The 72089-nt window shown below is 36.4% G+C and overlaps 3 protein-coding genes, 2 long non-coding RNA genes and 1 other non-coding gene across 6 annotated transcripts in view; 5 read left to right on the top strand and 1 right to left on the bottom strand.

Annotated features, from left to right (window-relative positions):
• Positions 1-5046: 5046 nt before the first annotated feature.
• Positions 5047-5153, bottom strand: LOC113733592 (small nucleolar RNA R71). The gene has a single exon (XR_003459097.2). It is a non-coding gene; the product is annotated as a small nucleolar RNA R71 (small nucleolar RNA).
• Positions 5154-5694: 541 nt separating this feature from the next.
• Positions 5695-9860, top strand: LOC140036200 (uncharacterized). The gene is made up of 4 exons (XM_072077508.1): positions 5695-6066; positions 6181-7267; positions 8783-8817; positions 9216-9860. Exons 1-4 carry the CDS (start codon positions 5695-5697, stop codon positions 9858-9860), a joined length of 2139 nt encoding a protein of 712 aa, XP_071933609.1.
• Positions 9861-28273: 18413 nt separating this feature from the next.
• Positions 28274-43266, top strand: LOC113728897 (uncharacterized). The gene is made up of 2 exons (XR_011840645.1): positions 28274-28486; positions 43079-43266. It is a non-coding gene; the product is annotated as an uncharacterized lncRNA (long non-coding RNA).
• A 6535-nt stretch (positions 43267-49801) lies between these two features.
• Positions 49802-52665, top strand: LOC140036199 (uncharacterized). The gene is made up of 6 exons (XM_072077507.1): positions 49802-49997; positions 50081-50295; positions 50414-51022; positions 51743-51922; positions 52084-52250; positions 52347-52665. The coding sequence occupies exons 1-6, from the start codon at positions 49802-49804 to the stop codon at positions 52663-52665; spliced, it is 1686 nt and encodes a 561-aa protein (XP_071933608.1).
• An 11166-nt stretch (positions 52666-63831) lies between these two features.
• LOC140037257 (phenylacetaldehyde reductase-like) lies at positions 63832-69296 on the top strand. The gene is made up of 6 exons (XM_072081445.1): positions 63832-63957; positions 64413-64582; positions 66719-66907; positions 67728-67890; positions 68285-68471; positions 69122-69296. Exons 1-6 carry the CDS (start codon positions 63840-63842, stop codon positions 69267-69269), a joined length of 975 nt encoding a protein of 324 aa, XP_071937546.1. The 5' UTR covers positions 63832-63839; the 3' UTR covers positions 69270-69296.
• An 895-nt stretch (positions 69297-70191) lies between these two features.
• Positions 70192-72089, top strand: part of LOC140037256 (uncharacterized) — a 2498-nt gene continuing 600 nt past the window's right edge. The window contains exons 1-2 of the long non-coding RNA XR_011841173.1: positions 70192-70395; positions 71698-71784. This is a non-coding gene — a long non-coding RNA (uncharacterized lncRNA). The remainder of the gene's footprint in view (positions 70396-71697; positions 71785-72089) is intronic.

Raw genomic sequence — 72089 nt, 5'->3', positions numbered from 1 at the left:
CCCTAGGAAGTCTGCCACTAAAGCATCTTCCTCTTCCAGTAATGAAGTAATTGAGCTTCTTCAAGAACTCAAACAGCATGTTCTTCTTCTAGAACATGGTCTCATGCTCACCATGTCTTCTGAGCAACAAACTGCCTTTCTTGACAAAAAGAATCTTCTTTTTCCTCCACCTGTGGTTGAGGAAGTTTCCCATGACAAAGAGTCACACCCCACTGATCCAAGTTCATCAATTCCGGATCCTGGTTCTTCAACCCCTGTGACTCCTCATGGCACCTCTACATCAGATAAAGGTAAGGCACCAGTTGAAGAGGCTGCTGAAGATGATGAAGAAACTGAAGAGGAGGATCTTGACCAATATCAGCTCTCTCGGAGGACACCTGGATCCACTTAGTTCATCATTTAGGACATTTGCATTTTGTTTATCTTATTTATGTGTTTGTGGTATTTAACAATGAATATGAAATGTAATGGATATTCTAAGTTTCTTTTGGTGTGTTTTGATGGATGTTTAAGTACTGTGTTGATGGATGTCTAAGTATTTTGATGGATGTTTGTTTGTCTATTCTGATTGTGTGAATATAATGAATTTGGTTTGCATTGGTGTAATGAATGTGTTTGTGAATGACTGTGGTTTGCATTTATGGATGTAACTGATTACCCTTTTGTGATGACAAAAAGGGGGAGATGGCCGGATCTATAGATCTATAGATTGATATTGGATTGAATTTGATGATGTTGGATTGATATTGGATTGATTGGATTGGCTTGTATAATTGGATAATTGTGTAATTCGGTTGGGCAGCCAAGTGAGGGGGAGTTTTTCAAAATTGTTTATGATTCACTAAGAAAGGGGGAGTTCTTGTCTATTGTGAAAGGGGGAGATTTTATTCAAATCATCAAATCTCATTTCAAACCTTTGTTTTGTCATCATCAAAAAGGGGGAGAATGTTATTCTTGGTTTTGATGATCACAAAGCAATTTGAAATGTTTATACTAACCAAGAAAGTGAACACTTTGATCAGGTCTGAAGGAACAAAGAAAGCATATGTTCGTTTATCTCCTGACTACGTTGCTTTGGATGTGGCAAACAAGATTGGAATAAAATGAATGAATTTAGTCATTGTTTTGTTCCAATCAAAGATACTGTCCTTTAAGTATGACAATTTTGCTATTCTTGGTATTTTGAAATGTATCTAACCTTCTTCGATTATAAGTATCTTTACATATCAAAGAATCAGGTATGAATAGGTCATGAAATGCAATTCAACCAAAAGAAGAAGCAAAAACAGGATACTCACGTCGGACGGCCGAAAGGAATCTGTCGGACGTCCGAAAGGATAAAGAGCATCAAGAAAGAAGCTCTGTCGGACGCTCGTGAGGAAGCATCGGACGTCCGGAAGGATCAGACGCTTGCCATCGGACGCTCATCAACCGCATCGGACGTCCGAAAAATTCCAAGCTGACTTGCCAACTCTCTGCCTACGATCGGACGCTGCGGTGTCGGACGATCAAGACGCATCGGACGTCCGAACGTCAACTTGGATGCCATCGGACGATTGGTTCGGACGATGATTTGATCGTCGGACGTCCGACAGCCCCAACGGCTAGTTGACTCTTCAGCTGCCTTCTATCCGTTGGAAGCATTGATGAAGCCCATTTCTGGTTCCCTTTAAAATCAAACTGGTCTGAACGAAGTAAGGACTTTTGCACACTTTGTTTACAAGATCTCAAGAGATATTTTAGTTAGAAAATAGTCTCCAAAGCTAGATTTGTTTTAAAGTGGTGTGAATTTCTGGTGAGCATTTCTTTTGTGATTGAAAGGATCTTTAGTGTAGCTTTGTTGAGGGTTTTCAGAGTGATTGTAAAACTTCTTAGCTTGACTAAGTGAGGCTTAGGGCAAGGAGGAAGTGCTCCCTCCATTGTACATCTAGTTGATCGTCTTCCATCAAAGAGAAGTTGCTCTTCCTAGTGTGTGGTCTTCAAGTTTGAGGATAGCTTGGTAGACACTTGGTTTGATTCCCCAATTTACTTTTCTGTTTAATAAAATTCTCATTGCTTGTTTATACTTGTATTTCTGATCAATATTGCTCTTGTCTTCTAATTCACTTGGTTGATCATTACTAGAAAAGAAGGAAATTTTAATTTAGCAAAAATTGCCTAAATCTGATTAAGATTTTGAACAACCCAATTCACCCCCCTCTTGGTTGTCTTTGGGACTTACACATTCTACACTTGAACTTGATGGCTAGTGTACAATGTAACATGGTTATTGATAACTTAAGTTCCTAAAATGCATCCACCAACATAACTAAATTTAAGTTGACATAATAACAAATTTCTTAAAAGTTATACATAAAACCTGGAATGATAAACATAATTAAAATATCATAATTCACCACAAGTTTTCATAAATTCATTAAAAACATAAATAGATATGATAAGAGTTTATTTTACGTATTTTTAAGTGCATTTTATTAGTTAATTTTGAGTTGATTATTTAGTTTTATAAATAAAATAAAGAGGTTTTTGGTAAAATTATATATTTTTGGTAAAAGTGGATAATATTGCATTTCTATTGATTTTAATGGTAAAAACTTCATTTTTATGCAGGAATGATGATTCAATCACCAAAGAATGTCAAATGAGGTAAAAAAATAGAGATTTGGTGATGAATTCAAGTGGCAACAAGAAGAATGAAGTGAAAAACGTTCAAGTGAGGAAATGCAATACAAGTCAGTTTTGACACTCTTCAGTATTTTGACCATATCTGGAGCTACACTTATCGGATTGAGGTGATATTTATACCATTTTAAAGCTAAGAAAGAGACCTACAATTCGTATGAAGACATCGAAATCCATTTCTGCCATCTTCATGGGCAAAACGTTGGAATACAGAAGCTACATTCTGTGGTCGGAAGTTAAAACAGAGGTTTGAACAGGTGACAGTATTTCGATCATATCTCAGGCTACAAAGCTCCGATTTGGATGATTCTTGAAGCATTGGAAAGCTAACTCAAAGGGTTACAACTTTTGTGTTTTGCACAAAAGCTAGTTTGGCCTTTATCATGGAGAAAATCGCAGTTGAAATAAGGCCAGAGTGAAAACGCGAGTAGACAAAACGCGAGTTTATGCCGCGTTTTGTGTAGGCGCGTTTTATAGCCGAAATTCTGTAATTTGACTCAGTCAATTCTCTTGTGTTCATACCACTTTCCAGCTATAAGATGCAAGGGAATTCGGTGCACATGCTTCTGCAATAAAAGAGAAGACCAAATGAGTGTGGACAAAAAGGAAACATCATATCTTTGACTTCTTTTTACAAAATCTGAGTGGAGGAAATTATGAAGTGAGAGGAATGGAATTTCTACCACCTTTTATGCAGAAACACAGGGGAGAAGCCTAGCATCACCATACGTAGCTAGTTTTCCTTCTTGCAACAAGTTCTCTCTCTAGTTAAGAGTTCTTAGAGAAGCATTTGGTTTTTCACTTGTAACCATCTTGTACAAGAACATTGCAGGAATTGGAGAGCTTTACCTTCAATTGGCTAAACTTTCTTTTACCTTTCTTATACTTGTACTTAATGATGTTTTGCATTAATAAACTTGTGAGTTTGATTGTTAAATCATTCATGAGTAGCTAATTTCCTTTATCTAGGGAGTAGATGAAGCTTATGGCCAAATGATATGAAGTGATTGTGATTTATGCTTGTTATGTCTTGTATTAACTTATCTACTTGTGTATGTTGGATTACTTGTTGTTGCTTGATCACCAATAGCAGGTTTATAGTTGTTTTTACTCATTGAGAAATGGTAAAAATAATGGAATGACATAAGTAGAGCTTGAGTAGTATATTCATGAGAATAGAAATACATTCAAGTGGATAAAATCTATATTTCAGGTATGCACAAAACAGATTTAGTATTTTCCAAGAGATTAGGAAAAACTAATCTGTTTTAACCCATTATTATCATGAAAATGTGATTTTGGTATTGTTGGAAATGAATCCTTGGTTAAACAAGAGCAGTAACAAGTGTTAAATTCATTCGTTTTAGATCTTTTGTGTTATATGTGGAATCTACATCCCTAGATCTTAATATTTAGTGAATTCTACTCCTATTGTGAAATTGCATTTATCTATTTAAGAATTTTTGTAGTTGAATTAAAATCTGAAGTTTCTGCTCAAATTAATTGTAAGTCTAAATAATAGAGTAAATTAGTATCTAATAATTGTTTTAAATTGCTCCTCGTGGGATCGACCCGATACACATCTCGTACTACAATTGCGACCTGTATACTTGCAGTCCAACGGGTGTAAATTCGGAATTAAACTTGCACTTAAAGTGAAAACCCACCAAGTTTTTGGCGCCGTTGCCGGGGAGCGGCAATATTAGAGCCTAATCATCTTTATTAATTTAGACAGTTTTATTTTTTTTAAATTATATTTAATCTTATATTGTAATCAGTTTTTGACAATTGAAATTGCATAATATCTCTTATTTCTGTTTGTAGTGTATGCACCGGGCGTCTCGGGAAGTTACACCTTTCGATCCAGAAATTGAGAGGACACTACGTAGACAAAGGAGGCATCCACCACAGCAAGAGGAACAAGAGATTTGGCAACCTATAGAGGAAATCTCAATAGATCTACCATTTGAGGAAGAGATGGCCGAAAATGACCCAAATAGGCGAGTTCTACGAGATTATACTCTACCGGGAACACAAGGATCTCAAACAAGCATAGTAAGGCCTACGGTAAATGCTAACAATTTTGAGATTAAACCATCACTTATCCAAATGGTTCAACAATCTCAATTTGGAGGTAATGCAGTAGAAGATCCTAATACACACTTAGCTACATTCTTGGAAATTTGTGATACAATTAAAATGAATGGAGTTAGTGATGATGCTATAAGGCTAAGATTGTTCCCATTTTCATTGAGAGATAAGGCCAAACTTTGGCTACACTCTCATGCTCCTAATACTTTCACTGGATGGGATGAACTATCAAGAGCATTCTTAAATAAGTATTTTCCACCAGGTAAGACTGCTAAGTTTAGAATGGATATCACTAGTTTTAGCCAATTGGAAGGTGAATCATTATATGAGGCATGGGAAAGGTTTAGAGATTTGCTTCGGAAATGTCCACATCATGGACTGCCGGAATGGTTAATCATACAAACCTTCTATAATGGTTTAGTTTTTTCTACTAAAACTATGATCGATGCAGCTGCAGGTGGAGCTTTAATGGGTAAATCACCCCAAGAGGCTCATAATTTGATAGAAGAAATGGCAGCAAATAACTACCAATGGGCCAATGAGAGAGGTAATACAAGACGTCACGCAGGTATGATCGAAATGGACACTCTCAATATGTTGAGTGCTCAAATGAATAATGTGATGAAATTGCTAAGTAGACAAGGTGGAGTTGGTCCAAGTTCATCTAATGCACATGTAGCATGTTGTTCTATATGTGGAGGTGAACATGATAGTAATGAGTGTGTTGATTCTGAACAGGTACAATTTGTCAATAATTACAATCGTAATGCTCAAAATAACCCCTACTCGAATACTTACAATCCGGGGTGGAGAAATCATCCAAACTTTGGATGGAAGGATCAAGGAAATCAACCAAGGCCAACCAATCCACCGGGATTTCAATCAAGGCAACAACAAGCTGAAACTAAACCTGGTTGGGAGATGGCAGTGGAAAAGCTTGCAAAAGTTACCTCGGACAGATTTGAGCGAGTAGAAGGAAGGTTGGACCAACTCACTACAATGTACAGGAATGTAGAGGTCCAAATTGGTCAAATTGCTAGTTCTTTGAATAATCGAAATCAAGGAGAATTACCTAGCAAAACAGAGGTCAATCCTAAGGAGCATGTGAAAGCCATTACTCTTCGTAGTGGTAGACAATTAGAAGATCCTCCAGTGAAGGAAGTTGAGAAAGATGAGAATGAAAAACAAGAAGAAAAGCAGAGGAACCAAGAGGCGATTATGGAGGAAAATAGTCGGGAGAATTCAAGAGAAAAGCAACCATCATCTTCCACTACCATTCCAATACCCCCTGCGGTTCCATTTCCACAAAGATTAAAGCAAAATAAGTTTGATAAAGATTTTGAAAAATTTGTTAAACTTTTCAAACAATTGCACATTAACATTCCTTTTGCTGATGCTATTTTGCAGATTCCATCTTATGCGAAATTTCTCAAGGAAATCATGACTAGAAAAAGAAAGTTGGAAGACTGCGAAACAATAGCATTAACGGAGGAATGTAGTGCAATTATTCAAAATAAGCTACCACCGAAGTTGAAGGATCCGGGGAGTTTTTCTATACCTTGCACCATAGGTAACGTTGATTTTTCTAAGGCATTGTGTGATCTTGGTGCTAGTGTATCATTAATACCTTTAACGGTGGCTAGACAATTGGGTTTGCATGAGCTTAAACGCACTAATATCACTTTGCAACTAGCGGATCGGTCTATTAGATATCCATTGGGAGTGTTGGAGAATGTATTGATAAAAGTTCAAAAATTTATCATTCCAGTGGATTTTGTGGTATTAGATATGGAAGAAAATATATCTATGCCAATTATTCTAGGTAGACCATTTCTAGCTACTGCAGGTACTATTATTGATGTAAAAAATGGCAAGCTTAAGTTTCAAGTAGGTGAAGAAGAGGTAGAATTTAATTTGAATGAAATGGAAAAATATCCTTCTTTTACCGATCATGCTTATTCTATTGGCACAATTGATAAACTAACCCAAGAGATGAGTCAAGTCAACTTTGACTTAGATCCTCTTGAGTATTGTTTAATGAGTTTAGGTAAGCAAGAAAATGTTTGTGAAGAAATTGAAGAATTGGCCAAGTACTTGGATTTTCAAGCACCTTATAAAAGGGGTAATTTGTATGAAAGTCTTGGCCAAGGAAAAGGGTTTTCACAACCTTCAGAAATTGAACCTCCAAAGTTAGAGCTCAAGCCACTTCCGACTCATCTAAGGTATGAATTTCTTGGAGAAAATAAAACTTTACCTGTAATTGTTAGTGCTGACCTTGATGATGAACAGTGTGCAAAGTTGTTAAGAGTTCTAAGAAGGCGTAAGAAGGCAATTGGATGGACAATTTCAGACATTAAAGGTATAAGTCCTTCTATATGCATGCATCGAATTTTATTGAAGGACAATTGCAAACCAGTGGTGGAAACACAAAGAAGACTCAATCCAAACATGAAAGAGGTGGTAAGAAATGAAATTCTTAAATGGCTTGACGCAGGTATAGTTTTTCCTATCTCCGATAGTGTTTGGATTAGTCCAATTCATGTGGTACCAAAGAAGGGTGGAATGACTACAATCGTGGGTAAAAATGATGAATTAATTCCATCTAGACTTGTGGTAGGGTGGAGAGTGTGTATTGATTATCGTAAGTTAAATACGGTAACAAGAAAAGATCATTTTCCCTTACCATTTCTTGATCAATTATTGGAGCGAATAGCTGGATATGAATTTTACTGTTTTCTTGATGGTTTTTCAGGATATAATCAAATAGCTATAACTCCAGAGGATCAAGAGAAGACCACATTTACATGTCCTTATGGCACTTTTGCCTTTAGAAGAATGCCATTTGGGTTATGCAATGCTCCCGCAACTTTTCAACGATGCATGATGGCTATTTTTTCTGATTATATTGAGAAAATTATGGAGATATTTATGGATGATTTTTCTGTGTATGGTTCATCTTTTGATCAGTGTCTTCATAATTTGGAATTGATTTTGCAGAGATGCGAGGAAACAAATCTTGTACTGAATTGGGAGAAATGTCATTTTATGGTAAAAGAAGGAATTGTCTTAGGACACAAGATTTCCTCCAAGGGAATTGAGGTGGATCAAGCCAAAATAGAAGTCATCGAAAAATTGCCACCCCCAAGCAATGTCAAGGGGATAAGGAGTTTTTTAGGACATGCTGGCTTTTATAGACGTTTTATTAAAGATTTTTCTAAAATAGTAAAGCCATTATGTGATTTATTATGTAAAGATTCCCCTTTTCAATTTGATGACAATTGTTTGGTTGCATTTGAAAGGTTGAAGAAGGAATTGATTTCGGCCCCAATTATAACTTCGCCTGATTGGTCACTACCATTTGAATTGATGTGTGATGCAAGTGATTATGCGGTTGGAGCAGTTTTGGGACAAAAGAAAGAAGGACGGTTGCACGTCATTTACTATGCTAGCAAGTTGCTAAATGAAGCAAAACTCAATTATGCAACCACAGAAAAAGAGCTATTGGCAGTGATATTTGCTTTGGATAAATTTAGATCTTATCTAGTAGGATCTAAAGTTATTATATATACGGACCATGCGGCTCTAAAATATTTGTTACATAAAAAAGATGCAAAACCAAGACTAATTCGGTGGATTCTTTTATTGCAGGAATTTGATGTGAAAATAAAAGACAAAAAGGGAACAGAGAATCTAGTAGCGGATCATCTATCACGCCTAGAATATATTCCAGTCAAGGATCAAGTTCCTATTCAAGAGAATTTCCCGGATGAGTTTGTCCTAGCAATTATCAATTCTCCATGGTATGCTGATATTGCTAATTTTTTGATAAGTGGAGAGATTCCAAGGGGATTTAATTACCATCAAAAGAAGAAATTCTTACATGATGTCAAAAGTTACTTTTGGGAGGAACCATTGCTGTATAAACATTGTGCCGATGGTATGGTACGTAGATGTATTCCCGAAAACGAGGTACATAATATTTTATATCATTGTCATAACCTTGAAACAGGTGGACATTTTAGCACCTCAAAAACTGTGGCAAAGGTATGGCAATCAGGGTTTTATTGGCCAACTATGTATCGAGATGTTCGGGAATATGTTAAAAGTTGTGATGCATGCCAAAGAACTGGAAATATATCTCGAAAGAATGAAATGCCCCTAACTACCTTCTTAGAAGTTGAATTATTTGATATATGGGTATAGACTTTATGGGACCATTTCCAAGCTCTTTTAATAATAAGTACATCTTAGTAGCAGTGGATTATGTTTCTAAATGGGTAGAAGCAATCGCTTCACCTACTAATGACTCTAAGGTTGTACTCCGATTCCTTAAAAAGAATATTTTTTGTAGATTTGGTATACCTAAGGCCATAATAAGTGATGAAGGAAAACATTTTTGTAACAAACAACTGGATTCCTTATTGTTTAAATATGGTTGTAAGCACAAGACATCACTCCCGTACCATCCTCAAGCCAATGGACAAGCGGAGCTAGCTAATCGTGAGATAAAGCTCATTTTGGAGAAAACTGTGAATAAATCACGCAAGGATTGGGCTACAAAGTTAGATGACACACTATGGGCTTACCGAACGGCATTTAAGACTCCCTTAGGGATGTCGCCGTATCGTTTAGTCTATGGAAAAGCTTGTCACTTACCTGTAGAGATTGAACATAAAGCTTATTGGGCTATTAAAGCAATTAATATAGATTTTAATCTTGCAGGTGGAAGGAGATTACTTGAGCTGAGTGAATTGGAGGAACACCAGTTACATGCATATGAAAATGCCAAAATTTACAAAGAAAAGATCAAATATTGGCATGACAAGCACATTATTCCTAAACAATTTCAGGTAGGGCAAAAAGTGCTTTTATTCAATTCACGCCTGAGGTTATTTCCAGGAAAATTGAAGTCAAGGTGGTCTGGACCATTTGAAGTCACTCAAGTATTTCCCTATGGAGCGGTTGAAGTGGCAAATTCAAGAAATGAAAGGTTTAAGGTCAATGGACAACGATTGAAACCCTACTTGGCAGGTGAAATCGTACCCAAAGGACTCATATGTCTTTTGGGCGACTCTTCTTCAATTTAAGAAACTGAATGTGTGAGTCGAGCCAACGACTATAAACAAAAGCGCTAATTGGGAGGCAACCCAATATTTAGGTTATATTTGTTAACTTGGTGTGATTTTGTGGTTTGAATCAATGTTTTAGCTAAATTGTTGTTTTTGTAATGTAGGGTTGGCAATTGAAGGCAAGAAGGACCAATTGAGTACAAAAAAGGCGAACTTTGATCAAACAACTCAACCCCTCGATTTGCGTTAAAGGTGTTTTTGATTCATTATAAAGGGGTAAAATGCATGTTTTTAATGTTTTACATTTGTTCCAGTCATTAAAATTGACAAACAAATGATCTATGATGCATTTTGAGTCATTGGGGTACCTTTTGTAATTTTTCAAAAGTTGAAATTCTGCTAAAAATCGAAGCAGAAAACGCGTTTTCCAAAGAAAATGCGACTACAAATCGCGTTTCGAAGAATCGCGTTTTCAATTCTGCGCCTGCAGAACAGAAAACGCGCCTTTAAAACGCGACTTGAAGTCGCGTTTTGGAGGAAGTCGCGTTTTATCGCCTGAGCAAAACTTGAAAACGCGACACATGTAAACACGACTTTAAGTCGCGTTTTCATATGTAACCGCGTTTTCAATTCTGCGAGATTTGTGCAGAAAACGCGGCTTTAAAAACGCGCGTTGAAGGCGCGTTTTTAGTCGCGTTTTAGGTTCACTTTTCTGCTTCAAAAACGCGATTTCCAGAACATTTCTTCACTTCTCCAAATTTTTCCAGCCGCGTTTTTCTTCTTCTCTTCTACCCAACTCACAAATCTTCATTTTTACTCCATAATCTTGCTAGAAATCATCACCCCAACACCTTTTGAGGTTCATATACCCTTTTTAACCGATTAAAATCCAAGAAAAACACCTAAAATCAGGTTTTTGAGGGATTGAAGGTTAGGGTTCTTAAACTCTAATTTCTTCAATTGGAGGTCAATTGGAGGTTGTTTCATAGGGCTTTTTGCATTTTTAGCATCACCAAACATCCTTCTACGTGATTGAGGTAAGTTTCTTCATCAAATCTTTTGATTTTAGAAGTTCATATTTTTTATTCTGAGCTATCTGACATCTTTTAATTTCGAAAATTTGATGAGGTTCATGGCTATTTTTTATTTTATTCATGATTATTATGATTGTTTAAGCATGTTTAAATGTTTAAATGTAGCAATTTATTGGTTTTCAAGTACTTTAAAATTCACAATTGCTATATTTAGATGAAATTGGAAAAAGGAACTAGGATGTTTTTGAGCCATTGGTGATGTTAAATTATGGTTAAAAATGGTTAGTTGATGATGTTTAAGCATGTGCATTGTGTATAGTGAGTAATTTGGTTGATTTGGTGAGTTAATTAGTTTAATTTTTGCCTAAACATGATTATAGCTAAAAGTATATTATTATTGTTAATTCTAAATAGTTATAATCATAATTGTTCCTATTTTCACTAATTAAATTATGATTGATACATATCTTGTGTAATTTGGTGATTTTGGGCAACTTTAGGCAGAAAATATGTCTTGTACGATCATTGAATGATTAGAACTTGAGCAATTGTATTTGAGGTTATTTGGATTAATGCTGAACTTTTGTTGCCAAATAATGAGTTGTAGTACATGTGGATAATTGAAATATTTTTTAGGTACTATGCCAAGGGGAAGAAGAGCGGTACTTTCATCCTCTAGTAGTGAGGAGAGGGAGGTTAATGAAGAGATGGAGGTGACTGAAGAGGAGAATTCACCTTCTCCTCCACCAATTAACCGTCGACCTGGTGAGGGCACCTCCCGTGGAACGGGAAAATCGGTATTTGACAGTGCTAGGTTCAACACTCGCAGGAATCAGGAGTGGCATGAGGCGCGTGCTAATTTGGAGTTTTTGTTTGAGATGCACGTCAGTCCACCAGTTGAGATGATGTACAACATCTCAGAAACTTTTGCTCAGCTAGGATGGGCTCCGATTCTCACCCTTCCAAACCATTACTACCCAGAGTTGGTGCGCGAGTTTTACGCCAACATTGAAAGTAAGGCGCGCCATAGTGGAGAAATAGTTGAGTCCTGGGTGCGTGGAAGACGAATCACCTTGTCACGGCAAGATTTGGCTGCTATTTTGGGGTGTATGGATGACGGACGTCCAGTAGACTTGAAGAAGGAGTTTGTTCCCCCGAATAGGAGGTGGGATCCCTCATTGGCCATGGCTAGGTTTGGTCTCGAGTACCAACCTTTTCGCTCTACCAGAAAGGAGACTATATTGGCGAATGTATTCGAACCTCGTCATCGGCTTATCATTTACATGATGGCTCACAATGTCATCCCAAAGAAGACGGGGCACACGGAGGTTCGCAAGAGCGATATTTACTTCCTTGATTACATGTTCCACAACCGAACTTCCCCGTATGCTCGAATTTCATTGCCGAACATCATCATCAGCCACATTAGGTCTACGGCGAGGCGTAAGACAACTTCCTTCAAACTTTCATTTCCTCGTCTACTGACTTTACTGTTCCCCCGTTTTGAAGTTCCCTTGGAAGGCATGCGGCGGGAGTATGTTCCACCACGTGCTGAGATGACTATCACTACTCTTCGCCGCCTTGGTATTGGCACGGGAGACATTCCACGCCCTGTTCAGGAGCGGAGACAAGAGGCTAGACATGGTCGCGATGGAGCTGGACCATCTACTGCAGCACCACCTCCTCCTCCGCCACAGACCAACTGGCAGCGGCTCTTTGGTCGTCTAGATGACATCGATCATTGCTTAGCCAGAATGGATACTCGCCTGGACCGAATTGAAGATCATTTAGGCACACGCCCACCTCCCATCGATGATGATGAAGATGACGATGAAGAGGATGATTGAGGCTGCCCTTTGGCTGGCTTTTCTTTTGTTTGCTTGTTTGCGTGTTATTTTTTATCTTTTGTTTTAAAAATGTTAACTTACATTCCTTATTTTGAATTTTGGAACTTGTGGCAGTAACTAGTAGATCGTTGACTGTAGATGGTTGAGCGGTCGATGGCTCATGATTCAAGGCTTCACTGGACCGCAGCCATATCACTTGGGGAGTCACTTGTTCCTTTCTTTTGTTTCTTTTCTTTTCTTTCCCTACACATTGAGGACAATGTGTATTCTAAGTGTGGGGGAAGAAATGTGTGGTACTTGTGATTTTAGTTATATTTGATATAATTCTTGTGCTTAAATGGTGTTTCTTGTGGTTGCTGGCAGGGAGTTTTAGTCCACTTTTAAGGGGAGACTCTGTCAAAATTTTTCCAAAACCTTATACATATATATGTTATTAACTATAATAAATAAATAAAATTTTGTCACTTATCCTTTTGAAATAAATATATGCGGTTTTGATACTTCTTTTCTCATGAAATTTGGAAATGATTTTTATGTGATTATAATTTTTACATCTATAGGAAAGTATATCTAGTAAAGTGGAGAAAATTATGCCTACATTTTGTATATTTGATGAAAATTCTTCTTTTTATCTAATTTTATAAGATAAGAAATTAATATGGTTAATAAGTGTCATACTCTTCTCATGATTACTCTTAGAGGGAATTTTATTATATATATACATCAAAAAAAAAAAGAAAAAAAAAGGGTTATTCTACTCCAATGATTCTCGTACCGAGTAACCGGGGGTTGGCATCTACAAATGTCGACATTCGCGTAAAAAGGTACTTGAATTAAGAGTATGCAAAGCAACTTGAGTATGTGAAATGTTGAGTAACCGGGGATCTGCATCTAAAAATGTTGATCTTCGCGTCAAAAGGCATTTTTCACAACTTAAGTAATATTTAATCCTTAAAATATATATATATATATATATATATATATATATATAAAAAGAAGAAGTAAATTAAATCCCTCTTTAAGAAAAATAAGAAGTTGATCATGAGATTAGTTAGCATCTTTATTGACTATAGGAGTTGCTTGCTTGCGAAATTGGATAAAAATAAGAAGTTGAGTTGAATTGGTAAAATTATGGTATACTTGGCTCTTCTTTGCTTGATATTATGAGTACTTGAACTTAATGGAAAGATCACATAAGGGTTATTTACCTTGATTCAAGGAAATAGAGTTGAAATACTACATATGTTTATTTTCAATTTTTTTTGGATCATTGATGGTTAGAATTTTATATTGCTTGAGGACAAGCAATGATTCAAGTGTGGGGGTATTTGATAAGAGTTTATTTTAAATATTTTTAAGTGCATTTTATTAGTTAATTTTGAGTTGATTATTTAGTTTTATAAATAAAATAAAGAGGTTTTTGGTAAAATTATATATTTTAGGTAAAAGTGGATAATATTGCATTTCTATTGATTTTAATGGTAAAAACTTCATTTTTATGCAGGAATGATGATTCAATCACCAAAGGATGTCAAATGAGGTAAAAAAATAGAGATTTGGTGATGAATTCAAGTGGCAACAAGAAGAATGAAGTGAAAAACGTTCAAGTGAGGAAATGCAATACAAGTCAGTTTTGACACTCTTCAGTATTTTGACCATATCTGGAGCTACACTTATCGGATTGAGGTGATATTTATACCATTTTAAAGCTAAGAAAGAGACCTACAATTCGTATGAAGACATCGAAATCCATTTCTGCCATCTTCATGGGCAAAACGTTGGAATACAGAAGCTACATTCTGTGGTCGGAAGTTAAAACAGAGGTTTGAACAGGTGACAGTATTTCGATCATATCTCAGGCTACAAAGCTCCGATTTGGATGATTCTTGAAGCATTGGAAAGCTAACTCAAAGGGTTACAACTTTTGTGTTTTGCACAAAAGCTAGTTTGGCCTTTATCATGGAGAAAATCGCAGTTGAAATAAGGCCAGAGTGAAAACGCGAGTAGACAAAACGCGAGTTTATGCCGCGTTTTGTGTAGGCGCGTTTTATAGCCGAAATTCTGTAATTTGACTCAGTCAATTCTCTTGTGTTCATACCACTTTCCAGCTATAAGATGCAAGGGAATTCGGTGCACATGCTTCTGCAATAAAAGAGAAGACCAAATGAGTGTGGACAAAAAGGAAACATCATATCTTTGACTTCTTTTTACAAAATCTGAGTGGAGGAAATTATGAAGTGAGAGGAATGGAATTTCTACCACCTTTTATGCAGAAACACAGGGGAGAAGCCTAGCATCACCATACGTAGCTAGTTTTCCTTCTTGCAACAAGTTCTCTCTCTAGTTAAGAGTTCTTAGAGAAGCATTTGGTTTTTCACTTGTAACCATCTTGTACAAGAACATTGCAGGAATTGGAGAGCTTTACCTTCAATTGGCTAAACTTTCTTTTACTTTTCTTATACTTGTACTTAATGATGTTTTGCATTAATAAACTTGTGAGTTTGATTGTTAAATCATTCATGAGTAGCTAATTTCCTTTATCTAGGGAGTAGATGAAGCTTATGGCCAAATGATATGAAGTGATTGTGATTTATGCTTGTTATGTCTTGTATTAACTTATCTACTTGTGTATGTTGGATTACTTGTTGTTGCTTGATCACCAATAGCAGGTTTATAGTTGTTTTTACTCATTGAGAAATGGTAAAAATAATGGAATGACATAAGTAGAGCTTGAGTAGTATATTCATGAGAATAGAAATACATTCAAGTGGATAAAATCTATATTTCAGGTATGCACAAAACAGATTTAGTATTTTCCAAGAGATTAGGAAAAACTAATCTGTTTTAACCCATTATTATCATGAAAATGTGATTTTGGTATTGTTGGAAATGAATCCTTGGTTAAACAAGAGCAGTAACAAGTGTTAAATTCATTCGTTTTAGATCTTTTGTGTTATATGTGGAATCTACATCCCTAGATCTTAATATTTAGTGAATTCTACTCCTATTGTGAAATTGCATTTATCTATTTAAGAATTTTTGTAGTTGAATTAAAATCTGAAGTTTCTGCTCAAATTAATTGTAAGTCTAAATAATAGAGTAAATTAGTATCTAATAATTGTTTTAAATTGCTCCTCGTGGGATCGACCCGATACACATCTCGTACTACAATTGCGACCTGTATACTTGCAGTCCAACGGGTGTAAATTCGGAATTAAACTTGCACTTAAAGTGAAAACCCACCAAGATACAATCCAAATGTTCACCAATTATCACAAATAAGAACACAAAAATAAATAAAATAAAAATTGAAATTCTTTTACAATCCTTAAAAAGTCCATAAAATAGTCCAACTCATATTCAAGATAAACCATTTGAATAACAAACTTCCATCAGTGGCATGATAAGCAACAACACCACTTTCACAATTTCATCAACTTAACCTGAAAAAGTTAAAATTTTATTATAAAAATATAAATCTAATTGCTCAAACTCAAAAAAAAAAAATTTGAAAAACAAAGATACAACTAAACACAAAAAATTAATTGCTACTAAACATCTCTAATTAACATGTTATGTGAGCTAAAAAAGAAAAAAGAAATCTAATATACAGAATAAATGAAACTTTTGAGTAAGAATAACTCTAACCAGCTTTAAATGAAACAATAGCTTTAAATGATTGTATAATTCTTGGCACTTTTTTTTAAGCTTTTGTTTGACAACTTTCACAAATCAATACAGAATAGAAAAATTATACAATCATTGAAAAAACAGGACAATCATTGATACAAATTTTATTAATTTGATACTTCATCCAAAAAATAGCTTGTCCAAATATGATTGCAAAATCTAAAATATATATAAAGGAGTTTGGAACATGCCTTATTGTAGAATGGACTTCACACGGATGCAAATTATTACCATTAGCATTTATATAGCCAGAGGACATACTCCCGATTTCGCATGATGACCAGTTTCATTTGTCGCCAGAAAGGTTCAAGAATATTTTAATTCCTGTTTGGATCTTCATTATTCCATGATCATATACCATTAATTATTTTAAATTCAATGATCAATAGCTTTGATTATGTGCCAACTACCATATTTTTGACCAGCCCAATGTTATTATTTGTAATTCCTACCCAATTCCAGCACGGAGGTGCGCTACTTTTGCAATAATTTCATCCTTAATTAATCAAAATAAAAATAAAACAAAAATTGAGGGGGAAAAGAAGAAAATGCAAAAAAAATCAGCTAAAGATAATAATATAGAAAACAAAAAACCTTGAAAAAGGAAAAATTAAACTAACCACGATGATGGAAAACAGGAAAAGTTGAAATTTCCAAGTCGTCTACAATCTGCTAAAGATGATAGTTGATGATAATGGTGAAGGCTTGAGAAAATCTTGTTGTGGATATTTGGGTTTGAAAGGGTTAAGAAGAAAATGTTGAAAAAAAAAATTCAAGAGGAGAATGGAGAGCCGTTGGCCGCCTGATGAAGCCGAGAAAGTGATGAAAAGAGAAGTGCGCTGCACTCTGCTGTTTCTTTTGTTAATGTTAGGGTTTCAAACTTTTAATCTATCTTTTAGTCAAGTTAAATACAATTCTCAACAAACCCAACTTGCCCTATGATTGTGGTCTAGTGGTAAGACACTCTTATGTGAGCAGGAAGGCACAGGTTTGATTCTGATTAGCCTCATTTGAGACATTTTGTTGAAAATTTAAAAACCGCCAGGTTTGGGATATTTTGTTGAAAATTTAAAAACCGCAGTACGGTTTTTCACGGTTCATATGGTTTGACCGGTTTCTAGCGGTTTTTCATTAATTGGCAGGTTTGATGCTAGACCAGACCGGTGGTATGTCCGGTTCACGGTCCAACCGGTCGAACCAGCTGGTCCGGTCCAGTTCTGAAAACATTGGTGTCCGTCATTGCAGCTGTGAGGATCAGGGAAAATGATTAATTTTTAAAATTATATTTTAACCTACTAAACTTTCGGCCAAGCTTTATTTTGACCTAAAAGGTAGTCAATCATTGCACCTTAACCTCAAAACTCAAGACTCCGTTTGGACTAGCTGTTTTTTGGGGTGTCTTTCAAAAACCTTACTGCAACTATATATATAAAAAAACTTTTACTATAGATTTTTTTGAGGTGTCTTTAGAAGTATTTTCAGGGCTTTTCAAAATCTATTTTGGGATATCTTTAAAATGTATTTTGCAACAACTGTATGGGGTATTTTTTAAAAATTTTACACCACCCATCACCACCACCTGCCGCCGCCACCCCCTCCCTCCTCCTCCCCTCTATCTCCCTCTTTCCCTCCCTCTCTTTCCTCCCCCTCCTCTTCCTTCTCCCTCCTCTTTCCTCTCCTTTTCCCTCATCTTTCCTCTCCTTCTCCCCCCTTCCTTCTCCTCTCCCGCTCCCAAACCCCTCTTCCCTCGCGGGTGGTGGTTACGACTCCATCTGAGAAGCCACCAGTCACGACTTCTGGTGACCTTTCTAGTCACGACCGGGAAGGTTGCGGCTAGTAGAGGGGAGAGGGGCTTGGGGGGTGGGGAAAGGAAAGGGAGAAAGGACAAGGGAGAGGAGGAAGGAGAAAAAAGAAGGAGAATTAGTAGGGGGGAGAGAGAGAGAGAGAGGAGAGGGGAGAGAGGAAGGAGGGTCGTGGGTGTGGGGGTGGCTGTGGTAGTGGAGAGTAATGGGTGGTGGTGGTGGTCGTTGTAGTGGGTGGTGTGGGGAAGAAGAATGAGGGAATTTTTTAATTATTTTTTAATGTATTTGAGATATGTTGCATTTTTTGAATTGTTTTTAAGGTTGTTTTTAAAATTTATTACTGTAGACCTAAAAAACAAAAATAATTTTTCAAAATACTATTAAATCCAAATGGATTCCAATTTAACCAATTTTATAATTATTGAGGTATCTAGAGTTAGACATGTCAATGGGTCGAATCTTACCCAGATCCAACCCAGACCCACTATATTTGGGTAGGGTTTGGATTTAATTTCTCAAATCTAGACCCTACCTATACCCAGACCCAAACCCTGTGAGAGAGTTGTGGGTCTAGGTAGGGTCTAGTTTTATAGAATCCATATCCAAATCCAAACTCATACCAAACTTTACCCAAATCCATATATATATATATATAATTAAATAATATATATATTAGTAAATTTATAAAATAATCTAATATTTTATGGCTATTGGATCAAATATAGTAAGATTTTATGGTATCAGAATCTGTATTTAGTGTTGATGGTTTGGTGATTGAAGAGACTCATGTCAAACTGGTTCTAGATATGATTGAAACATTAGTGACTAGTGATGATTGAATTAAATCAAAGAAAAAATTAGAGTAAAATACCAAAAAAACTCCTTGTGATTTGATAAATATTCAATCTAACTCTCTCTAGTTTAGAAACCTACACTATAACTCCTTGTGATGTTGACTAAATTGAAAATTGGACAGAAAGCATCCAATCTAACGGTTGTGTGTGAAATATCAATATTGTCCCTACTATATGTACGATGCTTCCATTCAATTTTCAATTTAGTCGAAACCACAGGAAGTTATAATGTAATTTTTCAAACTAGAAGGAGTTAAATTGAATATTCGACAAACTATAAGGAGTTCATTTGTATAGGGGCAATATTGACATTTCACGTATAACCATTAGATTGGATGTTTTCCGTCCAATTTTCAAATTAGTTAAAATCACTGGGAGTTATAGTGTAGGTTTCCAAATCAAAGGGAGTTAAATTAAACATTTAGTAAACCACAAGGAGTTTTTTGGTATTTTACCCAAAAAATTAATAAGTATTTGTAAATCTTCTTATTCTATTATTTATTTGTCAAGTCCTTAGTCAAATGACTTTTATCTCATTTACTATTTTAGTGCTGGATTGCGAGACATCTACCAATATTGAAGTTTAAATAAGAATAAGAGGTAAATTAAATGGGATTGGATCTGGATCAAAGGGATCCAAACCAAACCCTACCCATTGACATGCTTAATCCGAGTAATAATAATAATGTCCCTCATTGTATTTAACCATTTTTGGATATTTTTACATCAAAATAACATATATAATTGGCTATCATGAGTAAAGACAAACCAAAAAGTCATATAATCAAATTGACAGGTACTATAATATTATTTCTTCTTAATTTAAGAATTTACTCTTTCTCACTTAAATATATTTCATTTATTTATGGGAATATCCCATGCATATAATTTGTTATCTATACATCGTTGTTAGTTGGAAGTTAAATGTACGATAGTTTTTTTTGTTTTTATAGTGTAAGTTAGAGAACTCAAACTCGAGAAAAAATTTGTATGCTAGATAAGTTAGCTATGTTCACAATTCTCTCAATATTTGTAGCAGATTTTATGTCTTCACTCCAGGATAGTTTAATTTAGCTAACAAAAGTCAATACATAGCCAAAAAATCAAGGCTAGTACGATATTTTCCTTTCACTATTGCAAGAATTTACCCGTATATACATTAAGCACTTTACAAGTTTTTGAGGGAATATCTAATTCACATTATTTATCATTTAGGGAGATTCTATAGTCACTTAAGGTATCATACCCTCGTAATAAATTTATATTTGGATGGCGATATATCTCAATCATTTAAATTATAGACCACTCTCATCATTGAGTGATAAGAATATAAACAACTATCATTTTATTTTTGGGTTGTATATGCATATTCAAAGTTATTTGGACAAACTACCATACTTATACTACTATCTCCTAAAATGAACTAATTTAAAATGGTAATAAAATATTGGAAGATGTTGCTTAAATTTAAAAAAAAATCATAAATGGTAATAAGGTACATTTGTAGGGGAGATTTAAAAACCATTTCATTAACTTTAGGAATTAAACTAAACAAGAAATTAAAAAAAGGGAATATAATGCTTGGAAACTATCTAAGAGATCTAAACTAGGGATGAATCTTCATAAGCAATCAGTATATACATTAGCAGATTTTAATCTTTCCGTATAGTATCAGCGTATACATTGGGAACTATCTAAGGTCTAGGTAATACTAGATTTTTTTTCTTTTGTAACCATATAATGAATTATTAAATGTGTTGCAATACAATATGAAAGCATATATGCAAAATTATTAGAATTGCATTTATTTGTGCTTATGATTGCATATTCTTGTACATATTACAAGATATGTGGATTGAATTAATAATCAGGTCAAATAATGGAAGTACAAAATAGAAAAAATGTGACTAATTGTAAATCTCCCTAATGATGGATAAAAGAAAGAATCTTGTAATTGAAAAAGAAAATTAAAATCATGGGTTGATTGATTGATTGACTAATTGATTAAGTAAAAGGAAAGCTGTAATTAGCACAATCATATAAAAAGTAAGAGAGTAATACATTGATTGGAATTTAGAAAACATGAAGTTATAGTAATAAATGATAGGAAAAATGGTAGTAATGATTGCAATGATAGGCAAAATAAAATTCATCCAAATTTTGATGAGTTTTTCTAATGGGTGCCCTATGGGCAATCGTTAACTCACTTACATTTCACCCAATATACTATGTATATATGCAACAATTACTACTTTCTCTTGTATTTATATATTTTTCTAATTAATTCCCTTACATTTATACGCTTTCCCTAATTAATCTTCTATTTCTAATAATTTAACACCTAAGATATATATTAACGAGTGCCTGATTAAAAAGGAAAGCTATGAGTTGATTGAAAACAAATAGAGGTATAATTAATAGAAATGCATATAAGGTAAGTAATTGATGATTGATTGAAATTTACTATAAATAATGAATTGAAAAGGAAGAGTAAATTAATTGTTACCAAAAAAAATAAAAAGAATGAAATCTACCAAAAAAAAACAAACACAATTTTTTTGCCACGTTTTGAAAAGATTGGGCATTTACTCGGTAGAATATAAATACATCCAACACAGCAACCTACTATATAGGGAACTAATATTACAAATATAACACTAATATATGGATTGACCTTTTCTTTTTATGTTTAAGTGCACATAAATATTGAGTAAACAAATTAGGTAGATATAGTTTTTTTTAACTATTTAATTATTAGTCAAAGGTGTTTTTGGTAGTAGATGGCGAGTTGGAAACGGAAATCATATCAAAATTTGGAAAGATAGATAGATTCCACGTCCTTCTACTTTCAAAATTATATCTCATTTTGATGTGTTACTGGAAGACTCCACTATAGATTGTTTAATTGATGAAAATAGCAGGAAATGGAAATATGATTTACTTCAAGAGCTTTTCTAATAGGAGCAATGGTTCTGTGGATGATATTTGGCCCTGCTTGTAGAAACTCAACATATCAAGTAAAGTTAAAATTTTCTTGTGCAGTCGTCACCCAAGGGTGCGGAAAATGCAGTTGTCAGAAATGATGAAATGGTGTTATTAAATTTAAATCACATTCAAGGGTGTGGACCAGTTTTCTAAGTAGAGTTGCTATCATCAAGTCAATTCCCTTTTCTCAATCAGAGAAGGATTGGCCCTGTTTGGAAGCTTGGTTTTTTACCAAGTTTGTATAAAACTAGTTTTTTAACAACTTTTGCTACAGGAACCCCAAAAAACTTATCAAAGTTTTTAACCTAACACACTTCAAAAATACACAAAAAACTTTCCCTTCAACTTTTCTTCTTTTTCCTCCCCCACCCAACCCACCACGTCCTCCGGCGCCGGCGACCACCTCCACTACCACTTCCGGCGCCGATCACTATTCCGGCCACCAGTTCCGGCGATCCTCTTTTTTTGTATTTTTTCTCTCCCTTCTCCCTCCCCCGCCACTCTCCCCCTCCCCCTTTGCCCGATCTGGTCGCTGAAGCTCTTTTTCTTTTTCTTTTTTTTCTTTCTCCCTCCCCCTCCCTTCTTTCCCTCTGCCTTCCCCGCCACCCTCCCCCTCCCCTTTTTGACCGATCTGGTCGCGCGACCAGATTGCAAAGGGGGAGAGGGAGGGGATCGCAGCTAGGGGAGGCCGGAGGGGGAGAGGGAGGGTGGCTGGGGAAGGAAGGGGAAAGGAAGGGCTGGCGGGGGAAGGAAGGGATGGCGGGGAAAGGAGAGGGAGGGGTGGCGGGAGAGGGAGGGGAGAAGACGAAAAAAAAAAGAGGGTGGCGGGGTAAGGGAGAGGGGAAGGGGAGAGGGGGAGGGATAAGAGGGATGGCGGGGGAGGGAGAGGGGAAGAGAAAAAACGCAAAAAAAAAAAAATTTGATTCTCACCTGTTGGTTGCTGCCATGGAGGTACCGGGAGAGGGATCAGGGGAGGGGAGGGGGAGGGAGAAGAGGAAGAAAGGGAGGAAGGAAAAGAAAAAAGAAAGAAAGAAAGAAAAAAAAAAGAAAAAAGAAAATGAAAGAAAGAAAATGAAAAGGAAAAAAAATTTCATCTTACAAATACCCAAATTTTTACAAAAGTTTTTCTACAACTTCTACAGTGATCTACAGTAAAGTTTTATACAAACACCCAAAAAACTCACCTTCCAAACAGGCCCAATTGTTAGATGCAAAAAGACCGCTGCGTGTTATCTTAGGACTGGTTATAAATTTAATCCTTAAAGACAAAAAATTTTTTTTGTCCTCTTTATTACGAAGGAGGTTTGTTTACCTGGTATTCGGTGGATATTTCTTGAAATGGGCTTCAGATTTAGTTTTGCCAGAAAAGTAAAATTAAATTGAAAAAAGTATTTAAATGTAAGAAAGGCAATAATATAAGTGCATGCATTATTTTTTTAAAAGTGTGCATGCATTTACATGATAAAATAGGTGCAAATTAGGCGAAGTAACCAATATTTAACTAAAACTCTTGCAAAAAAACCCACAAACTTTGTCAGGACTAGTTTCTAGTTCAAGTAGTTTGTACTTTTTGACCCGAAAAAATGGCAAAATAAAAAAGAGAATGGTTTATCTTGGTAGTGAATTTAAAATTTGTGCCTCTAGCCTTGGGATTGTATTGAACAAAGTCAAGAACCTTGGTATTTGTTCATATGCAACCGCCTGATTTTGGATTTAGGCTAAATTTCATTTTAACCTCTATAGTTTGATGTTTTACCACGTAAACCCCCATGGTTTAAAAATATATCTAACCCTCTCATGATTTGGGTTAATGTGTCATTATTAGTTTTTTCGTTAAAACTAATAGTCCATATTAAAATGTCAAAATGATAAATTGACAAATTTATCCCTTCATTACTTCTTTTTTTCCTCCAAACATAAAAAGGAAGAAATTGAATAAAATATAGATAAATAAGAACTAGAAAATACCATAAAAGATTTGGTTTAAAAACCTATAATGATATTTATAGTAAAAAAAGATTTGGTATTTTTTTGTTTCTTATTTTTTTGTTTTACCTTTACCTTCCATATTTTTCGTTTCTTATTGATTTTATTTTTTATTTCCCTTCTGTCTCTTTTGTATTTGGAAAAAATTAAGGTTTTGTAAGCCAAAATATAGGTTTTCAAAATCATCTGTACTCTTTCCAAAAAAAAAAAGAGAAAGAAAAGGAAAATAAGAGAAAAAAAACAAAAAAAAAAAGTAGTGAAACAGTGAATTTGTTAAGTTTGAATTTGGCTTTTTACTTATACAATAACCCAAACTATGAGAGAGTCATATATAGGTTTTTAAATCATAGGGGATTATGTGATAAAACATCAAAGCATAAGGTGTAAAAGGTAATTTATCCTCGTATTTATTGCTCATTTCTATTTTACACTGATCAATTGACCTTGATAAAATGGGATGTGACGCGATTATACCATACGTATGTCAGCGATGATCCATGCAAATTGCAAGAATAGATATGGATCTCTCCGGTCTCCCAGTAATCTCATATCCAATCTTTCGTCTTCTTCACCATAGCTATATGTACACCATATAGGCCTCCCTCCATTATTATTAGTCCAGAAGTAAGGCAAACAGGTGACAGATTCTTTTTTTTTCTCGAAACCACAAGAGAATTTCATTGCTTTAAAGAAAAAGATTACATGTACGAGCAACGGCTCGAGAGAAACTATACAAGAAGTGTTCAAAGACATTGAGGAAACAGTCGTTCCTCATCAACAATAACGCCTAAGGTATCATCACTCAGTTTTTTGCTAACTATCATATTTTCTTCCCTACACAAGTCAAAAGAGCACATGCAAAACAATCTCTGTGAATTAGAGATGTCTACTAGTACTGTTGCCATTTTGCTGTCCACAGGACTCTGCTGTGTGATTTGTCTCCACAGCTCCTTGTTACAAAAGTTCAGCTTGACCTTGCTCCAATTACGTTGCACAGCTTTGCACAAGACCAGCTTCAGTGCTAGTGCTTCATCTAGGAGTTTGTTTCCCAGACTTATCTCTTTCAGTACCCACCCTGTCATTCTATTACTTGCATATTCCTTGACTGTGACTCCAATCCCAAAAAAAAACTGCCCTTTCTTCTTGGTTGTTGCCATCTCCATAATCATAGCTTCTTCATTTGCATTGTCCTGGCCCGGTAATTCTTGCCTAGGGATTGTTTCTTCTGTGCTCTCTCCTTCTTTCGTGCGCTCTAACTGCAGCTGTTCCAACCATTCCTTATGAGCTTTTCCTATCATTTTTAATGGTGGAACTCTATCTGATTTCTCAAATTCCCTTTTGTTTTTTCTTTCCACACCTGCCACAAGATATTTGCAGTCAAACCAATATGTTCCATCCCTTCTGGCCTATGCCTTGCTTCTGAAATTCTTAGCCACCAACATTTGAAATCTCCCTGCTGATCCTTAGCTCCATCCCACTGAATAAGAGCTGCCTTCCATATGTTCACCGTGTGAGGACAAGTCAGCAGGAGGTGTTCAACTGTTTCCTGTGTTGTTCCACACGTCGTGCATATCGGATCATCCACCCCCCATTCGTCTACTCACTGCTTCCTTCACTGGCAGAGCTCCTTGAATGCATTTCCAGATGAAAAACTTGATCTTGTCTTTAATGTTTAACCTCCACAGTGTGTTCCACATCTGTACTACTTGTGAACTACCTTCTACATAACTAGAGCAACCTCCCTCAGGATTACTCCTTGTCCCTTTTCTGTATTGCTTCATCAAGAGTTTGTAACCTGAGTTAACAGTGTATAGCCCTCCCGCCTTTGGTTGCCAATAAAAACTATCCTCCCTCTCGGATAGGCTCAAAGGGATAGCTAGAAATTTTTGCGCATCATTTCTATTGAAGTTTCTAAAAATGATATTCCTGTTCCATCTATGATGACTTATTAGCTCATCCACCCTTTCCAGCTCACAATTACTCCATCGGCATGTAGTTGGCCTTCCTGTAGCTGTATCTGGAACCCACTTGTGTTCCCAGAGGCTTGTACTACGCCCATTCCCTATCCTCCTGATCAGTCCTTCATTGAGTAAGCTTCTTGCTCCCATTAGTCCTTGCCAGATCCAGGATGCATTTTTGGTAGAGCGGCATTGTAAGATGGACTCCTTAGGATAATATCTGGCTTTCAACACCTTACTAACCAACAGATTTGGTTTAGTAAGTAAACGCCAAACTTCCTTTCCTAACAGAGCTTGATTAAAAGCTTCAAGATCCTTGAAGCCTAGACCTCCTGTACTTTTTTTCAATGCCATTCTTTCCCAAGAAATCCAGTGCATTTTGTTCTTGCCATTAGATTCTCCCCACCAAAAGTTGGCCATCAATGTACAAATATCTTTACACAATCTTCTTGGCAGCTTAAAGCAAGACATAACATACGTAGGCATAGCCATTGCAACTGCCTTTAACATTACTTCTTTACCTGCTGGACTCAAAAATCTGTTTTTCCAATTCTGGAATCTTTTTCTTATATTGTCCCTCACAAATCCAAAAATCTGGTCTTTAGTTCTTGAGACTACCATAGGGAGTCCCAAATATTTACCTTGCTTTGCCTCTACCATTTCTCCAAGAGCAAGACAGACCTCTTTCTTTTGCTCACTGTCCATGTTTTTGCTAAAGAAAACTGCAGATTTGTCCAGATTGACCAATTGCCCTGAGGCGTTTTCATATGTTTTCAAAACTTCCATAATTTCCACTGCCTCTTCCTTATTGGCTTTACAAAAGATGATAGAATCGTCAGCAAAGAAAAGGTGAGTTAGAACTGGTCCATGCCTGCTGATTTTTAGGCCTTGAATCCTTTTACTTTCCTCAGCTCTTCTTAGCAAGTTAGAGAAGCCCTCTGAACAAATTAAAAACAGGGACAGATTCACACACAAAAATATTATAACAAAATGAGTGGAGAAGGAGAAGGGAAAATGGTGTGTGTGACGGGAGCTTCGGGTTACACAGCTTCAGGGCTGGTGAAGCTGCTGCTCGAGCGCGGTTATACTGTTAAAGGTTCTGTTCGAGATGCCAGTTAGTCCAGTTTTTATTCTTGATCAAATATCCAAGTGGCTTGTGCAGTTTTTGATGCCCTGTTCTGATTGTTGTTTAATTGCTCCTGGAATCTAACATTTTAGGGTAAATTACTTATAACTATATTTTAGGTTGATTTTATATAATGCTAGATGGTCCCCCTAAGATTTCCAAATAGTCACATAACCCCCCATAGTTATATGTAAAGCGGAAAATGATGGAATGCACAATTAGTTACGACATTTATACCAAACGTGCTCTAAAAGCATGTGTGATAAAGTCTTAATTTCAATGTAATTCCCTTATAGTTTGTATAAATGCCTACTTTATCCCTCTTGTGATTTTTATATGTATCCACATAATCCCCTTATACTTTTATATAAGGTAATTAAATCATCGATTGATTTAGCATTAAAGTAAAAATACTAATGGTATTTCAATTAACGACATTACATAGGCTATTCTCTATCAAGTTTCCGCTTTACATAAATCATAGTGGGTGAATTGGATATTTTAAAATGTTAGAAGGGTCATGTGGCAACAAACAAAGCCACAGGAGCATTATATGTAATTTGCCCAACATTTTTATTCAACTCTGCAGTGTGAAATTGTTTTGTAGCTTCAGATGATATTCTTGCAACAGCTGCTAGTAAATGCTCCCCATGTTCTGTTTGCTCAAAAAAAAAAAATCACTTGCAAAAAAAAAAATTGATGTGGACCAACCTAATTGATATTTGAGTAGCTGAAACTATATAATGTACACCTTAACAGTAATGTTTCATGCTCCAGATACAAAGATCAAGTTATACTCAAAAATCTTTACCCTATCGAATCTATATCCTTCTTCTGAAGGACTGAGTTTGTTATAAAAATAGTGGTAGATGGCATACAATTGTCGCTCTGATAATTATCTCAAGAATTAATTGTTATCAAGAAAGTTACAAATGTACGCATCTCAAAACCAGAAATCATAGGGCTATGATATTATTGTGGTCATATTATGTTGCCCGTCAATTTCTTTTCGCTTTTCCCCGCTTGCCTTTAGCTAGTCAAATTTATCATTGCTTTGAGATTCGTTTATTATTACTCTTAAGTCCATTTCTTCTTCAGTTTTGACCATAGTGAAAACCAAGGCGGTCTCCTGTTGGCGGCATGGTTTTGATTATAGCTATCCGAACATTCTACTGATGCAGTCATGACACAGATGATCAGGAAAGGACACAACATTTGACATCACTTGATGGAGCTAAAGAAAGGCTTCAGTTGTACTCGGCAAACTTACTAGAAGAGGGATCGTTTGATCCAATAGTCGAGGGATGTGAATAGGTTTTCCATACTGCATCTCCAATCAAACTTTCATTTAGCAATCCAGAGGTACATTTGCTTTACAAAATTGAAAATTCTCTACTGTCTACAAAATCTGCTATTTATCAAGTGAACTTTGAAAATCGTAGCATATTTTCTGATTTATAATTGTACGACTTCTTTTAGTATCTTCCTCTGTTGCATTTTTACTGGCTTTTTTGGGTTATAGTCTATTCCTCTATATATGATTTATGACAATGTTACAACTGTAAAATAAAAAAGAGTTAGAATCAAATGTTTCCAATTCTACGGCTCTACTTTTTCTTATATTAACCAAATGGAAGAGATTAATGAAGCACGCAGGTCTAACACCTGAAGAATATTTCTTTACATTTGGTACATACAAAACTATTCTGTTCCTGCAGGTCATTCACAAAAAGATTGCCGTTTGTTATGTGCTTTTGTCTCTCTTTAATCAGTTTGCATGACGTTTCTATAAAATGATCAAATGATGTTTCTCTGTTGGTACTTCAGAGAAACAATTCAAAGGGTGCAACGTTATGGAATAAAAACATTAAGAGTCATAAACTTAGCAAATGGTCCACAATTGGGCCGTAGATTGGGTCGACTAACTATTTTCCTGGGTAAGTCAATGTTTTTAAATCCGGACCGGAGAGTGGACCGGAAAATTTTTCGATTTACGATTCAATTGATTCAACTGATTCAACTCCGGTTCAAAGTTTAATAAATTTTTATTCATTTTAGTATTAAAATTTTTGAATAAAACTAAAATATTTATTTTAGAAAATAAATACTTAATAAAAATCGATTGAACCTCCGATTTTTTCAAGTTCTTGATCGGTTTTGACTAGTTCAATTAATTCTTTAGTTTTGTAATTGAACCGGATCGGAGGCACGATCGGTTCGCGATTCAACCGATCGAACCAACTGATCCGATCCAGTTTTCGAAACATTGGGGTCAGTCAGTCAGGGTAAGGTTTGATAGAGCGGTTATTTAGCACATTTTGCACTATTATTCTGTCCTAATTTTGGCTACTCATGGTGCTAAGAATTGGAAATTTGCTCATATTTGATATTTGTGTAAATTGTAGGTGGTTGGTGTTAAAAGTGATCGCGTGAGGCATATTTTCAGAAGACTCTTTATTTTATGGCGTGCTCACGCCAGAAACTGAGGAGATATACCTAAAGTCGGACCCGCGGGATTGGTAGCAGCAGGGCTAACTAGGAAACCAAGCCAACCCGACGCATGGAATCAAAGCCCAGGCTCCAAAAGAAAGTAAAACCCAGACGTTTCTTGGTCTCTATGGGCGGCAGCTTCAAAAAGGAAAAAGAGCCAGAATCACGTCTGATCAATTAGAGTAGCTTGAGTTTCAATTTGGAGTCAGACGTCTGGGGTCCTTCGGTCTTTCACAGCAATTAGTCAAAGCCAGATTCACGTCTAATAGATTAGCTTAGCTTTAGTTTTCTTTGGCTCCTATCTGTCAGACATTACAGACGATTTACTCTTTGCTTTTGGCTTCTGTACGACTTCCCTATTAGACTTTTGCTTTTACTTTGGTCTCAGTGGTACGAACACGAAACCCCACAAAGGGAAGCAAGGCTTTTCAGCCGTTCCTTCGCTATTTCACTTTTCCCAATCCTTTTGATAATTAAGTTGAATGATATCAATTGAACCACGTGAGATTGATACGATGAGGAGCGGTTAGTTTTCTCCTCTACCCAAAGGTTGACGCGAGGGCGCGGTCCATAACATCTGTGAGATCTAATCAAATTTTTATTATTTCTTCCAATTCATTACTATTCGTGCGTTTCCTGGATTAATTGTTTATGGATATTTTATTAATTGAATATCAACGGCCAAGTATTTGATTTAATTTAATAGCCTACCGTCACATTAACTAAATTGAATCCGTAATTGTTCATTTAGTTGATACCTAATGACAACCACCATAATTGACTTTTATATTGGGGGAATGTAAGATCTAATTTAAATAAACCCTCTTAGCGTGTTTATTGGTTAGGGTTAGGTTTTTCCAGTTTTAATGCAACTGGATAATTAAATTCCTACGGTCGTACCTAGGGTTATTTTTTGGTTAGAGAAGCAGTCAACGGTCGTACCTTGGCTGTCAAAAAGGTAAGGAAGAACTGGCTGTCAGAGCTTGTTGATAGCTATAACCAACTTAATGACGGATGAATGAAATATCTTTGCATCGATGATCATTTAATTGGGCCATGCTTGAAAAGTTAATCATTTGGGTAAAATTTTATTAATTGCTATTTTAAGTAAATTGTACTTGTGGAGTTATCTTTCGAATTTTATTTATTTTATTTTCATTTCCATCCCATTAATCATCCCCCAATTTTATTCTATTGACTTGGAAAGAAACAACTTCCTTCCCACTCCCTGTGGAATCGACCCTACTTGCCATTATACGCAAAATTAATATTTTTATAGATAAATCTGGTATATCGGATAAAGCAAATTCTTCGAGAACAGGATGAATCAAGTAACCTATTGCACACCTAGGGTCCCTGCTCTAGTACTTAGATTTGTTCTATAATTAATTGAGGTGGTAATTAGGACTTTTTAGTAATTATTATTGCACAGATTCGGCACCTGTCAATTTTTGGCGCCATTGCCGGGGAACGGTGTTTTGGTTAATTTTGTTTCTTTCTAAGTTGTTCTCTTTGGATTTGTCTAACATTTTTCTAGTTCATACCTCGTTCTTCTCGTACAAGTGAATTGATTTTTTACCCAAAAGTAGTGAAGATTGCGCGCCAAACTAAGAAAGAGACCAGACAGCTAAGGGAGGAGCAATCCAGCATTGCATCTCAGAGACTGGATCCTGAGGTTGAGTCAACAAATTTGAGTTGTTAAAATTTAAGTGACCCAGGCCAAGAGGACATCTCTATGGCGAATGCAAGGACACTAAGGGAGCTGGCTGCTCCGGAATTGTCCCAACAGCCGTTGTGCATCACATTTCCAACTCTAGTTAAGAATACCTCTTTTGAACTGAAGTCAGGATTAATTCACCTCCTACCCACGTTCCATGGCATCTCGGGTGAGGAACCCCATAAATACATTCAAGAGTTCGATGTGGTATGTTCCAGTATGAAGCCTCCAGGAATTACTGAGGAGCAGATTAAACTTAAAGCCTTCTCCTTCTCTCTCAAGGATGCAGCGAATGATTGGTTGTACTACCTACCTGCAGGTAGTATCACCACATGGACCCAACTTAAGAAGAAATTTTTGGAAAAATTCTTCCCTGCGTCCCGGGTTGCAAGTCTAAAAAAAGAGATATGTGGCATTAAGCAGTACCCTGGAGAATCCCTACACAACTATTGGGAGAAGTTCAATAAGTTGTGCACTAGGTGCTCACAACATCAAATTAGTGAACAACTATTGATCCAATATTTCTATGAGGGCCTCCAGTCGTCTAATAGGAGTATCATTGATGCTGCAAGTGGGGGAGCATTGGTGAACAAGACACCAAGGGAAGCATGGCTACTCATTGAATTGATGGCAGAGACTTCTCAACAGTTTGGCTTTCGTGAGAGTAACCCTACCCGCAGGGTCAACGAGGTAGAGACGTCGTCCATTCAGCAGCAGATATCAGAGCTGACATCTTTTGTTCGACAATTAGTTGTGGGAAACGTGCATCAAGCAAAGGCCTGTGGAATCTGCACAAATGTGGGCCACCCCACTGACTCATGCCCTATGTTGCAAGAGGATGGGACTGAACAAGTGAATATGGCTGGAGGCGTGCCCGCGTCTCGTAGGCAGTATGACCCATACTCCAACACGTATAATCCGGGTTGGAGAGACCACCCCAATTTCAGCTATGGGAATAGGCCACAGAATTTATTCTCCAATCGTCCACCAGGATTCCAGCAACCATGGCAACCAAAATCACAACCTTCGTCATCTAACTCAGGAAGTTCTTTGGAAGATATTGTCAAGAGCCTGGCCACGAGTACTGCTCAGTTCCAACAGAAAACCAGAGCGGGCATGAAAAATCTAGAGATTCAAAAAAGTCACATGGCAACCGCGATTAATAGCTTGGAGTCCCAAGTTTTTGGAAAATTACCATCGCAACCCGAGACAAATCCCAAAAATGTGAGTACCATGACAGGGTAAAGAAGTGGAGGGGCCAAAGACAACGAACCTGAAAGATAAGAGTGAGGAGGAGATAGAAAAGGAGATTGAGGAAGAAAGACACATTCATGGAGACCCTAAAGTAACTCTTACTCCATCAATTCCTATTAAATCTAATTTACCTCCTTTTCCATGCAGGTTGGAGAAAACGAAGAAGGCGGGGAAAGAGAAAGAGATCCTGGACGTGTTCAGAAAAGTGGAGATCAACATCCCTTTGTTGGATGCAATCAAGCAAGTACCGAAGTACGCGAAATTTCTCAAGAACTTGTGCACTCACAAGAGAAAGTTGAGAGGGGATGAAAGGGTAGTGGTAGGAGAAAACGTATCAACTATACTCCAAAGAAAACTCCCACCCAAATGTGGGGATCCAGGTATGTTCACGATCCCTTGTAAGATAGAAAATACACCGATCAAGAGAGCCGTTTGGATTTAGGGGCGTCAATCAATGTGATGCCAAAAACCATTTATACGTCCCTGAATCTTGAGTCATTAAAAGAGACGGCCATCATAATCCAACTTGTCGACAGCACCAATGCCTACCTAGAAGGGTTAGTTGAGGATGTCCTGGTTCAAGTAAATGAGTTAGTTTTTCCATCAGATTTTTATATCTTGGATATGGGAGATGAAAAGTCGTTAAACCCGTCACCTATTTTGTTAGGTAGACCATTTCTTAGCACTGCTAGGACGAAAATAGACGTGAATGAGGATACTTTATCAATAGAATTTGATGGCGAAACTGTAAACTTTAATATTTTTGAGGCGATGAAATACCCAGAAGAATCTAACTCAGTCTTTGCTTTGAATGTTTTTGAGCTCATTGTACAGGAAACTTTCGAACTGAATGGTGAGGACGCATTGGAAGTGGCCCTAATCAAGCATCTTGAGTTGGGTGTAACTCTTGATGTGGACATGAGGGATGAGTTGCACCATGCAGTTGAAGCCTTATACTCACTATCAACTGTTTCTCCAAGGTATGAGTTTACTTCTCTGTTTGTGCCAGAGACTCAGACAAAGCTGCTTCCTTCAGTTGTGCAGGCACCGGAATTAAAGGTTAAGCCTCTCTCGAAGCATCTAAAGTACGCATTCCTGGGAGATTGGGAGACACTTCCGATAATTATTTCTGCACATTTATTTCCAAATCAAGAGGATAAACTGGTGCGAATTCTTAAGGAGTATAATGAGGCAATTGGGTGGAGCATAGCAGATATAAATGGAATAAGTCTATCCTTATGCATGCACCGGATTCGACTCGAAGAGGATGCGAAGCCGATAAGATAGGCACAACGGAGGTTGAATCCTCTGATGATGGAAGTTGTAAAGAAAGAGATACTTAAACTCCAAGAGGTGGGGATTATTTTTGCTATCTCGGACAGTCCTTGGGTGAGTCCTGTTCAAGTGATCCCAAAAAAAATAGGAGTGATCGTAGAGGAGAACCAGGAGGGTGATATGGTTCCAGTTAGGAAAGCTACTAGCTGGCGTCAGTGCATTGACTACAGGAGACTAAATTCTGTGAGGAAAGATTAGCTGGTCGTGTTTATTACTGTTTCTTGGATGGTTTTTTAGAGTACTTCCAGATCGTGATATCACCAGAGGACCAGGAAAAGACCACGTTCACCTGCACATTTGGTACGTTTGCTTACCGTAGGATGCCTTTCGATTTTTGCAATGCTCCAGCAACTTTTCAAAGGTGCATGGTAAGTATTTTCTCAGAATATGTAGAAAAGATAATCGAGGTGTTCATTGATGATTTTAGCGTATACGGGGATAGTTTTGATGAATGTCTTGATAATCTAGCTTTAATTCTGAAAAGGTGCATAGAAACGAATTTGGTTCTTAACTGAGAGAAGTGTCACTTTATGGTCGAACATGATATTGTTTTAAGGCACGTTGTGTCGGCTAAGGGAATAGAGGTAGATAAAGTTAAGATAGATCTTATTTCTGCTCTACCTTACCCCGTGTATGTACGGGAGGTACGTTCTTTTTTGGGCCATACAGGATTTTACAGGAGGTTCATCAAGGATTTCTCAAAGATCGGAGCTCCCTTGTTTAAGTTGCTGCAAAAGGACGTGTCGTTTGACTTCACCGATAAATACAAAGTGGCCTTTGATAAATTGAAAGAGTCGTTGACGCCACCGTCCATCATTCAACCCCCAGATTGGAGCCTGCCGTTTGAAATAATATGTGACGCGAGCGATTATACCGTAGGAGCCATATTGGGACAGAGAATTGGAAAAACGCCACACGTGATTTACTACGCATCGAGAGTATTGAGTGGAGCCCAACTTAATTACTCCACGACGGAGAAAGAATTACTAGCTGTTGTTTTTGCACTAGAAAAATTTAGGTCATATTTATTGGGTGCGAAAATAATTGTTTTCTCTGATCATGCAGCCTTGAGGTACCTGTTGGCGAAAAAAAATGCAAAATCGAGGCTGATCAGGTGGATCTTGTTCCTGCAGAAGTTCGACTTAGAGATCAAGGATAAGAGCGGAGCCGAGAATTTGGTGGCTAATCATTTGAGTCGGCTGCTCACGAATTAGGAGGATCTGCCATTAAGAGAGTCATTTCCCGAGGAGCAATTGCTAGCCATTGATTCATCGGCACCCTAGTATGCTAACATTATAAATTTTTTGGTAACGAATCAATTGCCTTCAGGTTGACCGATGGCAAGGAGAGATAAGTTGAGAAATGACGCCAAATATTATATTTGGGATGACCCATACTTGTGGAGGCAATACTCGAACCAGGTGATAAGAAGGTGTGTAAGTGCCGATGAGTTCTATTCTATTTTGATTTTTTGCCATTTATTTGCATGTGGGGGGCACTTTGGGCCAAAACGCACAGCTCGTAAGGTGCTAGAGAGCGATTTTTATTGGCCGACTCTTTTTAAGGATGCATATTTGTTCTGTAAATCTTGTGATAGGTGTCAAAAGGTGAGGAATATTTCTCGTAGAGACCAAATGAGTCAAACCCCCATATTATTTGTTGAAATTTTTGATGTTTGGGGTATAGATTTCATGGGTCCCTTTCCCTCGTCCTTTGGTTTCTTGTACATTCTACTTGCTGTTGATTATGTTTCCAAATGGGTGGAGGCAAAGGCCACCCAAACTAATGATTCTAGAGTGATTGCAGAATTTATTAAATCTAACATTTTTGTCCGTTTCGGAATGCCGAGAGCTATAGTCAGTGACAGGGGCACCCATTTTTGCAATAAGACGATCACTGTTCTGTTTCGTAAATATGGCGTGCTCCACAAAGTGTCCACTCCCTATCATCCACAGACGAATGGTCAGACTGAAGTGTTGAATAGAGAGGTGAAGTCAATCCTAGAGAAAATGGTGCAGTCTGATAGAAAGGACTGGAGTTTGAAGTTGGAAGATGCTCTCTGCGCTTACCGCACCGCATACAAAACACCGATTGGGATATCCCCATACAGGTTAGTTTTTGAGAAGCCTTGCCACCTCCTGATGAAATTTGAACACAGAGCATTTTTGGCGCTCAAGCGGTGTAACATGGACCTTATGGAGGCCGGAGGACATAGAAAGCTCCAATTACAAGAGTTGGAGGAGCTAAAGAATGAAGCCTATGAGAACGCCGCAATTTATAAGCAGAAGAGCAAAATTTTTCATGACCAACAAGTCTCAAGGAAGTCATTTGTAATAGGGCAAAAAGTCCTACTTTATCACTCGAGACTTAAGTTTTTTCCAGGTAAGTTGCGTTCGCGTTGGATTGGGTCATTTGTTATCTCTAATATTTTTCATTATGGTGCAGTGGAGATCCAAAGCTTGAAAACGGAGAAGAAGTTCGTAGTCAATAGTCACCGTCTAAAGCCTTATTATGAAGGGTTTAACAGTGAGCAAGTGGAGATTATATCTCTTAATGATCCAAATCGTGAGGTCTAAATAGCTGATGGCCATGTTTAGCCAAAGAAATTAAAGAAAGGTACTGCTGGGGAGGCAACCCAAGGAATACAGAATTAGTTGTGATCATTTTTCATTTACTTGCGATTTTTCAGTTCTATTTTTATATTTTGATTGTTTTTGTGGTGATGAACAGAAGACTAGGGGTTCCAAGGCGTGCCCACGCCTTGGAAGGGGTACGCCAGGTCAACTGTGCAAATTGAAGACTAACAGTTGCAATGCGTGCCCATGCCTTGAAAGGAACTCTTTTGGACTTTGTCAAGATGCGACGGTCAGAAGACTATGGCCTCCAAGGCATGCCCACGTCTTCCAATCTGTGGGACAACAAAAGTCAAAATTGACCGGGACCCTCTCTGACCCCACTTTTCTACTTTACTCTTTTCCTTGTCTTGTCTAGTTTGTCAAGACCCGTCAGTCTAGCTTCTACTTTTTCAGTTTCTTTCTTTTGACTAAGTCTCACTTTCTTCTTTTGCCTTGCTTTCTTGGTCCGCCGCCATTCTCCATCGCACGCCTCCTCCACCTGCCATCGTCTTTGCCGCACACCGCCGCCTGCCGCTGCGCCATTGTCTGTCGCCCGTGGTCAGCTGTCGCACTCCGCCACCAAACTCACCAGCGTGCGAGTTGCCTTTGCACGTGACATCCCCTACTCGCACGCTGCATGCGCGCCTGCTCTTCCCTCGCGTGCTCCTTCTCCCTTCAACTCGCGCGCCTGCAGTCGACCCAGCAGCAGGTCTGCGCTTTCCCAGCAGCTCGCGGTCTTCATCTGCAAGCCTGCCAGACGCGAGCGACCTCACGCACCCCGCACGCCCAGCACACCTAGCAGTATTGCCCCGCCTGGCGCGACCTGCCCTGCCGGCCAGGCCCTTGCTGCACGCGTCAGCCAGCCCGTGTGCCCCACTCCGCCAACAGCCCTCCAGCAGCGCGTCCTTCCCCATCCGTACGAGCACGCGCCGCCGCCCTTGGGCTCCTCTTCTTCTCGCCGTGTGACTCTCCCACGACCTCCTCCAGCCTAAAAAAAGTGGTACCCATATTTTCCCTAAATTTTTGTCACTGGTCTTCAAATTTGGGATCTAGTTGCTATATTTGACTCAGATTCGAGTTTATATATCTGTGGATTCTGGTGAATCGGATATCTGGTACACGTGACAAGTGATTCACCCTCTGTTGGACATATTTGACTGATAATTTCATTGTTTGGGGTCTCGATTCTTCTTGTCTTAATTATTGGTTGCCTAGTGACGCTAATGAGGGATTTTTGTGTCAATCTGCCTGTCTTTGTTTGGTGGGGCAATTGTACTCTCTCTTTGCTATTGGACTGTTGATTTTTGAGTAGTAATTGTTGACTGTGGTCTCCTGCCCTCTTTTGGTGATTGACTGGCTGTCTCTTTACTTATTTACACTTTGCCTGTGGTCTCCAAATGCCTCCAAAAAAAGCAACAACTTCTGGGGCATCTGGGTCCCAACCTCGTAAAAGGCGAGCCCCAATTCAAACCCCTATTCGTTCTCGTTTAGGCCTCAATAAAAGCACTATGTCTCTTGGGGAATGGGGGGAACCGGTCACTAACCTTACAAGGGCACAACAGGACCGGTTCAATAGCTTGGTGCACTGTCTTTTTGCCCCATGTAAGTGCTTCCATGCCCCAACCTTGGACCATTTACAAATTGCACGACATGTTGAACAGTTGTTCTCGGCAATAGGTTGGCAAAAGTACCTAACCATTGATTACCCTACGTTTGAGGAGCTGTGTTGTGAATTCTACTCCACCTCCGAGTTCATAAAAAATGAATTCATCACTTTGGATGGGAAGAGGATTATTCAATTTAGATTAAGAGATACCCAGTATAGTATGCCCATTAATGAGTTTAATCTGACTTTGGGGTTTGTTAGTGAGAATACCATTGCATCCGGAGCATATATAAATAGTGTGTGTGACTACACCAAACCGTTTTCTACTGATTACATTGACATTTGGAGGGAGTGGTCCACAGATCCTCAACTTTACAATCCGAGTCAGTCCAAGGCCTCTCATCTGAATGATCCGGTCTTGAAGGTCATCCATAGGTTCTTGGCTCACAATTTCTCGGGCCGGAAGGATTCCTCCGGCACTCTCACCAAGGCAGAATTTTATTTTCTTTGGTGCATGCGTAACAAAGTTCAGGTTAACTTTGGATGTTGGGTGGCCACTCAAATGCAATCAGTCATTCAAAAGTGCAATAAACCGGTAATTCTGGGTTCACTCATTACTCACTTGGCCATTCGATTGGGTTTGCTTGACCTCGACAAAGAGCACAACTTCGCTCTAGCTCATGAGATAGAGCCACTGGATTTGCACAGCTTGGAGCGGATGGGAGTTATTTTCAAAGTAGGAAATGTCTATCAGTTTACACCTCCTGGCGAGGACGGACCACAGCCCCGGGTTCCTCCGACTGCCCCCTCCACTGAGTCTCCACCCCATCCGGATCAGGCAGGTCCGTCCTCCTATCATGCTCCCCCTGCTTGGGAGTCCCAATATCGCTCCCTCCAGGATTCTATCCATGCGCTGGAGGAGCGCATTGAGGGGTTGGATGACCGTTTTAGGGCGTTACAGGTTTTTGCCCGTATTCAGACAGAGAATCAGGCAGCTTTCTATGCTCATATTGGATTCCACCCCCTGCATCCTCCGCCTCCTTAGGATCTCGCTGCACCATCTCAGTAGTCAGGGAAGTTTCTCTCCCTTTGTCCTTGCACTTTATTTGTCTAGGCTACATTGAGGACAATGTAGGTTTTAGGTGTGGGGAGTGATTTCTATTATTTCTTTTTGTCTCTATTGTTTCTTTTTGCTCGAAAAACAAAAAAAAAAAGAGGAAAACATGAAAAAAAACCTGAAAAACAAAAAGGAAAAAGTATATAGTTAGTTCATTTTTGCTAGAGCATTTTACTATGATGGAATATACAATCTGGGTGCACGTATATGTGGTCATATATGCTGGCTGTGCATCTGGTTTTTCCTTAGCAATATCGTTGAATATTGAGTATGCTGGACTTGACCCACTTTTGTAATTTTTGGAAGCTTTTGAGCCTTGCGTGAGCACATTATTCTTGTTTGCTCTATTTTTGTTTGATTGAGTGGGTATCACACATGGTATTGGCATTCTAGAACTTGCTATTTTGTACATGTCGAGACCACATTTTGTTGAATTGGTTGCATTTGAAATGATAAGGGCATTTAGGATTAAACTTCCTATAACTTCCTAAAAATCATGCCTTCATCTTGTCTTCTAATAGTAAACCAATTTGAGCTTTTATCCGTCGAGTTTGTTTGTTAGCCATGTTGATAATCCAAGATCTCTTTAGACTTTCTTGGTCACCCCTGTGTTGTCAAGGGATGTCTGAATTTCATCATTTGTGCAAGGCAAATAAATCTGGAATCGCAAGTGTTGTCAGAGTAGAATCTGTATGATGCTATCTTTGTGCATCTGGAACAAAAAAGGGGATAAATCAACAATAAGCTGCTGATCAGAAGACTCTGTCTTACAGGGCGTGCCCACGCCTTGCAAGACGTTATCCTCCAAAAAAAAAAGAGAAAGCAAAGTGAAGGAAGTGAACGGACGACTCTGACTTATAGGACGTGCCCACGCCTTGCAAGCTGCCTGTCAAAAAAGAGAGAGAGAAAATTGGTGGCATTTGCACAGTGTGTACAGTAGGTGAAACTGTCTTGTTTGTGGAAATTTCTCCGGTGAAGCATTGTGGTTATGTGGTGGATATCGGACATTCCCCTGACACATTACACCTTATTTTCACCTTCTTATCCCTCCTTTTACTTAAACCCCATTACAACCCTATGAAAGTCCCTTTGATTTGTGTATTTAGTTCATTTTTCGGTGGTGGAGATGTGATAAATGTGCAAGCCTATGGTAATTCCATTCCGTGATGTTGATTTGAGCGTTCCTAGTATTTATACATTTTCTTGAAGGTAACGTATAATACTGTTCATATTCTTTGGATAACTACCTGTTTGGTATGTTTTAATTTTGGCGATATTGTCGGGAATGCGGGATGTTTGTGCTAGTATAGATGACTAGGAAACCGTTGCTATCTTGATTGTGCTTCTGAGCTCTGAAATGTTTGAGGGCAAGCATTATCTAGGTGTGGGGGGATTTGATAGAACGGTTATTTAGCACATTTTGCACTATTATTCTGTCCTAATTTTGGCAACTCATGGTGCTAAGAATTGAGAATTTGCTCATATTTGATATTTGTGTAAATTGTAGGTGGTTGGTGTTAAAAGTGATCGCGTGAGGCACATTTTCAGAAGACTCTTTATTTTATGGCGTGCCCACGCCAGAAACTGAGGAGATATACCTAAAGTCGGACTCGCAGGATTGATAGCAGCAGGGCTAACTAGGAAACCAAACCCACGTGAACTCGACGCATGGAATCAAAGCCTAGGCTCCAAAAGCAAGTAAAACCCAGACGTTTCTTGGTCTCTGTGGGCGGCGGCGTCAAAAAGGAAAAAGGGCCAAAATCACGTCTGATCAATTAGAGTAGCTTGAGTTTCAATTTGGAGTCAGACGTCTGGGGTCCTTCGGTCTTTCACAGCATTTAGTCAAAGCCAGATTCACGTCTAATAGATTAGCTTAGCTTTAATTTTCTTTGGCTCCCATCTGTCGGCCATTACAGACGATTTACTCTTTGCTTTTGGCTTCTGTACGACTTCCCTATTAGACTTTTGCTTTTACTTTGGCCTCAGTGGTACGAACACGAAACCCTACAAAGGGAAGCAAGGCTTTTTAGCCGTTCCTTCGCTATTTCACTTTTCCCAATCCTTTTGATAATTAAGTTGAATGATATCAATTGAACCACGCGAGATTGATATGATGAGGAGCGGCTAGTTTTCCTCTCTACCTAAAGGTTGACGCAAGGGCGCGGTCCATAACATCTATGAGATCTAATCGAATTTTTATTCTTTCTTCCAATTCTTTACTATTCGTGCATTTCCTGAATTAATTGTTTATGGGTATTTTATTAATTGAATATCAACTGCTGGGTATTTGATTTAATTTAATAGCCTACTGTCATATTAACTAAATTGAATCAATAATTGTTCGTTTAGTTGATACCTAGTGACAACCACCATAATTGGCTTTATGTTGGGGGAACGCAAGATCTAATTTAAATAAACCCTCTTAGCGTGTTTATTGGTTAGGGTTGAATTTTTCCAGTTTTAATGCAACTGGATAATTAAATTCCTACGGTCGTACCTAGGGTTGTTTTCTGGTTAGAAAAGCAGTCAACGGTCATACCTTGGTTATAAAAAAGGTAAGGGAGAACTGGCTGTCAGACGTTGTTGATAGTTATAATCAATCTAGTGACGGATGAATGAAATATCTCTGCATCGATGATCATTTAATTGGACCGTACCTGAAAAGTTGACCCTTTGGGTAGAATTTTATTAATTCCTATTTTTAATAAATTGTACTTGTGGAGTTATCTTTTGAATTTTATTTATTTTATTTTCATTTCCATCCCATTAATCATCCCCCAATTTTATTCTATTGACTTGGAAAGAAACAACTTCCTACCTGTTCCCTGTGGAATCGACCCTACTTGTCATTGTATGCAAAATTAATATTTTTATAGGCAAATTTGGTATATCGGATCAAGCAAACTCTTCGGGAATATGGTGAATCAAGTAACCCATTGCACACCTAGGGTCCCTGCTCCAGTATTTGGATTTGTTCTATAATTAATTGAGGTGGTAATTAGGACTTTTTAGTAATTATTATTGCACAGGTTCGGCACCTGTCAAGGTTATAGAGCAAGCTACAAGCTTGCCCTGGAGCAAATGAATCGCTGCTTTGACCAACTAATTATTCAGCCAGTGCAGAGCCAATAGTTTTTGGGTGCCGATATCACCATGAATAAGAAGCTTATAGAAACTACAATATATGTTCAAGCATCTGCAAATTATATGTATCTTCATTTGTATGTTGATTAACTTCTATTAATGATTGTGCCTTAAAATTTTATGCAGTACACCTATCCTTGTCTGTTTGTTTATGGATTTTTATATCAGTAACTTTGTAGAACTTTGATTTTAGTAATTTCAATGAACAAGGTTGCCTCACAGACACTAAAAGAAATTGCAACATGCATTATGTGTTCACGCTAAAATCTATTCGCAGGATTCATGGGAGCTACACCTTTTATATTTTCTGTCTGTCCTGTTCAAGCCAGAACAGAATTTCATCGGTTGATATTAGGTACCAAACGGTTTAATTGGTGACCACATCTAAGACTTATTTCAGTTGTTCCTCTATTGGTCTTAAGTTCCTGTCACCCAGTGAAAGCTCAAAAAATATGGGAAAAACAACAATAAAGGACCTGAGAACTTATTTTAGCAGCAAGAGGAGATAAGACAACTATATGCATCCTTTAGCTAAGTAACTAAAGCTGTAGGTTTACAGCATTTGTGGTGAAATTCTCAAACATAATACCAGAATGATAAGTTTTTTGCAGGTTAAAAGCATAGTCTTACCTATGACTGGTAATGACTTCCTTTTTTACTTGGTTTGATTTCATAGGCAGAACTACTGGAACCTGCAGTAAGCGGAACACTGAATGTGCTGCGGTCATGTGCAATTTCTTCTTCTGCCAATAGAGTAGTTATAACATCCTCTATGGTTGCAGTTTCAAAAAATAGAGAATTAAAGGAGGATGTGGTAGTTGATGAAAGTTGGTTTTCCGATCCATCATACTGTGAGGAGCAAAAGGTACATATATTATCTGTCTTCTTCCAGTAAAATCTAATATGGAATGCTAGAATTCTTTAGTTTTAACTTGTTATTGGAACACATATGAGGAGTTAGCCCAGCTGTGGAGATAATTAAGTTAGGATCTTCATGACTTGGTGGTACTTTAATAGGCAAAAAGAAGGATATTTTTGTAACCAGAATGGTCAGTCCATTTCTTTCCTTCTATCTAAGTAACAACTTAACTTTAATGAAAAATTAATAATGTAGTGTGGAATAGTCGGGGAAAGAGCAATATGAAAGTTTTCCTACTTAATTATGCATCTCTTGCATGATCAAATTCTATACTATTGTCTGAGAATACACACCTAGATGAGCAATATTTGGTCGGTCAATTGGAAAGGAACTTCTGCTATAATATTATGAATATGGCTATATGTGTTAAAGTGTCAAGGTCCCTTGTAGTTTTGCTGTTAACTTGTGGATTAAGAGATCAGATGATCGGGATATGTCGACGCTGGTGCTTTGCATCATTCCTTGAATATAGAAAGTTTACACCATTCCTAGGATCCTTGAGAAATCTACTTATTCACTTGTAGCATAGCTTGTCCTGGGAAATGTGGATACTTTCACTCTGTGCTTTGTAGCTACAGCAATAATAGTTTCAACTGATGTAAGTTGCTGGTTTTGTCAAATTTGTAGAAATTTATAATGTTACTTCTTAAAGTTTACAAATCTAATTACTTTCTGCTAGCATCTTACCAACATTTAGTGATTTTTCGGTGTTGATTGTCTTGGTATGAACTTTCAAAACCATGGCCGAGAATGCTGCATGGAAATTTGCAAAGGAGCATGGCATTGACGTGATTACAATTCATCCGGGATTGGTCATTGGTCCTCTCTTGCAGCCATCTGTTAATTCGAGCGTTGTTTTGTTCCTCAACCTATTAAAGGGTTTGTTTCAAAATTTATTGAATCACCTTAGTAATCATTGTCTAACTGACTCTTCCATCTATGTTAGTTATAGCTTTATTATGCACCACAGCTTTCTTTGTTACAGTAGAACAAAAAACTTATGACTAATAACATTTCAAGGCACTGCTGGCTAATCACATGATTGACAGACATAGGTCAGAATATGAACTGATATATCAAGCTATAAACTCTGACCAGCTTATGATGTTTTAAAGGTTTGCAGTACAATCTTTCATCTGAAATTCACGTTGTGTGCATCTTCCTTTCAACAACATTGAGGTTCTATGTGATTAACAGGAAGGAAAAGAAATTTTTGGGTGGTAATTGTGAGGAAAAATTTGTTAGGAGTAGTCACTGTTTATGTTGTACAAACTTTACTTGCTAAAGCTTGTTTATTATTCTTTCAATTTGCCATGACTCCTTCGACCCAAATAGTCACTTTGTACAACAATGGCAAGAAACAAATTTTAGGAATTGATTACTATTTCACTCTCTGGAACAAAACAACAGGAATAAATTCTGTTTTTCTATCTGGATGAGAGTGAAGGGACAAGTTTCTTCAAGTCTCACCATTTAACTCTTAAGTATGAGACAACTAGTATTATCATGCTTGTAGTTTATTCTTTTGCCTTGTAATTGATCCTTTTTGGAAGAAAATATATAAACTATCCTTTGAAAGAGAAACCTAACTCTAAATCTGAGAAATTCCAGGGACAGATTAACTAGTAGATTGTTGGGATTAATCTTTCTTATTATTCACCAATTATCTGAATTGTCTCAACTAGTTCATTCCTCACATCTCCCTCCCCTCTGTGGTTTTGCTGATACTAAAACAGAACATTTCTTTTGGAAGGCAGGCCATGGCCTCTAAATTTGACTCTTTTCATGGCAAACAACATTGTATTTAATTGTATGCAGAGTTTCACTTATGTTCGCTGAAGAGCCTGCAAAAAAAATGTGTTTAAAGATCTTAGGTGCCAAATGCAGGGGTTGAACCATTTCCTAAGGCAACATGTAGCTGGGTTGATGTTAGAGATGTTGCCTATGCACATGTTCTTGACCTTGAAACCCCTTCTGCAAGTGGAAGATATTGCCTGGTTGAAAGATGTGCAAATGCCTCTCAGATCATCAAGATTTTGCATTAGCATTACCGAAATCACCAATTTCCTGATAATTAAGTCTTGTTTTCCTTGTTTAGGTCTTTACAGGCTTTTGCTGATGGCCTTGTATACGTCCAAAATGTATCACATATTTTTATACTCTCTTTTAAGCTTAACAAAGGACATTAAATCCTAAACTTTCTGCCTTCTTTTTTTTTCTTTTTGTCTCATGTTCCATAAAATAAGCTCTTTCTCAGGTTGATTTCTAGAAGATGGTCTTCTTTGGACTAGGATATATCACCAAATTGGCTTTGTATCCAAACTAGAAATTTCGTTTTAGGCTTTTTTTAGAAAAAAATAATTTCATTCATATCACAACTAAAGTTATCTTTTAAAAGGTCTTTTGAAACTTCATAAAAAGGCACAATTTACAGTAGATATGAGGCAATTGTCCAGTTACATTTGCATTTTCATTACCTAAGCTTTATTTATGTTTGCCATAATTGTGTATTGTCCAGCATACAGCAGAATGTCAAACAATACCAACCTTATCAGCCCAAACTACAGAGCCTCCAATGAGAAGGCAAAAAGGTTGGGAGTTCAATTCACTCCTTTGGAGGTCAGCCTGAAAGATGCTGTTGAATTCTTCAGGGGGAAAATTTAGTCAGTATCTGAGCTATGGCATTGATTTACTATTGTATTCAAACTATTAAATTAAATAAACCAGCTAGTTATCTCAGCTCGCAGGGGTCACCCTCTATGTTTATTTGTCCCACCATATTTGAGTTATTATTCCCACCATTTATGTGGATTTATTTGTAATATATTTCTCATAACTATGAAACATTGCGAAATAGTAGACTATTTCTTGCATGTCGTTTTTCATTTTTTGCATGTAAATTTGAAAATAGGAAATTCAACTTTTCATTTTTTCAGAGTGGGCATTTTCTTACAAACCTATTGTATGATTTAATCATAGGTTTTCTTCCGCCTCTGTGCTTTTGGTATGCAAGCTGTGGAATACCTAGGAAAAAATGGAAATCCCTTTTAACTCCAAAGGCAAATTCCAACTAATTGAACACAATCTGATTCTGAATACAAAGCCAAGAGATGGAAAAGGAAAAAAGAAAAGGAGGATGCAGGTATTTTAGAAGTTCCCTTCTAGATTTTGAAATGATTGAATTTTGACAAAAGGCATATATGCATGCTAAATTTACTGTAACAACTAATAAGAAATGCCAGGACTTCCTCTTTTAGTAGGGGCCCCTTCTCTCTAGAAAAGAGAGCTATGCTTCCCTTGGTAACTCAAAGGTTCAAAAAGTTTCAAAACTTTGATAAAAAAAAAAAAAAAGTTTCAAAACTTTTCAAACTTTCAGGCAATCTTCAAGCTTCCAAACAATCAATATCCCGAGAAACCTTGTCGGAATCCTTTAGTGTGTGATCCATAAAGTCATCAAAAAGTGAAGGATTTATTACGGTCAGATTTTGAAGACCAGTGTCGAGTGAAACAGCAAAATAGGATAGTGTGGCTCATTAAAGTTTCTACAAAATGCGATACCAGCTCAAAGTGATAAGAAGAATTACCAATGGCGTTGCTGCTGAGATAGACAGGTAAGCTCACAGCCATTTCCTCAACTTTTCTTGCCTTGTAGTGTAGGTGCATTAGAGCAATGTTTTAAAAATCGGACCGTTAATTGAACTGGTGAAGTGAAAGGGTCGAGGTTCAACCGGTCGGACCGGTTCAACCTCGGTTCAATGAATTTTTTAAAAAATAATTTATATAAATATATATATACAAAATAAGACATGTAATGGACTAATTTAATACTTTATATGATGAAAAGTTTACTATTTTTTAATAACTTGAATTTTTAAAAATAAATTTTTTAAATTATAAGTTAAAACAAATAAATTTCATCTCAATTTCAATTATATCTAAATTCAACCCAAAAATATCACAATATTTTGAAATTATACAAAATTCACGTCTATGAGAATTTAGATATTGTAAACCTAAATTTTAATTTATGTTTTGAGATTTAGAGATTGCAATTTAAAAACGAAAGTTTGGAGTTCGAAGGAAGTCAAGAAAATCGAAAATAGAAATGTAAACTTGATAAGAAACAAAAAATGAGATAAAAGTGAGTGGTTGTGGCATTAAATAATTTGGGTTAAGAAAATAATTCTTTTTTAACTTTTTTCAATTTAATGGACAAAAATAAAATTAAAAGATGGGAAAAAACATCAATAAATTAAAAATAAAGAGGTTTGATTAAAAAGGAAGTGACAAAAGAAAAGATGATAGAGAGATAGAGAGAGTTGAAAATTAAAAAAAAAAAGCCATGAGAGGATGAGATTTTGTAAGAAAAATGGAAAAAAGAAATATGAGTGTTTGCTTTATATAAATAAGTTATCAAAAATAACTAATAAAATGTGATGGTGCAACGGTTAATACATTAGTCTTCTATTACAAAGGTCTTGAGTTCGAATCTTGATAACTACATTTTACAAAACTTAAAAAAAAAAAAAGGAAAGTTGAAAACCGGAAACCACCGGTTCAATCCGATGCAGCGATTTTTGCGGTTCGACTGGTTTTCTGGCAAAGTCAACTATGCCATTGAACTGGACTGGTGCCATGGCCGGTTCGCGGTTCAACCGGTCAGTCCGGTTCGGTTTTCAAAACATTGCATTAGAGTTAGGTGCATTCTCCTCTGCTCTTTAGTTGCCTACCAGGTTGACATTTACCTAGAGAAAAGCATATTATCTTGTCTTTCTTTGTTGTTTGGTCGGGTTTTCCTTGAAATATTGGTGTATGAGTGTGGGATATACCAGTACTATCTCGTGTTAAGTCCTATGGCTGAGGATATAGGTGATATTCTGCAAAGCTTTTCTCTCTCGAGTAAGGAACTTCAGATAACAGATGTGGGTAGAGAGGAGCTAGCTTTTGGTATAAAAGAATGTCAATGCAGTTTGATTCGAAAGATCGTGGGAGAGAAGGTAGCAAACTATACAGGAGTCAAGAACTTTGTTACCACAGCTTGGGGTTACCCAAGAGACCTGACAGTGGCTGAGTTAGGGCCGAATCTTTTCCAATTCATTCTTTCTAAGGAAAATGATAGGGATAGAGTCATGAAGGGGGGTCCTTGGATTCTGGATAATCAATTGCTCGTGTTGAACAGATGGTATGAGGGGATAGAAGATGATGAAAAAGCCTTTAATCTCACACCACTCTGGGTGCAAGTTTGGAATCTTCCTGTTCACTGGATGTCAAAAGAAGTAGGAAAGAAAATAGGGTCAATCTTCCACCAAGTGAGAAATGTTATAATACCTAAAGATTGTTGTTATAATACCTAAAGATTGCTGTACTGGTGGATATTGCACAACCTCTCCTAAGAGGGACGACAGTTAAGGTGGCAGGGATAGCAAAATGGGCAAGCTTTAAGTATGAAAAATGGCCGAATTTCTGTTATAACTGTGGTAGAATAGGACACAGTGAGAGGTCTTGTGATAAGGCTATGAGTGTGAGGGAAGGAAAAAAGGATAACTAATACGGGAATTGGATTAGGGCTGGGAATGGGAATGGAAAGATGTCTCCTCAGAAAAAACATACAAGTATTATATACAACCCCCAAAGGCATCACTGGAGTTTCCAGAATGGAGATTGGGTGGAGAAGGAGAGAGAGGATACTTAGACCAAAGGTAAGTGCAGTATTGGCACTAGTGGTTTGGTGGAGGAGCTAAAGAGGGATAGAGAACAGGAAATGGAAGTAAGACAGTAGTTGGATTAGTCAACTTACCAGAGAGAGGTCCTGCCCGAAACAAATACATCTATCACAACCTTACCAAGTATGGAGAGAGTTGAGGAATCAGAATCCTCAAAACTACATCTTGGGGAGGAGTAGGTAGACCTGAGAAAGTGAAATATGGGAAGGAACAGGCTAGAGAGGCAATGATGATTGAAGATAGTGGAAAGGAGAATATACAGATAGAGAAGACGGATTAGAATGCTGACAATCTGGTTCTGGGGAGGGAACCACTGAAACAGTGTTAATGCAGGTGGATGATGACTGTACTGCTAGGAAGAAAGAGGTAATAACAAAGCAAAACAGAAGGATTCAAAAGCCTTTGAGGTCCCCAAGTGAAAGAAGACAGCCTCTAAAGGAAATTTGCATTAATTTGGATGGTCAGAAATATCAAGGGAAAAGAAAAAGTAATGATCTGGATGTGGTGATGGAGAATGCTGAGGGAGAAACACATTGTATGAAAAGGAATAAGTCTGAAACTACAGAAGACTCTGAAAAGGGAGGTTTTGAGGGGGAGAGGTCCATCCCAAACTGGACCCCAGGGTGTAAATGAGGTCCAGGTGTGGAATTGTCAAGGAGTGGGGAGCCCCTGAACAATTCCCTAACTAAGGGAGGTGAATAATCTCTTCTCTCCAAGTATGGTTTTTCTAAGTGAGACCAAGAATAGGACAAAATATATGGAAAAAGTTAAGAATATCTTAAGATTTGATGAGATTGCTGTTGTTGAGGCAATGAACAAGGTGGGAAGAATGGCTCTTCTGTGGAAAGAAGATGTGAAAATAATAGAGGTCCTGCTGACTGCCTTTACTATAGAAGCACATGTGGAGGATCAGGAAGCTAATACTGACTGGTGGTTTGTAGGCATTTATGCAAGTTGTGATCATTAGGTGAGAAACAGCAGTGGAAAGTAATAGAGAGTAGAAAAAGTCTGTGGGGGGAGAGATGAATATTGGCAGGAGACTTCAATGATATAGTCTCCAATGAAGAAAAATGGGAAGGAATTTCGAGAGAGGAAAGAAGCTTCCAGGATTTTAAAGAGTTCATTAATGGGAATCAATTGATGGATATTGGTTTTGATGGCCATCCATGGACTTGGTGTAACAATTGGGAGGATGAGGGGGAAATCAAACAAAGACTGGATAGGGGGCTGTGTAGCTATCCTTGGTCCCAGGTTTTGAGAAAGTAAGTTGCAGACACATAGACTCTTATGCCTCTGATCACAGCATCCTAATGATTGACATAATGTTGAATTCTGGTATGAGAAAAAAGAGGTTTTACTTTGACAAGAGGTGGTTAAAGAGAGAGAGGTGGTCAAGACTGCTTGGGAGCAGGAGACTGAGGGATCCAGGATGCTTCAAGTGACAAAGAAGATCAGGAACTGCAGAATTGCTCTCCTAAAATGGAAAAACAAATTCCAAGAAAACTCAAGAGAGAAGATTGAGCACATTAAAAAGCAAATGAGTGAGCTGAAGGAATCAAACAGAAGCACCAGAAAGGGAAACACGGTCTCCCTGAAGAAGCAATTAAATGATGCTTACAGAGAGGAAGAACTGTTTTGGTCTCAGAAATCAAGGATACAATGGCTCAGGGAGGGAGATAAAAACACAAAACATTTCCATGCCTCTGTACAAGGAAGGAGAAGCAGAAACAGAATGAACAAATTACAGAGAAATGATGGATCTTGGACTGAGAGTGAGGAGGAGTTGAGCAATGAAATAGCAGAATACTATAGGAAACTCCTGACTAGTAATGAAGAAGAGGAATTAAATGAGGTATTGGATGGTATACCCCACACTATCACTACTGAAATGAATGAAAACCTGTTAAAACCTGTGAAGGAAGAAGAAATCAAATCTGTTGTTTTCTCTATGAACCCAGAAAAAACCCTGGGGCTGATGGTATGTTGCCACTTTTCTTCCAAAAATTTTGGACTATTATCAAAAAAGAGGTGGTAAATGCAATCCAAACCTTTTTCATACTGGTCATCTCTTAAAGAATGTCAATCATACTGTGATCACTCTCATTCCCAAAGTTTTAAATCCTACATCTCTGAAACATTTTAGCCTCATAAGCCTCTGCAATACTATGTACAAAGTCATTGCTAAGATCCTAGCAAATAGGCTAAAAAGAGTCCTGCATTGTTGTGTCTACAAAAATCAATCTGCATTTATCCCTGGTAGGCAAATTCTAGACAATATTATGGTCTCTTACGAATATTTGCATTATCTAAAAAACAAAAGGCAACGTAAGGATGGGTTCATGGCAGTGAAGCTGGACATGTCTAAAGCATACGACAGAGTGGAATGGAGCTTTCTGGATGCAATTATGATAAAAATGGGGTTTCACAGCAAATGGAGAAACTGGATCATGGAGTGCTTAAGAACTGTATCCCACTCCTTTAACATAAATGGGGAGGTCAAAGAATATGTTATCCCCAGAAGAGGAATCAAACAAGGGGATCCCTTATCCCCTTATCTATTTCTACTATGCTTAGAGGGGTCTCCAATCTGATCAGGAAGGCTACAGTTAGGGATGAGGATTAGCAGACAGGGACCTAGTCTAACACACCATTTTTTGTGAATGATTCATTGATCTTCTGCAAAGCAAACATGGATCAGGCAACAGAGTTAATGAGGGTGTTGCAAGTGTATGCCATGGGGTCAGGCCAACTGATAAATCTGGATAAGTCTTCCATACTGTTCAGTAAGAATGTGAGGCTAGAGATGATGCAAGAGATTTGTCAAACTATGAGGAACATGCAAAGGGTCAGCCAAGGCAAGTACCTAGGATTACCAATGGTAGTTAGAAGAACAAAAGAACAAATTTTTGGATTTGTTAAGACAAACATCCAATAGAGAATACTCAAGTGGAAAACAAATTCCTAAGTGCAGCAGGAAAGAAAATAATGCTTAAATCGGTAGCCTTGGCTATGCCTACGTATATTATGTCCTGCTTCAAGGTTCCATCAAGATTGTGCAAGGAAATCAGCTCACTAATGTCTAATTACTGGTGGGGAGATGCTAGTGGAAAGAATAAAGTACACTGGTGCTCCTGGAGGAAGATCACTCAAAACAAGGAAATGAGAGGCTTAGGCTTCAAAGACTTGGAGGCATTTAATACAGCATTGTTAGGCAAATAGGTATGGAGGTTGATAACTTAGCCAAATCCCCTGGTCAATCAAGTTATGAAGGCAAAATACTTTCCTAGGACCTCCATATTCAGGTGCAAAATCCCAAACAATGCGTCTTGGATATGGAGAAGCCTAATGGGAGCTAGAGCATTGGTGGAACAAGGGACTAGAAGAAAAATTGGCAATGGGAAAAACACAAATATTTGGGAAGACTGTTGGATCCCGAATACATCAAATGGCAGAGTGACAACCAAGAGAGTTATGGACAATGGGCTACAGAACATGGAAGAGCTGATTTGCCAGAAGAGGTGGAACAGGAATTTGGTCTTTCAAAATTTTAACAGAGAAGATGCAGAAAGGATCTTGAGCATACCAATAAGCTTATCAAGAAGGGAAGATAGCCATTTCTAGATTCATGGGGTAGATAGAAATTACTCTGTCAACTTAGGGTATAAAGTGCAGGCTCTTCACAATGTCATCAAGCAGAAAGACAACCAGAAAGAGGGCTCTACAAGTTGGGAGGATCAAACCAGAAAGCTATGGATGGAATTGTGAAGGCTGAAGGTAAAACACAAGCAGAAAATATTCCTATGGAAATGCCTCAATAATGCTCTTCCAGTAAGAGATACTATCTATGGTAGAATCAAGGTAGAGGACCCCATTTGTAAGAGATGTGAAGATGAAAGAGAGACGATTGAACATACCCTATTGAACTATAGAGAAGCAAAACAGACATAGAAGTTTGCGCCAATCCAATGGGAAGGTATGTAGGAGCAGCATGGATGTTTTAGAAGATGGTGGACATCAATCTCAGAAGCAAGACACAGAGCAGCAGGGCTGCAACACATTTCCTTATCTGTCAACATTCTTTGGCAGATATGGAAAGATAGGAATGATGTGGAATTCAATGGAAAGAAATACCAGCCATGGAAGACAATACAGAAGGCACAAGGGGATTGGTTGGAATTTGGAGAGATAGATAACAAGGAAACTAGGATGAGCACAGAGGAAACAGCAGCTCTACGTCAAAACACCCAGCAGCTAGGACCAGAATATGGAGTAGTGAAGTTGAGGATTGGGACAACAAGAGAAATGGACAAGTCTAGTCTAGGCATTGGAATTAGTTTGACAGAAGGAGATCAAGGGCCAAAGAGAGGATGGGCACTAAGAGAAAGCAGCTCAAGATCACAATTGGTGGACGAAGCAGTTGCACTAAAACAGGCTATGTGTAAAGCCACCAACCTACAACACAGGAACGTGCAATTCCAAGTGCAAAACTAGCAACTCCTCAACCATATTCGAACAAAAAAGGCATGGGACATCAGACTAGCTACTGTGGTGGATGATATTGTTCAGTTAAGAGAATTGTTTCGTATGTGCTCCTTTTGTCTAGTTAAAAATAACAAGAATCAACTAAGCTCTAAGTTTAGCAACTATGCCTTGGGCATCACTTTAGATGAGGAATTTTTGTTTTCTTAGTGGCAAAAACACCGTTTGTAAAGTTAACTCGAGCCTTTGCTCGCACTTGTACATCTTTTAACAAGAAATACAATCAATTACCGTTTCGAAAAAAAAGGGTAAAAAAAAAAAAAAAAAAAAAAACTCATATGGTAAGTCTAATATACAGAAAGCCCCCCATAATTTCAAAATATACAATACGACACCTCATGCTTTGAACTAAATTATAAAGATGATGGAATCCGTTAAACTTAAAGGAAATGGATGAAATGACCAAAATATCCTGATATAATTAAGCAAAAGACAACTCAAAAAAATCATTTGTTTTATTCTCTAAATAGAGAGAATTGAGGGTTAAGGGGCAGAATAGGTATATTTGTTAAAAATTAGGTATAAAAAAATTTTTTTAGGTTCCAATAAGTCATTTCCGTTAAGTTTAACGGATTCCGTCATCTTTACAATTTAGTTCAAAACATGAGGTGTCGTGTTGTATATTTTGAAACCACAGGGGACTTTTCTGTGTATTAGACTTACCACAGAGGGCTTTTTTATTTTTAACCCAAAAAAAAACTAATAAGAAATGGCAAACCATTTACAAGAAAAAGCTTGCGAATCAAGATTAAAATGAACTTACATTTATTAAAGAAAAGCATTTTCTAAAATTTAAGAAATACTAACGTATCCAAAACAAATTCAGTACTAAAAAAAAAATTAGGCCTGCACTGAATGTCTGAGAGCTCAATATTCTTACAAAAGTCATGATTTTTTCAAGCCATTGAAATCTAACAAAATGCTTTATGAAATAAAAGATCAAACCTAAAATCCAGAGCAACAAGTAAATCTTTCCAACTATGTGATGATGTTTTCAACAGCAATATTTTTTTCCGTGCAATAGTCGGAGCTTTCAAGAAGACGCTAAATTAGGAGTCAACATAAAACGAAACTTAAATTAGGCAACACATAAAGCAGGAAAAGTGGCCTTACTTGTCAAAGGAAAAGGAAGAACAATGGTGTGCACACCCTTAAAAACTTGGTAAAAAAAATAAGACATTACACTTGATTGGTAATTGATTAATTTTTTTTTGGGTCGATATTAGGGTTGAAAAATGAATCAAACTAATGATATTTGAATTAAATTCAGTCTGGTAAAAGCTCGTTTGATTTGATTCACCAACTTGTCAAATCAATTTTAAACATTATTTTATATTCGATACCATTCAAACTTGGTGAAATCAAATTTAGTTCAGCAAAAGTTATGGTGGTACTTCTTGAACATCAAGTTACGAGTAGCATCACCGGTAAATGGGGCAACTACAGTACTATTCAATTATCATTCATCTCATATCATGCTATTATTTTACTGTATGTAAGAATTTTGCTCATATATGTAAAATTTTATCTAAAATATTTTTTGAAAAATGTACAAAAATATATAAATATGTGCCAAATTTTATATAACAAAAATAACAACCGTACAATTACACGAATTTTTTGAATTAGTGCTCCTAATCCAATATTGACCACATTGTACCTGATACGACCATGTGCTAAAATTGTGACACCAATCATCAAGGACCCCACACGGGCAACATGTCAAAAGTGGATAGCTTTTGGGGCTAGTCAGAATGTAGTCAAAAGATATTTTCCGTGTCAAAAAACGGGATACCTATTAAACAAGTTTTTTCCATGTAGTGACATATATACTCCATAAAATAGGACCTGTCTGACGGATGCCCTCTTCCTTAATATATATTTTAGATGTTATATTTTTGAAAATATAAAATTAATTAGAGAAAGTAAATAAATATAAGGGAGAATTATAGGTAAGATTAAATAGGAAAAATATATTAATATAAGGAAGGGTAATAATTATTAGTATGTTATATATGTAGACACCAAAAAAAAAATTCATGAATCATTTTATGATTTGTTTATATCTATTATTATTTATTTTTATTTACTTATCTCTATTTATATTTTTACTTTTTTTGAAGAAAATTATTCCATCTCATTTGATTTTTATTTGATTATTTTTGCAGAAAAATTAGAAAGAAAAAAAAAGGAAATACAGAAAAGGAAAAAGAAAAAATAAAAATCAGATGTAAAAAAATAAAATAAAATTCGCGCGTGCTGCATCTTCAAGCTTCGTACAAGAAGCAAAGTAGCAGTACAAAAAACCAGCTGGGATTGGAGCAATTCCCAATCGCATTTTCCTTTTCTTTCCTCCCAATGCATTGCCAGTACACAAAGCTACATCACCTCTACAAGATTCATCAAGAAAACTCCAAAAACAAGAGGATTAAATGGCTCCAAATGAGCCAACAAAACCAGTTGCATCCTCACCTTTGAGGTGAGGGTTTGGAGGGTTTTGTTTCATATAAAAGAGCTAAAAAAGCAGCGATTAAGGTAAGAAAAAAGAGTGAAGAGCAGCGGGGAGAACAGAAAAGAAAGAAAAGAGTGAACGGAAAGAGAGAGAAAAAAAAAAAGGAAAAAGGTTTCTAGAAAAATTCTGAGCCAGGGTTGGTGGGTATGCCCTCTTCCTGATTCCAAATCTGATCTCAATACTAATCCTTTTGGTGTTCCTTTTATTTCCGTGCTATCTACGGTCTTGGAAGGATAACTTTTGTTCAGGAAATCTCTCAAAATAAAGTCTCCAGACCTTCCAAATTTCAGCTCGAAATCCTCTCATCATCAGCTCTTGGACATTCTTCAGCAGAAGTTTGGTGGTTCAAGTCCCTCATTTGGATGCGTTGTCTTCAAATCCTCCACATTATTTGACTCCATAAGGTGTTAAAGGTAACTTAATTCACCTTCTCTTGTCGTATATGCTTAGATCTACCCCCAAAGGTGTCAAAAATCTGCAGCACGCGTCTCCTTTGCCTTCTTCTTTCTGCTATTTCCTCCTCCCATTTCGCAAGCCACTAGCTTGGATGCCCCCTTTACATGATTTTGTGTTGAATTTCTGCACTGGATGTTTAGATTTTGTGTGGATATTTGGGCTATAATTTGTGTATTTGAGTGTGAAGTCTTGGCAAGCAACAGGCATGCTCCCTGCGTTTGATGAAAACCCAGAACTGCAACAAGCTTCAAAGAAGCTTGCATGGGAGAATTGGAAATTGCATTTTTGCACCACCAAATTTTGCATAATTACACTAAGGCCCAAAATATTGTGAAAAATGAACCAAATCTTCCCTTTTCAAGCCTTGACCCTTTTTTTGGCATATTTTATGTATGTTTTGAGTAAATTATTTCTAGGTTTTGGGATGCTAAGTAATTTTGTTGAATTTATTTTTCTAAGGGGACGTTCTTTTCTTTCGTTGGATTTAGGAAAATAGTTTGACAATTGGGTTAAGGTTATTTTGCTGGGCTCTGGGGGTGGGTTTTGTTTTTATTTTCTTTGGGTTATACCATGGGTTTTATAGTTAAAGTCCAATCTTTTTGGTTGGATTTGCTTAGACAAATAAATGGCCTAGCCCATTCTTTTCCTCTGGATGTTTCTTTGGGTCAAAGGATTTTAGGCCCAGAAAATAAATAAAATGGCCCGTTGGCTTTCCTCTTAAGAAATTTGATGAAAAAAGGCAATCTAGTCCCTAGTCTTTTGATAAATTTTATTGTAACTCTAGAACTTTGAATTTATTTCAATTAGGTCCTTAATTTAATTATAATTTGATCCCTAAACTTTATCTTTTATTCAATTTGGACCCCTAACTTTTCCAAAATGTAATATTAACCCAAAAGTTGTTCAATTTTTGCAATTAGATCCCTAATAGCTTCATTTTTAAGTATAACTAGTATAATGAAGAAAAATGGAAGATGCAAATAGTTTAGTAGACATAAATGTTCTTGCTCTATGTAATTTGATAAAAACAATTTTGTTCGGATTGTAGTTTTTTAAAGAAAAATTTTATACTTTTCGTGAAAATATTTTTTAATCACCTTTTTATTTCATATATATCAAATTGTTATAGTACTTTTTTTTCCCAAATTTTCAAAAAATAGCAATGAAAATAAGACATGCTTTTTCCTAATTGCACTGATAAATAAGACCTTGAAATTAGGTTATCTAACATTCTTAATGTAGCATTAATCAGTAAGTAGTGACTAAAATTAGGTAGAATTATAAGGCATGGTTATCTAACTTTTTTAATGTAGCATTAATCACTAAATAATGCCTAAAATTATAAAATGGGTTTATCATTTTCTATTGTTTGCTATACTTGAATGAGCTTTCAAACATATTTAAAAATAATTTTAGACCAATGTAAAATTAAATTAATTTTTTTTGTATATTCAATGGCTTTTTTCTTTTACATTAATAGGTCTGGATGCATGACATATAATTTTTATTCAACTCTATCCCACCATGAGCTCAGTTTATATATACTATCATTTCTCCTAATCAAGATTTCATATTGGATCCTTTTTTTTTTTGTTGCAATTCAGATGATTGTTTGATTGATAGATTAAAAGTGTTCAAAAATGAAGGGAGCAACAATGGTTTCTTTGGACAAGACATCATCTATTGAAAATGAGTCTCGGATTCTCAATATTGAATGACTTCAACTTGTAGGGGTAAATATACATATTTTCTTATTTTTCTTTCTTTCTTCCCTTTTTTTGGTTGTCTATTCTTTGTTTATTTTTGGAGATTTTGATGATTTTGGTTTTGATAATTTGTATAGGAGGCAGCACTTTATGTGGTGAGTAGGAGAAGCATGGAAGAAGCTCTTTGAATTTTCACTAAGATAATGGCTTAGATATATACAATATCCAACAATTTCTTGAGTTAAAAATTTTTCCTTTCTATTTTCTAGGTTCTTTGGATCTATAATTCTTACTCATTTGATGATTCTTTCGGTAACTTGGTTGATGATTTTTTTTTTTTTTGTAATCTGTATCATAAGCTGCAAAATTATAGGTTATTTTGTATTCTTAAATCATGTGCTAAAATAGGTGAGTTTCTCTGTTTCTTTTTCTTTTATAATAAAAAGTGGTATTCAAAACCAAGAGATAGTTGGAATGTTTAAATGGTGAATTCCAAATTGACTTGTGTTTAAGAATAGATTGAAATCAAATGCTAAGAAATAAAGGATGGATCTATTTTACAAATGAGGTGACAAACTCGTGTTTAAAATTAGAAAATATGTATTTATAGAATCATTTTTTCATACTTGAAAGAAAAAATTGGGACTATTGTAAAAGTTCAAAAACTATCCATTTCTTAAATTACATATATTTTTTTATGAAGAAAGTTTGTCCTTTTGCAAAAAAAAAAAATGTTTACACGGGGATCCCTCTATACTTGCTGAAAACCAAGAACAGAACCAAGAACTGAATGAAGGGAATTGCTGACCGCCAAAATGTTCACATCCAAGAGCCCCACGCGGACATCCGTCTGCGTTGTCCACAAAAGAGACCAATAAGTCAACAAAAATTAGGGTAAAAAAATAACAAAATTACAAAACAACCAAGCAATTATAACATACATGTTGAATGAAGGGAAAAATAAATGGCATGATTGGAAAATATGGCAAACACCTAAGGCTAACTAATACTCATAAATAGCTAATGTAGCCCATATCTCCGGATCACAAGGGGCAACAATGACTCAAACAAAAGAGGTACAAAGAACAAATAAATTACGAAGGAACCACAATACTATAGCATGCATCTTCCAGTGTCCTGAGTAAGAGAGAAACAGCAAATGACATTACCGAAAAATGAAGCACCACTAAGGCTAATGCTAATCACATGAAGCGGAAATTGCTGACCACGAGGAAATGTTTCCATCCAAGAGAGCCACGCGGATAGAAGTGAATTTCCAGCAAAGCCATTGTCATCCAATCCCAAAAAACCAAAACGCCCCTCAAAGTCACAACAATTACAGTATAACCGGCCCATTTTCACTGTAGCAATCCCAACTCTCGCTTTTAATATAGTAAAGATTCATTTATCTTCTTTAATTGTTAATCATGCTTCATTTAAATGCTTTTAATTAGTAGATTTTATGTCTATTTTCATTTCTTTATAATAATAACATGAATTTACTATATATTTACATTTAATTATTAATTAAATTGGTGCCTTGACTATTTTGTTGGTTTTGAAGTATTAATAAGGCAATTCTACCTCACTTAACCACCACTTCAAAGGGGGTATTTTCTATTGTTATTTTAAGTTCCTTTATGTGCTCCTATGTGTTTTTCTATGTGTGATTTTTTCTCTTGTTTACTCATTTTTATTCATCTTTAAGTGCTCGTTTATTTTATTTTGTTTAATTTAATTTTTGATGATTATTTAGGAGGCATTTAAATGCCAAATTGTAATAGATAGATTTTTTTTTTACCAAAAAATGTAATTAGTTAGATAAGTGTAATAGTTAGGTTATTATATTTCAAATTTCCCCCTTTAAATTCTAGTTAGAGTTCCAAATGTAATAATTAGATCTTTATGTACGTTCATTTACTTGTGTGTTTGCATGCTTGTGTGCTTATGTATTAATTCGTTTTCTTTAGGGTCTTTGCATCTAGATAGTATACTTATGTGTTACGTGCTCTATATGCTTTTATGTGTTTACTTGCTTTAATTATGCCTTATATGATTTATTTATTTATAATAAATGCGTGAAGTCACCACGCTAGTCCAACGCTAGTTGTGGCCTTTCTTCCTGTTTTCCCACTAGTCCAACGCTAGTGAGAACTTATAGATATGAGTTAGTCCAATACTAAACCCTTAGGACAGCCTACACACCAGAATCACATGTTTGCATGACATTTATTTCATCTCGTGCATTTTAGGATCTTTTTTCTCATCTTGCATGATATTTCCTCTTTATATCATCTCCATTATCCTTATGTACGCAAAACATGGTATTTAGACTTGCATCTCATTTAGGAAATTAGAAGTATGTTAGTTCATTTGCTTGATTAGGTTAGAGAGTTACCCTTCAAATATGGGAAATAAACGAGTATGGCTTTTTAGTCTTAGCACGCTCTTATCCCTTCTATAAGAAAGAAAATTGAATTACGAATTTTAGTCTCCCGTACCCGTCATATTGCATCCCCTAGGTTATGTATTTTTTATGTATATATTATGATTTTCCTTTTTTGAGTCTCATCTTTTGTATTTTTTGTGACTGCTTCAAAGAATCGTTTTGGACTTCATAATTAATGTGATTGATACCAATTAAGTTTTGAAGAGACATTTTGCCCCTCTCGATACCCCCGTAGGTTTAGGAATGCATTTATATAAAAACATCTAAATGTGATAAGTTTTATAGGTTAGATTAGGAAAATTACTGACTAAATCTCGCAATTAACCTTGACTAGGTTGGAAGGGTGTTTTAGATTTAATCTTTACCTTCCTTTTTTCAACCGTGACTCTCGAACTCGTTTTCTGTCGTTTTCAAAGATCTGGAGTCGTCTAAAAGAGTTTTATTTGTTTTTTATTTAAAATATATTTTGAGTGATTTAGTACACCTAAATTCAATACCAAGTGGCGACTCCTATTTTTTCTTAAAAAACACCTATTTTAGACTAAATTTTAGGGCCAAACCGACGCACTTTATATGTCCCATTGTAGGCCTTTTTTCCTTTTCAAAAATTCATTTTTTCTAATTCCAAAACTTCTCTTTTATTTATTTATTTTTTCAAAAAATGAGGCGCGACAATATACATAATAGGTTAGGTTTAATTATTATTCATCTCATAAAGTAATTAAAGTAGTTACATAATAGGTTTGGTTTAATTATTATTCATCTCATAAAGTAATTAAAGTAGTTACATATATCGATGTAAACAACTTCGGATACAATCTAGTGGGTTCAAGATTCAAATGATTTACCTTTAAATCTTATCTTCCATCACCTTCTAATTGATTTTATTCTAACTCCTTTGCTAAGCTAATTTACCTTTTATACCCGTAGAATCACGTTTGAACAAACTTAAACAAGTTTTTTAAGAGTTTGTTCAACAAGTTTCTTAAGAGTAAATGCCATGTACTAACATTTTTGGTATGGATGCACGCTGTGTCCTTGTGTTAATGCCGTTTGTCATCCTTGAAGTATTTAGAGTTTGAAAGTCCACACTCCACTAATATTTGAGCTTCTCTTTCTTCCCATTGCGATGCAATTGATGTATACCTTCTAATTAAATTTTATGTATAAAACTGAACACTAGATTAGTGCTTTAATCATCAATAGAGAAAAGACAACAATCCTGCTCCATGTAACTGTAGAGGTGTTAATCAAGCCCAATGATGTTCTTCCATCCAAATCTGCTCACTAATAAGTAGATTTGAGTATGCAATGAATTTTGAATAGGTCTAAATGGATGTTCAATTAAACTCATTTAATTGGGCGAAGCTCTCCCTAGTCTGGGGAGAAAAAAAATTAAATTCATTTAATTGGTAGGTAGTGAATTGACTCAATTCACTAATTTATACCTATTTAATAATAATTATACATTTAAACTCAATTTTTAGTGGGTATTAAGCAGATAAATTTAAATTTTCTACCAATCTAATAATAATAAAATATAATTATTTCTTGTGAAATAACATGCAAAAAAAAAATAATAAGTAGAATTTCAAGTGAGTCACAAATGGGTAATTGAGTATGACCATACTCAATTCTTAAATAAGTATAAATCAATTAACTCATTTTGACCAATTTATTAAATGAGTATAAATGAGTTAATTCAATTATATACATTACTCAATCATGACCTGTCTAAATCCGTTCGAATCACCTATTTTGACACCTTCTAGCTGTATAAATGTTTAGAAAAGTCATTTAGTTATGTTAGTCCAATAATTAACATACGATCACCAATTGGAGATCAATGGTATAACAAAGAAGTTTAGGTATAAATCATCTTAAATATTAGAAGTTCAAGGTGCAAGATGGTATTAACTATTTGATAGCAAGAGGAGGCGAAGAGGAATGGCCGAATAGATAACATAATTACACGCGTAAAGTGTACCTGTGGTCACTAAACTATTCAAAAAACGCAATTTGTTCATTGAAGAACACTTTTCTTTTTTATGTGAATTTATCTATTGAACTTCCAAATACATGTTGTTTTGATCATTCTGTCTCTGTGCCTCTGTTATCCCTAATAGAAGTTAAAAAATAATAATAATAAAAATTGAAATTGTTGCTCGTCATGTGCAGACCAACAACCTAGGAGGAATTTTGCCAATTTTCACAAAATCCTTCTCATAAACCCATTTTCAAGTTTCATTTCACCCAAGTACATTTTCTTGTTTATGATTTGGTATCGTTTCTTTCATTGATCCTCCAAATGTGCATTTGGAATTTTTTTTTTCTGGTAAAATGGACAAAAATGCCTCTAAAATGGTGGTGTGCATGTGACCTTCAGTAAAGCAAATTATTATTATTTTTTTTTTTGCCAATCAACATTATCTACTTTACTCCTACTCTTATTCTAGTATATTTTAATGGACCAATTGAAGAATCGAAATTTGAACCACCATTGGACTCGCACTAGACGGGTGCGCTAAGCACTCATAAATTTTTTGGAAGGCATAGTAATGACAAAGTAACGAGAGACAAGATTTGAACCCTTAACCTCCCACTCCACCAAAACTTGAGTAATTGGTGGTGGCTAATAGCCTAAAGAGCCGTTGGTTAGTAAAGCAAATTAATGGATGAGCAAAATAATATTTGTTTCAATTGTTGAGTCATTTAGTTGTCAATTCAACTTTTTCAGGGTTTAGTTTTGACTGTTAATGAAAATCATACCTCATGCATGATGATCAATTCCAACAGTTAAAGAACTAGGCTGATGGTTTCTTTGTCATTAGAAGATTTGATGAGTGAATTTAGTTGTCAATTCAACTTTTTCTTGGTTCTAGTTTTGACTGTTAATGAAAATCTTACCTCATGCATGATGATCAATTCCAACAGTTAATTTGACTGTTAATGAAAATCTTACCTCATGCATGATGATCAATTCCAACAGTTAAAGAACTAGGCTGATGGTTTCTTTGTCATTCGAAGACTTCATCTTCCACTCTGGACCTATATATACAGCACAATAGTCTATACAACAACAAGATTACAAAGTTAAACACAATAAGCTTACACGTTTACAATCACAGAGAGAATGAGCGGAGAGGGGAAGGTGGTTTGTGTGACGGGAGCTTCAGGGTACGTAGCTTCATGGCTGGTGAAGCTGCTGCTTGATCGCGGTTACACTGTTAAAGCTTCCGTTCGTGACCTCAGTAAGTTAAATTTGCTCATCTCTAATCTATGTCTCTGATCACATCAGATTTTGGTTGCTGTTCTTCTTGTTAGTTAAAAGTAGATAGAGTTTTATAGTTAACAAGTGTTGGCCCCGTTAGTTTGGATACTTGGTCTAAAAAAAGCCTGAATGATTGCAGGTGTAACCTTCGGATAAGTTCATGGAAAAGATTTATTCAGAAGTTTGTTTGGATGGTTGTTTTTGGGGCATTCTTAGGAAATTTGTTACTGTTATAACTAGATTATTGAAAAGAGCAAATGTGAGATAAAAAAGTGACTGAAAAACAAGTTAAAAGATAACAAGCATTCAGTCAGAGTCTTGAATTTAGGAATATAGGGTCATTCATAGATTAGTTAACATGCGATTTTTTTTTCATCTCGAATAATAATTTCTATTGGCAATTGCTAAACATTGCTTGTTTACTTGATGCCTCAGATGATCCAGACAAGATAGAACATTTGATTTCACTTGATGGAGCCAAGGAAAGGCTTCACTTGTTTGCTGCTCACTTGGTGAAAGATGGATCATTTGATGAAATGGTTGATGGATGTGAAGGTGTTTTTCATACTGCATCACCAGTAAAAACTGTAGTTAGTGATCCCCAGGTAAAAATGAAGATTCTCTATTGTCGACGAAATCTAGCAGTCCCATATATACAATTGTTGACATGCAAACTGAATTACTTTAATTATGATCCCTGTTGTTATTTCCTATGAAGCAAGTTTATTAGTGCATTATTGCTCTGTTGTTCAGATGATAATACTATTGCCTGTAAATTCAACTTCAATAATCTTGTAACGTTAGCCTTGACTGCGAATCAGGAGGATGTTCCACATTTAGGCAGTTTATAGTTTGTTGATTTGATGTGAAGTTCAACATCTTCCAAGCACTGACTAATTGACGATTCTGCAGATGGATGCATTTGAATTCACTTGCTAGTTGGACAGTCAGAAAGAGGGAATAGTTTTCCTGTTGTTTCTTCTTCATTAGTCAACCAACTTAAGCGCAGCATTCTAGTGATCATTCTATGTACAAGACTAGTAAGGATGATAAGTTTTAGGTGCTTGAGCCATGCTTATTTAAAGGATATTTCAGCAACACGAAAATAGATAATAGATATTGAGCATCTGCTAATCCATTTCATTTCTTAGTTTACTAACATCTTTCAGTGAATATATCTTTTACTTTATTTAAGTTGCTATCTTTTTCGTTTTTAAAAGAACTAGTAATGGAGCTCGTGTTTTGCATGTGAACTTAATGTATTTAGATTTTTTTCCTTTAAAATTTTTTTAAAAATCAATTATTTTGAAGGAATAAATATAATTGAGACAAACAAATATGATTGTTAATATTTATATTATTTTATACTTTTTTGAATTTAGGTTGCCCTAACCAATACAAATGCACAAGTTATAAATCATTCTTTGTTCCAAAAGCACTTTTATTTTGTAACAGTATCAATATTTTTGTCTTTTGATTAAATTTAGATGACCTAAATGTTCTTTTTTATGCCATTTGAGTTTAAGTTTTTAATTTTTTAAATAATTTGTTGCTCCCCTTTGAGTCATTCTATGAACTATTTATTAGTTTTATTGAGATTTTCTAATTATAATGAAACTTGTGACCTTTTGTCTTCCCTTGGATGCAATACGGCATGTGCTACTCCCTCCGTCCCGTTTTGTTAGTCTTGGTTTTTTTTTTTCACACAAATTAAGAAAGTGTAATTAATTTGGTTGGAAACATAAATTTAGATTAATAATTTCCTAAAATACCCTTATGCTAATCACGAAGAGTGCTAATTAATATCAGTTACAGCTAATGGGTTAGTATTGGAAAAGCTCAATGTATTCAATGTAGTGGGTTAGTATTTAATAACAATGTATTAATAACAAGATATTTAATAACGGTATTTTAGACAATTTGAAAGATTACTACATTTCTTAATGAGAAAGTGAACTACAATTTGGAACAGACGAAAAAGGAAAACAAGACTATCAGGGACGGAGGGAGTATTAGTTATATGGTTCTTTTGCCTAAATGGAGTGAGGCGGCTAGATGATGCAATAATAAAACTTTAACCTGCAGTTAAGATTATATGAAGTTTTAACAACAAATTAAAAAGGGCATAAGTAAAATAATAGAAAATAAGATCAAAATAATGCTTACAGTTGCACTCCAAAGTACCAAGATTCCTGGTACTTTTTATATAGTAACAGTAATGATTGAACTTTTGGGATATTAAATAACTTGCCATGAGTTTCAGTTGCAGTTAGCTGCTGAACCAGACACGTCCTCGCGCATAAGCACATTGGACTCGCTTTGACATAATTTTTCCAAACCAATTCAGTGATTTGCTGCAATTTTCAACACTCCTGTTTTAAACTGAAATCTTTTTGCAGAGTCATACGAGTGTCTCTCCTTTTCTTTGTTTTCATCATTTATTTTCTCTCTCTTTTTTCTGTTCAAAGTACTTATTTTTCTAGAGATGTTTGTATGGAATTATAGTCTATCGAAGACCAAATTTCAAAGTTGTTTCAGTAATTACTTTCATGGGTCTCTTCAATTTGGTTTGAATATCAACTACTGTCTGAAGGGATCAAATTGAGTGGAAAAAATTTTAGATCTCCACTGACTGTGAAAGAGCATGAATTCTTATATGATGATTCTTGTGGAGCAAGAACGTACTGTTGCCTTGAAGTTAATTGCCTTCAATGACTAGTATTTCTATCTTCATTTCTTAGGCAGAAGTGTTGGACCCTGCGGTAAAGGGAACTCTGAATGTGCTACAATCATGTGCAAGAGTTTCATCTGTCAAAAGAGTGGTAGTAACATCTTCTATGGCCTCAATTGCATACAACCGAGCAGTGAAGGATGGTGTTGTAGTTGATGAAAGTTGGTTTTCAGAGCCATCATACTGTGTAGAGCGCAAGGTAAGTGAACCATCTCCTTCGCAGCAAATGGTCTTTCTGTAGGAAGAGAATGATGTTGGTCTAGTCAGTGTTCAAAAGCAGACCAAAGTGGTCAATCACCTTCTTCTTCTTGTTTTAGTTAACAACTTATAACTTCAGTGGAGGAGAAAAATAAAAGTGTGGACTAATACAATAGTATGTGCATTAAACTTTCCAAAACACTGCAAAATGTTTTACTAGAAAAATGATAAATTTACAAATCAAACAGTCAAAGCATTTAATTTTGGTCCTCCCTGGTGTTTATTCCACAGCTCCAACAATATCAGAATACTAATGAAGAAGATGGTGTGCATAGCATGCAGCAATAGTGTCTGTGTTACATAGGATGAATGCAACATTATCTATATCACAGTAGTAAGTAAAAATCAGGTAAGTTCTACAGATTTTGTAGTAAAAAAGACTATACTTGCAGCACAAGCCTCCCTGACCTATATGCTGCAACAAGGTCAGACTTTCTAAACAACAAGATAGAATGACTCCTTTCTAGAATCATAGAGTACAAAGAACAACTTATTATCGAACTTGAAATCAGTGGCATATGCACAATATGCAGCTATGATGCTAGGCAAATTACAGGGAACTTCTGCTCACAAGTCATTAGCATGGCTTACGAGCAGAAATTTAATTTTTTGTGCTTTCATTCTTAATCACACTGATCATAGGCATAAACTGAGGATTGTGCTGACATTTTTCTACTTATGAATCACGTAGTTCCTTGATCATGATCAAATCAATTTCATGCTTCTCTGGTAGCAGCTGATGATACATTGTTGTCCTGTAGCTCTGGTATATGCTTTCGAAAACGTTGGCGGAGACTGCTGCATGGAAGTTCTCAAAGGAGCATGGCATTGATATGATTACAATTCATCCATCATGGATAGTTGGTCCTCACTTGCAGCCTTCTATCAATATAAGTGTGCAATTGATCCTGAACCTACTAAATGGTACTCTTGGAAATATATCTGTTTCTTTATGAACAATTTCGACTAGACTGTTGACCTTTGTTGCTTATGGTTATGGCCGCATCATGCTCTAAACTTTCTGATCCGAAAGAAGTCAATGAGCATTTTGATCTCTTGCTTTTCCATTTAACAATGAAACTAAGGATCCAATATGGCTTAGGTTTGACTCTTTTCATATCTCCCATTTTTTTGATATCACCTACTATATCTTCATGCATGTTTAATGAAGTAAGCTGAATATTTTCACCCATGTTGATAAAGTAAAATGGTAGTTTTAGAGCATAGATTTTACTCCATCTACATTTTTATGCTTGTTTCAAAGCTAAGCTGTCGTGTTTATGATGAAAAGTTATTTCCCAAACTTATCTGAATGCAGGAGACGAATCATTTCCTTATGCAACTTTTAATTGGGTTGATGTTAGAGATGTTGCCTACGCACATATTCTTGCCTTTGAAAACCCTTCTGCGAGTGGAAGATACTGTCTTGTTGAGAGTGCTGCACACACCTCCCAGGTGGTCAAGATTTTGCAAGAACTTTATCCTACTCATCAATTTCCAGACAAGTGAGTCTCTTTTTCCATCTCAGTTATGTCATATTCAGATTGCACTTACAAAACTCGGGGATATATCACATCTTTTCATCTCTTCTAATCTTAATTAATTCAACCAAACTTTCAGAATTATGTATCTTTGGAGTCCTGTCCTCCTGAAGGAACCCGTTTTTCAGAATTCTTTCTATAATTCGATTACTTGTAGAATTAGGTTCACTAAATTCGGTGACTTTCTGATTTCTCTATATGATTTTTGCCATCATAAAATTGGATTGCTGGAATAGAAAATGTTTAGTAGAGATATTAAGATATGAAAGGCATGAGCTGGTTCATGTAGAAGATACCAGTCAAAGGAACTTTTTTTTTTTTTTTTTGCATTGGCTATTTCATCAGCTCTCAGACCAATGCACTGATAAGGTTTAAACAAAATTATATATCTAGAAAACATTCATATAATTGAATACAATCCTCTTTGAAAAGACTTTACTAGGTTAATTGGTTAAAAATGAAAGGAATTGAGCATGAAAAATCTTGAAAAGTTTTATGTAGGAGAAAACAATAGACCTTGATTTTTTTATAATCTTTTACCCTAAGGTTTTGAATTAAACTTTCTAGGTTACTTTTTAGTATTACTTAATTTTTTAGTGGTTGACCTGCTGCAGGTTTTCACATGATAGCATCCACATTAATGCAGACTACTCAGTATCCAATGAGAAGGCAAAAGCTTTGGGAGTAGAGTTCATTCCTTTGGAGGAAAGCCTAAAGGATACTATTCAAGGCTTCAAGAAGAAGAATTTAGTCAGTCTTTAGGCTATGGCATTAACTTTCCTAGTTGAATTGTTGTTTGAATAATTGAGGAAAGCAGTTTTCACATTTTCAGACTTTTTTTTGTTATTAATTCTTCTCTTGCTGGTGCAAGGATTAATATAGTTGTGATACCCCAAATATTAGGATACTATTTTTGTTTAATCTCAAAGAAAGGATTACGGTTTCTTTATTTTATTTTTGTCTTAAAACATTGTTTTATTTTAACAAGACTAGAAACCTTACTTGTACTTTAAAACCCTAGTTTACTTGTGACTAGCAGGTTATGTTTAAATCCCTCATATTTGATTCAAAACCCTAATTTTATTCTATGGAATTGTAAAATTCATCACATTTTTCTTAAAATTCCTTTTATTTGGAAATTATTCATTTAATATGATCCTACTACTCAATCATTCCTCAATAAGTGCAAATGAACCTAGAAAGTAGGGTTTCACTCTTCGTTTTCAAGATTGGAGCAAATTAGGGTTTTCGCGATTTTTCGCCGGATGATTTTTCGGTACGGAGCAAGGATCAAATTTGGTGATTAAAAGTGACTTTTGGGTGAGAAATAATATGTGATTAGATGCAATAATAAAAAGTTAGTGAATAGGAAGAAAAAAACCCTAGTACGGGTGATTTAAGGAAAATCGGCTCGAACCGACGGGTACCGTTTGTTACCGGATAAACACACCATTTGACCCATACTTTATTACCTTAATCTTCTCATTTTATTTTAGATAATTGACCCTCAAAATATCTCATACATCAGCCACAATATTTGACCAAGAGAAATGAGAGAAAATGCTAGAAAGAAACAAGTGTCAAGGCATCTATGGAAGTTGGACTTTGACCAACTTGTCTTAACCTTCATAAAAAAGAAATTTGACCAAAATTTCCTCATTTCTTCCCCTTTTCTTAGTCTTGGTCGAAATTCTTGAGAGGCAAAACAAGAGAGGAAAAAACTTCACCTTGCACCTCAATTTCAAGCCTCAATCTTGAGTTTCAACCGATAATCTTGCAAATTCCTCCACAAAAGTTGATCTCCAAGGAAGCTTAAGGGTTTTGGTGGAGTGATTTGGGAAGAGGAAGGTCTTGGCAGCTTCTTGATATAGGGATTAAGGTGAATTTGGTAAGAAACTTCCCTCTACTTCTTATATGTGTGAACTAGAAGCTTAAAGTTATAGTTTTGATGGATTTATGGGGAAAATTTCATGGGTTCAATGGTATGTTGGGATGTTTAACTAGGGTTTATATTTTCAGCCTTGGTTATGGTTATCTACCTCTTAATTGATGTTGTTGAGCTAGTAATTGGTGGGTTTGATGATAGAGCACTTGTTAGATATGAATTTATAGAGTAAAGGTACAAATTTCAGAATTTGGAAACCAAGCTACCCTGTTCTGTCCGATTTTATTGCATCATATTAGAGGCCGAATTAGGCTTAGAATGAAACATAAAAGTTGTAGAGAATGATGTTTTATAGTTGACTACAAAATTTCAGTTCAATCGGAGCAACGTAGCCTATGAAAAGACCAAAATACCCTTACTGCCCTAGGATTTCCAGTGATCCATTTTGGACAGTTCATCCAATTGATTGTGTTTATTCACTATGATCCGTGCTGATTTAGTCATTTGTCAAAAAGTGAAAGTTTTAATACTCTTTCTTAGCTTTTTAACGCCACCAAGAACACCTTAAACGGATCAGTGTAGCCCAAGTTATAGACAAAACACTCATGCCTGTTTTGAACATTGGTTTGTGCTGCGTTTTGAAGTCAGCCTCTGACCGTGCATTTTTCCGTTTTGATCCCATACGATCTAGGTGTCAACTCCTTCATAAGAAATGTAGATCTTGGTTTCGGCTTCGAAACAGTATAAAGTGCGTCGAAATCCGAGTTCCGTAGCTCCTGTTATGACCAAAACAAGATCAATCATCAGAACTGCCTTGAATCTGGACAGTTCTGACGGGTACTTTGACACTCAACTTTTGTTCTGTTCTGAATGGATTCAGGTCTTGGCCAAAACATCAAAGTTTTAGCCTTATATCTCAGCTTTCTAATGCCTCTGGAATTTCTTGATTTTGATTTGTGAGCTGGGAGTTACAATCCAGCAAACTTACCCTGTCCGTCACCTTAAAGTGCACATTTCTGGCACTGTTTTCCATACTTTCGACCTATCTCTGTTCAGATCCGGATTTATGTGTCTTCATGAAAGTTATAGACTTTTCTCTTAGTTTCGTAACGGTACCTCATGTACCTTGAACCGACACGCGTAGCCTCGATTGTGCTCAAAACAGTTTTGACGGCAAAACGGCTAGGCCGATTCCCATTTCCGTATGCCGTTTCCGCACTTGCATGTGCCCATTTTGTCGTTTTGCGTGTTTTAGGCATAATAGTAGCCGTTTGTGATATTATGTGACACAATCTTCTATTTCAGACGGTGGTGAGCTAGGTGGAGCCGGTGGGGCCTACTAGCTACTCTTCGCGACGCGAATTTCGTCCTTTTGTTATCCTTGTTCGTTGAGTAAGTATTCAAGCCGATCTTATGTGTTAATTGCTTATGTGTTTCGATATGTATGAAAATGGTACCTAGGCGAGGGTGTACTTTATCGCACTCGACCTAAACCCTAATTTACGCACATATTTGTACATGGCATATGTATATGAATCATTTTGGAACTAAACCCCTTGAGCTTGTGGCTCGGGGTGACTTTCGAGTAAATTTTGTGAAGTTTGTGAGTTTGGGGCCCGATCTCATGACCTAAATGGACTATTCGAGCCGGTTAGGGCTTGGTCGAAGTCAGTCCAACCTGGTTTGAGGTCACCAAG

Source organism: Coffea arabica, chromosome 2e (genome assembly GCF_036785885.1).
Source record: "Coffea arabica cultivar ET-39 chromosome 2e, Coffea Arabica ET-39 HiFi, whole genome shotgun sequence".
NCBI lineage: Eukaryota > Viridiplantae > Streptophyta > Magnoliopsida > Gentianales > Rubiaceae > Coffea > Coffea arabica.
Note: the sequence above shows the minus strand (reverse complement) of the source record. Positions and strands in the feature narration are given on the sequence as shown.

Coding starts and splice junctions, on each gene's coding strand:
- LOC140037257 (XM_072081445.1), top strand. CDS start 63,840: ATGAGCGGAGAGGGGAAGGTGGTTTGTGTGACGGGAGCTTCAGGGTAC. Junction 63,958..64,412: donor AGCTTCCGTTCGTGACCTCA/GTAAGTTAAATT, acceptor TTGATGCCTCAG/ATGATCCAGACAAGATAGAA. Junction 66,908..67,727: donor CATACTGTGTAGAGCGCAAG/GTAAGTGAACCA, acceptor GTTGTCCTGTAG/CTCTGGTATATGCTTTCGAA.
- LOC140036200 (XM_072077508.1), top strand. CDS start 5,695: ATGGCAGTGGAAAAGCTTGCAAAAGTTACCTCGGACAGATTTGAGCGA. Junction 6,067..6,180: donor CCATTCCAATACCCCCTGCG/GTTCCATTTCCA, acceptor GCTATTTTGCAG/ATTCCATCTTATGCGAAATT. Junction 8,818..9,215: donor CCTCAAAAACTGTGGCAAAG/GTATGGCAATCA, acceptor TATGGTTGTAAG/CACAAGACATCACTCCCGTA.
- LOC140036199 (XM_072077507.1), top strand. CDS start 49,802: ATGGAAAAAGTTAAGAATATCTTAAGATTTGATGAGATTGCTGTTGTT. Junction 50,296..50,413: donor GTAGCTATCCTTGGTCCCAG/GTTTTGAGAAAG, acceptor CTTTGACAAGAG/GTGGTTAAAGAGAGAGAGGT. Junction 51,023..51,742: donor AAAAAACCCTGGGGCTGATG/GTATGTTGCCAC, acceptor AACATGGATCAG/GCAACAGAGTTAATGAGGGT.